General features: G+C 38.4%; 8 protein-coding genes and 2 long non-coding RNA genes across 13 annotated transcripts in view; 3 read left to right on the top strand and 7 right to left on the bottom strand.

The window, feature by feature from the left end:
* LOC18039664 (tropinone reductase homolog) overlaps positions 1–5642 on the bottom strand; it is a 5645-nt gene extending 3 nt beyond the window's left edge. The window contains exons 1-6 of the mRNA XM_006429093.2: positions 5554–5642; positions 5220–5427; positions 4880–4953; positions 1568–1710; positions 1377–1489; positions 1–189 (exon numbers count right to left, since the gene is read on the bottom strand). The exon at positions 1–189 is cut by the window's left edge and continues 3 nt beyond it. Of these exons, the coding sequence (XP_006429156.2) occupies positions 1–189; positions 1377–1489; positions 1568–1710; positions 4880–4953; positions 5220–5427; positions 5554–5642 (816 nt within the window). The remainder of the gene's footprint in view (positions 190–1376; positions 1490–1567; positions 1711–4879; positions 4954–5219; positions 5428–5553) is intronic.
* A 792-nt stretch (positions 5643–6434) lies between these two features.
* Positions 6435–8831, bottom strand: LOC18039663 (tropinone reductase homolog). Of its 2 annotated transcripts, none has more exons than XM_024181704.1 (5): positions 8499–8831; positions 8203–8410; positions 7408–7624; positions 7152–7296; positions 6435–6795 (listed from the first exon to the last, which is right to left on the bottom strand). In XM_024181704.1, exons 1-5 carry the CDS (start codon positions 8573–8575, stop codon positions 6648–6650), a joined length of 795 nt encoding a protein of 264 aa, XP_024037472.1. In that variant the 5' UTR covers positions 8576–8831; the 3' UTR covers positions 6435–6647. The 2 variants fall into 2 exon arrangements, with proteins under 2 accessions (XP_024037472.1, XP_024037471.1); XM_024181703.1 differs by having other exon boundaries at positions 6435–6824; positions 7184–7296; positions 8499–8830.
* Positions 8832–14477: 5646 nt separating this feature from the next.
* LOC112097194 lies at positions 14478–17206 on the top strand. Of its 2 annotated transcripts, none has more exons than XR_002904855.1 (4): positions 14478–14717; positions 14808–14996; positions 15522–15637; positions 17047–17206. It is a non-coding gene; the product is annotated as an uncharacterized LOC112097194 (long non-coding RNA). The 2 variants fall into 2 exon arrangements; XR_002904856.1 differs by having other exon boundaries at positions 15522–15818; positions 17047–17086.
* Positions 17207–27898: 10692 nt separating this feature from the next.
* On the bottom strand, positions 27899–30066 carry LOC18038903 (tropinone reductase homolog). The gene is made up of 5 exons (XM_006429091.2): positions 29903–30066; positions 29607–29814; positions 28812–29028; positions 28582–28694; positions 27899–28223 (listed from the first exon to the last, which is right to left on the bottom strand). Exons 1-5 carry the CDS (start codon positions 29977–29979, stop codon positions 28047–28049), a joined length of 792 nt encoding a protein of 263 aa, XP_006429154.1. The 5' UTR covers positions 29980–30066; the 3' UTR covers positions 27899–28046.
* A 3893-nt stretch (positions 30067–33959) lies between these two features.
* Positions 33960–38740, bottom strand: LOC112097440. Its single transcript, XM_024182785.1, has 6 exons — positions 38640–38740; positions 36805–38264; positions 36576–36648; positions 35677–35871; positions 34332–34455; positions 33960–34213 (listed from the first exon to the last, which is right to left on the bottom strand). The coding sequence occupies exons 2-4, from the start codon at positions 38232–38234 to the stop codon at positions 35707–35709; spliced, it is 1668 nt and encodes a 555-aa protein (XP_024038553.1). The 5' UTR covers positions 38235–38264; positions 38640–38740; the 3' UTR covers positions 33960–34213; positions 34332–34455; positions 35677–35706.
* Positions 38741–38985: 245 nt separating this feature from the next.
* LOC18039971 lies at positions 38986–40941 on the top strand. 2 transcript variants are annotated; one of them, XR_002904972.1, is made up of 3 exons: positions 38986–40263; positions 40344–40520; positions 40713–40941. It is a non-coding gene; the product is annotated as an uncharacterized LOC18039971 (long non-coding RNA). The 2 variants fall into 2 exon arrangements; XR_002904971.1 differs by having other exon boundaries at positions 40344–40941.
* Positions 40942–44063: 3122 nt separating this feature from the next.
* On the bottom strand, positions 44064–45818 carry LOC18039970 (tropinone reductase homolog At5g06060). Its single transcript, XM_006429089.2, has 5 exons — positions 45640–45818; positions 45328–45535; positions 45030–45246; positions 44807–44919; positions 44064–44375 (listed from the first exon to the last, which is right to left on the bottom strand). Exons 1-5 carry the CDS (start codon positions 45726–45728, stop codon positions 44172–44174), a joined length of 831 nt encoding a protein of 276 aa, XP_006429152.1. The 5' UTR covers positions 45729–45818; the 3' UTR covers positions 44064–44171.
* An 11046-nt stretch (positions 45819–56864) lies between these two features.
* Positions 56865–59225, top strand: LOC112097367. The gene is made up of 2 exons (XM_024182566.1): positions 56865–58462; positions 58778–59225. The coding sequence occupies exons 1-2, from the start codon at positions 56865–56867 to the stop codon at positions 59223–59225; spliced, it is 2046 nt and encodes a 681-aa protein (XP_024038334.1).
* A 5406-nt stretch (positions 59226–64631) lies between these two features.
* LOC18039169 (tropinone reductase homolog At2g29330) lies at positions 64632–65916 on the bottom strand. The gene is made up of 5 exons (XM_024182565.1): positions 65837–65916; positions 65520–65730; positions 65138–65354; positions 64928–65040; positions 64632–64826 (listed from the first exon to the last, which is right to left on the bottom strand). Exons 1-5 carry the CDS (start codon positions 65914–65916, stop codon positions 64632–64634), a joined length of 816 nt encoding a protein of 271 aa, XP_024038333.1.
* Positions 65917–66766: 850 nt separating this feature from the next.
* On the bottom strand, positions 66767–68127 carry LOC18039168 (tropinone reductase homolog). The gene is made up of 5 exons (XM_006429086.2): positions 67985–68127; positions 67677–67884; positions 67270–67486; positions 67076–67182; positions 66767–66975 (listed from the first exon to the last, which is right to left on the bottom strand). Exons 1-5 carry the CDS (start codon positions 68074–68076, stop codon positions 66799–66801), a joined length of 801 nt encoding a protein of 266 aa, XP_006429149.1. The 5' UTR covers positions 68077–68127; the 3' UTR covers positions 66767–66798.
* Positions 68128–69034: the final 907 nt, after the last annotated feature.

Genomic DNA, 69034 nt, shown 5'->3' with positions numbered 1-69034 from the left:
GTTAGTAGTTTGGCTAAATCCGGATGCGGTATATCCTCCATCAACAAAGATGACTTGCCCCGTTATATATGAAGCAGCAAGAAAACAAAGAAATGCTACCAGTGATGACACTTCATTAGTCTCTCCTGGCTGCAAGATTGGAGTTTGAGAGATTAAGTCATCATAACGTTTCTTGATTTTGGGATCTTGCTGTGGAGAGAAGAATTTCAGTATTAACGAATTAGCAATGTAAACTCTGATGGTTCATCTGTGAAGGCTGTTGTTTTTTAGAAAAAAGAAATATTACCAATTCTCAAATTTACTAGACTTACGTGGTTCACCCATGTTGGGGCTATATTTACGAAGTTGCTTTAGTTGAAATTTACGGCAAAAAACAAAAGAGGAAAAATAATGAGAGTTTCATCCCTGATGGTTCTGGTCAGTATTAAGATTTCATTTTCGTCACCTTGGACATTTTAGCATGTTGTCGACAAGTAGAATTGCTGAGAGGTTGCTTTTTTAATTCTTGTCATCATGGTACAAAGAATTACGAAAGAAAGATAGAAGTAGAGGTGTCAATATGGGTTATGATTCATTTATTGAATTCGATTCGATGAAAATTTAATGGGTTTGAGTTTGAAAAAATTGATTCATTTAATAAATGGGTGAATTCGATTCAATTTGCTAATTAAATTAATCGAATCTAGGTTTGAGGATATTGATTCGTTTATTCGTTTATGATTCGTTTAATACATGGGTTATAAACGAATCGAATATGATACATTCGTTTATAATCATTTATTACTCGTTTAATTAAACTACTTATTTATCCTTAAATATATATATAAAATTTTAATGTTTGAAGGCTAAAATAGTTATTATAAATTATAATAAGTTTGTATTTTGTAGGATATTAAATTTATGGTCTTCTTATATTTTATTTTGCTTAATTTTTGTAAATGAATTCATATTCAATTCGATTCATTATGGATTCGTTATAGGATAAATGAATAGTAAATGAATCCAGATTCTATGCGATTCGTTTATTAATTCTACTAAACGAATTAGACAAATCAAACCGAATATTCATTTAATAAATTAATCGAATTCAATCTTGAGATGTCAATTCATTTAATAAACGAATTGAATCTAAATTAGTAAAATTTTGATCCAACTCATTTACAATTCAATTCGAGTACTGTTTATTATTCGTTTTACCACCCCTAGACAGAGGTCTACAATGACGTGGAAAGCACTAAATTAATATTGACTACGATTTAAAAGACTTCTGGTAGACTGGCACTGACTTACTTTTAAGTAAGAAGTGACAGAAAATGATTGTGTAAAGCAGTTTCAAGTACTATGCAGAAATTGAAAAAGCCAGAAAAGGTTTATACCATCAGAGAATTTATATGATTAGTTGTGATGAGCCCTGGTGCAACAACATTAACTTGAATTTTATCCTTCGCCCACTCACATGCCATGTTCCTTGTAACTTGGTTAATCACTCCTGAAAGCAAAATAACATTCAGCAGATACGTGCTATCTTGTAGTCATAAACCGTGCGGCTATATTAACTGAAAGTTACCTTTAGATGCTGAATAGATAGCAGAAAGAGAGATAGCCACAACACTCAAGATGGAGGAATTAAATACAATGCTTTCATTTCCTGAGGCTTTCAATAACGGATATGCAAGTTGACACAGATTGTAGCCAGACTCAAAATTTGTGACCATTATAGTTTGTCAAGATTGGGTGTCTTGATATTCAAAGTTTGAATATCAAAATCAAACTTCTAGATATTCAAACTTTGAATATCAAACTTTGAATTTTGAAATTTGAATAATAATAAATAATTAAAAAAAATACGTGAATAGTAGCCAAGATTTTGGCTATAAATAGAGTGACTCATTCCCTCATTTGCTTATCCAATTTTGAGAAGAGTTTTCTTATATTTAGAGAGAGTTTAGAGAGCTTGAAATTACAAGCTCTTGTTTTAGTATTTTGAGAGTTTGGGTGTATTGGGATTTTGGGAAGTGAGCTAAAATACTACAATACTTGTAACTCATTTTCACTAGTAAAATATTTCCTTCTGTCTTCGCCCGTGGATGTAGGCTAAAAGCCGAACCACGTAATTTCTGGTGTCCTCTATTGTGCTCATTCTTTATTTTTCTTCCAATTTTACTTTAGCTGCGTATCAGAACAAGGTCTACCCAATTCATTCTGGGCAGAAGCAGCCAAAACTGCCTGTTATATAGTAAATCGATCACCATCTGCAGCTATTGGGCTGAAGATAGCGATGGAGATGTGGACTGGAAAGCCAGCTGATTATTCCTACCTATATGCATTTGGATGTCCTGTATACGTGATGTATAATACCCAAGAAAGAACAAAGCTGGATCTAAAATCTAGAAGATGTATCTTCTTGGGGTATGCTGATGGAGTAAAGGGGTATCATCTGTGGGACCCCACTGCCCATAAGATCGTCATCGGCATAGATGTTATCTTTGTAGAAGATCAATTGTAAATGAAAGATGGAGATGATGGCACTGTAAAAGAAAAGTCAGAGACTGTGCCGATATATGTCGAAAATAATCTAGAAGATTCAGATTCTTCTGAAACAGCACTAGAGCACGAGGAACAAGAACCAGTCGAGTCTGAGGCTCCAGAAGTTCGTCGGTCAACTCATGAGAGACGACCGTCGGCGTGGCACAGAGATCAACGTTGCATACAGTCTTCTAACATAGGATGAAGAGCTTTCAACTTTCCATGAAGCTTTAAACAGCTCAGATGTTGCTTTGTGGATGACAGTAATGCAGGAAGAAATTGAAGTTCTACACAAGAACAAGACATAGGAACTTGTACCACTACCACACAGAAGAAAAGCCATTGGAAAAAAATGGGTCTACAAGATCAAACGTGATGACAATGACCAAGTGGAGCGGTATTGTGCAAGATTGGTGGTGACAGGATATGCTCAGAAAGAAGGTATTGACTTCAACGAGATATTTTCACTGGTGGTTTTGACTCACAACAGTCAGAATAGTCTTGGCAATGTGTGCCATATTTGACCTACATCTAGAGCAGTTAGATGTGAAAACTGCATTTCTTCATGGAGAACTTGAAGAAGAAATATATATGCTCCAACCAGAAGGTTTTGCAGAAATAGGAAAAGAGAACTTGGTTTACAGGTTGAACAAATCTCTATACGGTCTCAAACAGGCGCCGAGGTGTTAGTATAAGAGATTTGATTCCTTCATCATGAGCCTTGGATACAACAGACTCAGTTCAGACCATTGTGCATACTACAAGAGGTTTGAAGATAATGATTTCATCATTTTGTTGTTGTATGTGGATGACATGTTGGTAGCAGGTCCCAACAAAGATCGAATCCAAGAATTAAAGGCACAATTGGCTAGGGAGTTTGAAATGAAGGACTTGGGACCAGCAGACACGATTATAGGGATGCAAATTCACCGAGACAGAAATAATAGGAAGATTTGGCTTTCACAGAAGAACTACTTGAAGAAAATCTTGCGGTGCTTCAACATGCAAGATTGTAAGTCAATTTCTACCCCACTTCCTGTTAATTTCAAATTATCCTTAAGTATGTGTCCTAGCAATGAAGTGGAGAGGAAGGATATGTCTCGAGTACCGTATGCATCAGCAGTGGGAAGTTTGATGTTCGCTATGATATGTACTAGATCGGACATTGCACAAGCAGTGGGAGCAGTCAGTCGATACATGACGAATCCTAGTGGAGAGCATTGGATAGCTGTGAAGAGGATTCTGAGATACATTAGAGGAACCTCAGATGTTGCATTATGTTATGGACGATCAGAGTTTACTGTCAGGGGCTATGTGGATTCAGATTTTGCAGGAGACCTTGATAAAAGGAAATCCACTACTGGTTATGTGTTTATACTTGCGGGAGCAGCTGTAAGTTGGGTTTCGAAACTACAGACTGTTGTGGCTTTATCTACAACAGAAGCAGAATACATGGCAGCTACACAAGCTTGCAAGGAAGCTATTTGGATACAAAGGTTATTGGAGGAGCTCGGGCACAAACAACAGAAAATTCCTGTGTTTTGTGACAGTCAGAGTGCCTTGCACATTGCAAGGAATCCAGTCTTTCATTCTAGGACAAAGCACATAGGAGTTCAGTATCACTTCGTTCGAGAAGTAATGGAAGACGGAAGTGTGGATTTACAGAAATTCCGTACGAAGGAGAACCTAGCAGATGTTTTGACCAAGCCGATAAATACTGACAAGTTTATCTGGAATAGATTCTCTTGTGGCCTAGCAGAAACGTAAGCAACCTGATAATGGCGAAGCAGAAAGGATGGTGTGGAGATTGATTGGTTCTTAATCAAATCTCCAAGTGGGAGAATGTCAAGATTGGGTGTCTTGATATTCAAAGTTTGAATATCAAAATCAAACTTCTAGATATTCAAACTTTGAATATCAAATTCAAAATTCTAGATATTCAAAGTTTGAATATCAAACTTTGAATTTTGAAATTTTGAATAATAATAAATAATTAAAAAAAATACGTGAATAGTAGCCAAGATTTTGGCTATAAATAGAGGGACTCATTCCCTCATTTGCTTATCCAATTTTGAGAAGAGTTTTCTTGTATTTAGAGAGAGTTTAGAGAGCTTGAAATTATAAGCTCTTGTTTTAGTATTTTGAGAGTTTGGGTGTATTGGGATTTTGGGAAGTGAGCTAAAATACTACAATACTTGTAACTTCTTTCACTAGTAAAATATTTCCTTCTGTCTTCGCCCATGGATGTAGGCTAAAAGCCGAACCACGTAATTTCTGGTGTCCTCTATTGTGCTCGTTCTTTATTTTTCTTCCAATTTTATTTTAGCTGCGTGTCTGCTCCACCCACCAATTTCCTAACATAGTTGAGATATCATCAGCAGTGAAGTCAATGGCTTCTTTATGGATAGCCATCCCGGCGTTATTGACCTGAGAAAATTTTATCAATTTGTTTATAAGAACACTGTTATGTTTGAAAGGAAAATAAAACCAGAAAATTAAGCGTAGAATACAAAGCAATTGTTTTGGAGGGAAGAATAGCGAAATATGAATATTTAAAGAAAACTTAAGCTTTTAGGTGAGAGTGATCGTACTTCAATTCAATAGGAAGTTTTTTATTTGGAATATATGATTAAGAGTTGTATTCTTATGTTTCTGGTAGTGAGTCAGATTTGTGCTGGGGCCAATAGACTTACTAGGATGTTGAGCTTCCCATGAAAGACAGAGGAGACAGTTTCTATCAAATTTTCCCTTTGTTCACGGTGTAAAAGGTCACATACTGATCCTGTCACCTTAAAACCCATGCTTTTCCAGACCTTTAAACATGAATCAAGGTTTATTTGGTCACGAGAACATGTGTGGACGACGGCACCAAGTCCCGCTAGTTCTTCTACTATTGCTTGCCTAACATCCAAATACAAAAACTATGAATTAGACAAGTAGATCAACAACTGTTGTAAACTTATTCAGCCAAAACATGCAATTAGATAAAAGGAAATGAAAGTTGAAGAAAATTTAGAGGTTACCAACCCTATGCCTCGAGTTCCACCAGTCACTAAAGCAGTCATTCCATTGAGAGACCATCTTTTCCCTTTGCTATTGATCTCTGCTTCTCCCATGTTTATCTTTGCCAATTTTCAAATTTCGGAGAAAATGGCCTAAGTTACGAGGTAAAAAGTAGAATCCAACCCAAAAAACACAGCCACATTTGTAAATACGTTGCAATTTTTTTCGGAAGAGGGTTAGCATGGCATCCACATGTCAAACCTAAGACCATGTTAAGTATTGTTTGGTTGTCTGTTGTGCCAGTTTAGGAAGGATTCAGTACTTGAGTTTTTATTACCATAAAATGGTTGATGATAAGAAGCAAAGCCAAAATTAATTATGCTTTAATTGCATGGCTTATCTTAGATAGTGGTTTCCATTTTAACGGAGCAGTTGCAGGAAACAAGGGGAGTGAGGAAATAAAAAAAAATGTTTACTTTCTGTAATTGGAAGAAAATAGCAAGTGAAGACGGGAAGAAATTTTAAAAGGTATCAATTTCAAATAATTAATATGAAAGGAATATAAAGGAAAAGTAAAGTATATATTCACTTATGTTGAAATTTAATTTTGAAATTGTCCAATGAATTATAATCAAATATATCTTACCCCCCTTGTAGACTATTTATTTGCTCTAACTTGTGCTACATGGATACTTATCAAGTTCTCTGGCATAGGGGATACCTTGCCAAAATAACCGAAGATATTATTATCTTTTTAGCAAAAGGAAAAAGAATAATTTTTTTTATCTGAGCATCAGACGTCATATTTCCTGTTTAGTTTTTGTGTTTATTCCACATTTAGCAGCTAATAGTCCACATAGGTAATTGATCTCTAGAGTTCATTTTTTGAACTAAAGGACTCAGAGGGGTCTTTTAAATTCGAAATTTATCATTCAACATAGATGAAAAGATATAAAATATTCAGGACAATGGTGACAACATAGACAAATAAAATGTATAGCACACAAACTTTTCTCGTTAACAGAGAGCTTATTAGAATGGCATCCATAACATGAAGACCTAAACTGACTTTGGAGGAACAGCCCGAAAATTTAAAAGATCATTTCATGTCCGTAGGGCTAAAATCCATTCACGGAGTATCCTCCATCAATACAAAAAACCTGTCCGGTGACGTATGAAGCGGCTGGCAAACATAGGAATGCTACCACTGACGAAACCTCATTAGGTTCTCCTGGACGAGGTATAGGAGTACGGGGTATCAAACGACTAGCGTGTTCCATGACCCTTGGATCCTTCTGAAAGAAGAGGAAGTTAACATTTAATATCAGCACCATTTCTTCCAATAGCAAATAGATTTACATGAATTCTCAGAAGATGTAAGCAAGTGCAATGCACTGACGTAGATGAGAAAAATGCTGCAAAACCCATTTTGACATAATGGTTTGTTTTGGATTTTCAATCCTGCAATTATCTTTCAATATAATTATTGTCTGAACTAAAGATTAGGAATTTTTGTGACCTATTTTCTTATACTAATTGTATGCTAAAGGCTTATGACTATCTGCAGTAAATACATTCAAGGCAGGTCTTTGAGATGGAACGAGGAAGACTAAATATAGCACTTCACGGAAAAGTGTGGAGGGATAAGTTGTACTTCTATGGAATCAATGAGAGAGGTTCTAATGATCCATGGAGCAACTGCATTCACGCGAATGTTGTCCTTTCCCCACTCACATGCCAAGTTCTTTGTCAGTTGATTCATTGCTCCTGGAGTCAAAAAGTTACTGAGCTTTTAAAAGATTGTCTTGCAACCAGATTTTAGTTCTGTTGCTTTCCAACAGAAATGAAAAAAAAATAAAAGAAAATATTGAACTGGACCTTTAGTCGATGCATAGATGGAACTTAGAGGTACAGCTATAACACCCGTGACAGAGGAGATAAAAATGATGTTTCCATTTCCTGAGGCTTTGAGTAGGGGGTATGCAAGTTGGGACAGATGGTAAGCAGACTCGAAATTGGTGGTCATTATAGTTGAGAAATCCTCCATGGTAAATTCTGTGGCTTCCTTAGGAATGGTGGTTCCAGCATTGTTTACCTGATAAAATGATGCATTGAAATGTTCTGGAGTTTTGAGTAGCAAAAGAGACCAAAAAGTTGCATTGTTATTGTGAAAAGAAGCCAAGAGAATTAGAAAGCGAAGCAATCTGTTGCATTGCCGTTTTTAAGAATGATTTTACCTCCAAAACTATCTGATAGTCCCCTGCCCAACTACAGAAGTCAACTTTATTTGATTCTCTATCAAAACTATCTAACTAACTGGTTTTTATCCTAATTTTTGTTTTCTTTCTGCCATTTTATTTTGCAATAATATCCTTATATTCCCATTATATGATCATTTTTGCTTAAGTACTCAATTTAAATTACTGTACTCCTAATTACTCTGGACAATTCATGATCGCTGACAGATAATTTTGTCTATGAATATGTTTCAGCAATGAATTGAACCTCATGTTACCTCAATACATAGCTCACATATATTGCTACCAGATATATCCCCACCAACCTAGTCTGTCATTTAGCCTTCAGTTATTATCTAGGGACACTATTTTCTGGTTGGATTTTGAGCTTCTCAGGTATGAGAAGCTTAAATGGTACTTTGGCAGAAGAACTTACAAGGATGTTGAGCTTGCCATCAAATTCAGAACATACAGCCTCCATCAACTTTTGACGCTCAGCTCTAATTTTCAGGTCACATGCCGAGCCGCTTACTTTAAGCCCCTTACTCTTCCATTCTTGAATTCTTTCATTGAGCTCTGTTTCATTACGTGAACATGTATGCACTATTGCTCCAAATGCCGTTAGTTCTTCTACAATTGCATGTCTGATAAATCAATTATAAACGCAAAGTCTAAGATATTATCATTAAAAATATCAATAGATAGGAAAGCCAAAGTAGTGGAAGCACAAACCCGATGCCTCTGGTTCCACCTGTAACAAGCGCGGTCATACCCTTTAGAGACCACCTTTGTTCTCTGGATTCTGACATGTTTTTCCGGGTAGCAGAAACTGCAATTAATCTTCTCTTATGAGAACAATAGCAATTTGTTGTATTTAATAGGAGAATCTTAATATTTTTGCAAATAGAGTGGGTGTTGTGCTCTTTGAAGAGAATAGTGATGAGTAGTGTGAAAACTTATAGTAGTGGTTTCTTTGAGTGTACCCAAATGGATCAATCTTGGATATTGGTTCACTGTTATTAACAGCCACACAATCAAGGTTGCACGGATACTCACTACAAGAAAATAGGGTATACGTGACCCCTAATGTAACAATAAAAGCAGCTGTACATATACCATAAATTTGTCGTAACTGCCAGTGTGGCTTTTGTGACAATTTATGACACATCTGTTACTAACCACGTGACAGTGGACCGCTGTCATATCTGTTACTAACCACGTGACAGTAAATGGCCATTTAACGTACTAATTTCGCTGGACTCCATATTTTGAAAACCTAACTCCCAAATTCTCTTTCGCATGTGCCCAGCATCCTAAACGTAACTGGTTGATGGCCAATAGAGATGGCCAATGGGCCGGACATCACGTGGTTTAGAATTAGTACGGTATGTGTCCATATAGTACGGTATTAGTATGTTTTGGTGGAGAATGCAGCACGGTACGACATGCACGTAGATTGGATCGGATTTAGAATTTTAGGCATGCGGGTCTTAAAAGCACGACACTATTAGATATGGACTAAAACACGACACGGGAAAAAACCCGCAGCAATAAGCACGTTTCATTTTTTTAATGAAAATAAACTTAAAATTTTATGATTTTACAAATAAATTGAAATTGAATGTTTTAATATATTTTATTAGTGCAATTTTTCTAAATTCGTTTAATTTTTAATTAAAAAAATACTATAATTGATTTATGTTTATAATTTATTAAATAAATAATTGATACCGTGATTTTAATAAATAAATTATAAATATTATGATTTATAAATATGTATTAATATTATTATGAACTATAATTTATGACTCTATGTAAGTCCGAATTAACAATTAAGTTAACTCTTGAGAAAAATTTATTATTGTTGTTGTTGTTAAGTACTAAAAACGAATTCCAATACCATATGGTTAAACTTAATAATTAATACTACATTCTCTTACTATGATTAGTTTATTAATATTAAATATAGACTTGAATTTTGAATTTTTGATTTTATCAAATTTGAATAAAAGTGCATGGACCAAAAAAAGTACTAAAGCTTGAAAAAATATGCAAACAACTTGGCATGCACTCTTTAAAAAAAAAGGTGTATCGACACGTGTGCCAAGCTGGGTCTAAGCAAAAAACTTTTGGCACAGCACGAGCACGAGCACGTATGAGCCTTCCTTTGATGGGCCGAGCTAGGACGGGACACGTGTTATATATGAATTGACCAAGTCAGCACATTTCTTATCAATAAAGAGTACTGACAAGTTTTGGAAGCTGAAGCAATATTTTATAGATGAGATAGTGAGATTGCATAGATGTCAAGTCCATTGTCTCAAATAGAGATCCACGATTCACCTCTAAATTTTCGTGTGGTTCACAAAAAGAATTTAGGATGAAGTTGAGGTTCAGCACTGCCTTTCATTTTCAGACCAATGGACAATCAGAAAGGACTATCCAAACTCTTGAGGACATGTTACGAGCTTGTGAATTGAATTTAGAAGGTAATTGGAAAGAATATTTTCCATTAGTGGAGTTTGCCTATAATAACAGCTTTCACTCTAACATAGGCATGGCGCCTTTTGAAACTTTATATGGGGGGAAGTGCAAGTAGCTTATTTGTTAGGATGAAGTTGACAAGAGGAAACTATTAGGGCCAAAATTAGTTCAGATTACTGTTGACAAAATTAAGTTGATAAGAGAGCGTCTCCCCACAGTTCAAAGTAGGTAGAAGAATTATGCTGATTGAAATAGACGTAATCTAGAGTAAGTTGGGGATTATGTATTCTTGAAAGTCTCACCTTAAAAAGGACTTTTCTGTTTCAGGAAGAAAGGTAAACTTAGGCCTAGGTTTATTAGGTCTTTTAAGATTCTAGAGAGAATTGGCATGGCGGCGTATCGAGTGGCTTCACCACTGAGCCTTTCAAGGCTTCACAATGTATTTCATGTGTCGGTATTGAGGAAGTACATGGCTGATTCTTCTCATACCTTAAATTACCAACCTATCAATATCTCAAATGATATATCATACAAGGAGCAACCAATAGACATCTTAGATACAAAGGAACAAGTTTTAAGGAGAAGAGTTGTACCTTTAGTGAAAGTGCGCTAGCAAATTATTCTATCTTGGGAATGAGAGGCAGAGAATAAGGAGAAGTACCCTCAGTTTTTGAGGAATAAGGCGACGTTCTAAATTTTGAGGACGAAATTTCTCTTTAGAAGGGGAGAAACTATAACACACGTTGTTTTTGTTTTTATTATTATCGTTATATATATATTTTATAGAATATAGTATTTTAGGTCAATGATGAGTGTTTTAAATTTTAAAATTACTTAATTGTTTTTGTTGTTTTATGTTTATTAAATACCATATTAAAAAAGGAAATAAATTCCTTAATGGGTAAGGGTATTAAAAGACTTATAAAAGACTGCTCTTATGTTATTTCGTTTCTCAAAACCCTAGAGGCTAATAAAGAAAGGACTAAAATAGCAAACATAAGAGTAAAATCACTTTTTTGAATAAGAAGAGGGGAAGATTTTGATTGTGTTTCCGTTTTCCATTAAAGAAGTTCTTGAGTTTTAATTTTTTTTAAAGTGGGTACGAATTTATAATCCTTTAAAATTCTAGTTTTATTTGTGATTTTATGTGATTGATTAAATGACTTTATGTGTTTTATATTGATAAAATTTGTGAAAGCATGATCATGTATTGGTTTATTTTGTAATTGATTGGAAATGATGTTATTGTGTTATCAAAAAACTATGAACAATATAGAGTGAATGTCATACAACTGCTATTTTCCTTAAGTCTCATACATAGAAACTTTGTAGATTTTTAAACTAGACATCTTTAGCTTTCTATTCATATGTTTATCGTTCAAAAACTCATTGTATATTAATTGTAATGATTTTTCGAATTTGGAACACTAGTGCAAGAAAATTTTGATTTTCAGCAGTAATTCTCATTTCTATAATTTATTTCATAGCCCAAACGACTTCTGAAAATTCTGAGAATTTTCATTATTGTACACATAGTGTCTAGTTTCTGTATATTAAAATTATTAATTTTTAATTTTATATAAAAATCATTAAAAATCATAGATTCAGCACAGTCGTCCTAGAAACTATTTTCTAGAATTGCGAGGGTTGAAATGGAAGTCAACTTGGGTTACTTTTTCATTAGTAAAATGCCTTATAAATTTTAATTCTGATTCCTTATTGTCTCTTCTATTTGACAAAGCTTGAATCACTATTTTTGAGCATATATAACTAAATTTATGAATTTTTAAATTAGCAGTCCTCTATTTATATCGTTACTGGACAATTTTGATATTTTTATGGAAAATCAATTTTTGGAGATGTTCAGAGAACTCTAATTAATTAATTTTTTAAATTTTTATATTGAATGCTATCATGTTCACGTTAGTTTTTTGTGATATTTTTTTATTTTTTTTGACATATTTATAGCTTGTTAGAAATCAAATCCTGTAAGATGGTTGAGTGTAATTTAGTGAATTGATGTACTTAAGTAAGAGCTAATAGTTTAAGATTTCTAGGTTTCTTTTCAAGGTCAAAATTGAATAAGATATTGATAAAAATATGTCTTAATAATTGTAGGCCAAGAGTGTGCTCGAATGATTGGGGTTATTGTTGATTGATTTGGATCAAAGTAGGTGAATTCATGCATAATGTTTATTACATGTATATATGTAAAGATATGTGAAACGATTTGATATAGATTGGCATTTTATGCTTTTGAAGTAATTTTACCATTATAGTTTATGATAATAAGTTCTATTTTGGTTAAAAACTTGTTTAAAATGTTTTCTTAAAATTTGTTTTCAAAATCACTTTAAAATACTTGTCTTTCCATAAATTGTTTTCCTTAAAAAATATTTTTAAAGCTTTCCCAATTTAATTGTCTGACAAGAGTGTTTTATTGATAGAGTATCGAATGATTGATATTGAAAGATTTAAAATTGTATTTATGGTTTTGGCTCATTGTCCATAACTATTGATATTAATATAACTGAACAACTAGCTGTATTGTGCGCACCTATCAATGATTATTGCAGGATAAAGTGCCCTGATTGAACTACTAGATAGGTCACCCAAATTGCAAGTGACATACTAAACTACTGGCCGAGTCACCAAGATTATAGGTGACACTATGTGGCATGAGCAAATTGAGCGAAAGAAAGGCGTTATTGATAAATGATTTCTTAAACAACTATTTATTAAAAATGATTATTACGTTATAAGTGACCAGATTATGAGTTTTACCATTAATATATATTAGATTATGAAATGATTACTTGTTTCTAATTTATGGTAATTCATAATGATTATGTATTTTATCGTTATTAGCAACTTTATGCGTGAGTTTGCTTACCGAATTGAGCAACTTGCTTCTAGTTTGCTTATCGTTATTAGCAACTTTATAGTTATATATTTCATGAGCATCCATTTTAATTTACTCTCAATAAATTTCGTTTGATTTTGAATAATTTGTGTGCTTAGTTCATATGCATAATTGAAGGTGACCGAAAGCTCAAGATTTAAGGAATGTTGCTGCAGTAGGCTTGTAAGGATAAGGAAAGAACATGATTATAGAAGAATTGGAACAAGTTTGAAACAGTGCAGATGTTGAAGCCAATGTTGTAGCACTGTTGTTGTAATAATCTTGGAGCAACGACAGAGAAGATTTCACACGAGATACTTAAAAGATTGTGATTTGGAGTTTCCTAAATTAGAAGATGTACGACTTAGGCTTTTGGTTGTCCCAATTCTAAGTTATAAAAAGAGCATACAGGCAAAAAAAAAAAAGAGGCCGTCATTAGAGAAAAAGAATAGAGAAACAAAACAAGAGAAAACAAAGATCAAGAGAGAGAATTGAGGATGGCAACAAAAGATTCTAGCAGAACATCAAGCGGATATTAACTCTTATTTCTTGTTCTCTTGTTTTTATCTCATTATGATGGATTGTTTAATAGCTAAAACTATTTTGATTCTTGTTTTATGGCAGATTATGAACTAAATTTACTCGCGATTGAGTGATGAACAACTTGATGGTTAATTGACAAACTATAGCATGTCGTTTGGATAATACTTATTTCGATTCACTATTTCGACTGACCATTTATTTAGTGAAATTAGGTAAGAAAGAGCCTAAAAAATGCATGTCTTAGTGGAACATATCAGAACAGTACTTGGTTTTAGATTGGATTTCCTGAGTTGTGTTTAACTTGATTTGAAAAGAGTCATATTTAATATAAAATTAGTAATAAACTAGATATAGGGATTCACCTTGTAGGGTAATTAGAATCTAAAACGTCACTACTAGAAAAATGACTTACTATGACAGATTTTTTGTGATAGATAATAGAAAATTAGTTATTTATCAAGAATGTATGATAGACATTTGACAAAGTTTTTATGTATCACAACTACATGATACTTATGTGACAAACTAAATTTCTATCACAAGCTATAATAAAAAAATAATATATTTTATTCATTTTCGATTTATTTTTAATTTATTATTAAGTAGTTCACAAAAGTGACGTCGTTTCAACAAAAAAGAATGACGTCAATTCATTAATTTATTGCAACAATTGAAAGCTTTTAATTAAACTAAAATCAAAATAGAATTTACAAAGAGGAAACTACGTCGTTTATGAGCTAGACACTTAACTAAAATAATTTCCAAGTGTTGTACAACTTTAAGAGATCAGATTCCTCGCTGCAAGTGAGAAATCCAAAATTAAAACCCTAAGTCAAAATTTGAGGCTCTTCCCTCACTAATAAAGAAGACGAAAATACACCCTTAATCCTTCGAAATTGTTGTTATTTGCCATGTAGAAGTTGTTGTTCTCCTCCAAACCCTAAATCCTTTGCTATTGAGTAATCCTTCAAACTCACCGATCATTTTTTAAGAAACCCTTACTATCGCTACGGTTGATGAAGGTAAATAAATTTCGTTCTTCTCTATTCTTTTGTTCCTCAATTGGATTTTTCATATATTGAGTAATAATACCCTAAAAATAAACATTTCAGAGGAAAGGTTGAGTTAGCGGACATTGCAATGGGGTCGGGACTAGAGTCGAAACTCAAATTGCACATTTTGCAGCAAGTCAGGAGGGCTACAGCCACGTGACCTTGAATTTGATTCCCCAACCTCATTGTCACTGTTCAAAGCGAAGCGATCTTTTTGGTATAAATGGTCTTCTATTTCCCTCCCTGCAGGTTAGGTATCGGCCGAGGTGATAGTGTTGAATTTTGCATTTTTCATATATTAACTCTCAATTAAATTACTAGGGCTTGGTTGGTTGTAATTTGGGGTTAATTGCAATGGTTTTGTACAATAATTCTTCCAATAAAATTTGATTCAGCCTGTTGTGTATTTAGTACAGTAACTTTGGAAAACTTGGGCTCTTCTCTAAGAACTACTGACCCTCTAGAGACTCATGGCTTTCTTCAAAAAAGAAAAAAATTAAAGAACCTCTATTACCGTTTTAGTTAACATGTGCCATTGTTATTTAGTTCATTTCAATACTTGCTGTAAAGGGGCTTAGCTGTTCTATTCTCCCCTATTTATTTTATACTCTATCATTTTTGTAATTTATGTTTTCTCTTGACAAAGCTTTGTTGAGGTTTATTAAAAAAACTTTCATTATGAAATTCTTTTGTTAGTAATTATGGGTTTTTGTTACGTATGTAAAATTCTTCATCATTAATCTTGATTATTGAATTGTGATGACTTTTTTTCAGGGGTTAAAACTGTTAGAAAAACACTAGATCAGTTCGGAAGGACCTATGTAGTCAGGCAAAGGTAGACAGCAAGCCACTGTGGTTTGACTTCACTGCTTTGGTGATAATGGTTCAAGGTAATAATGTTTTTACATTGGTTTGTTTTAGCATCATCTTTGAAATATTTAATTGCATAAGTTTAAGATAGCTCATGACAACTATTTAATTTTCTTTTTCCTATCACTCGAGTTATGTCCTGTCTAAGGGGGCCATTGATCTTTATTGAATAGACGGTGACGATACCAGCATTGCACAATGGTAGAATACATCTCTATATCTTTTCTAATTTTATTTTTATGTTGGTTCTGATTTGTTACCAATTAAAATGCTAAGGTTTGTTGTTTTGCTAAAAACAATAGGACTGGCTGACAAAAACACAAAGCAACTTTACGTTTCAAGTTGACAATAATGTTTTTATTATTCATACTATTATGAATTGAATATTTGCTTACTATTAGGTTTCCTTCAAATTTTTTAGATCTTTGACATGAAATTTATTTTTTCTCAATTTATATAGATGATGGATTTTATTATTTTCATTAGAAACTTATCCACTGTTTATGGTTCCAACTATCCTTAATAAACCAATGACTACATTTAGAGGTTTTCCATTGGTTTCCTATAAGAATAGTTGTTCATTCTATTTTCTTGTCTTGGTTGATTTTTAAAATCAAGATATACTTGTATTTTTCAGTTTATCGTAGTTTAACAAGAAAAAAGAAAAATAAAAAATATATTGTAAACAAACTTATACTCGGTATCCTTTTAAATCCTTGGACAATGAGCATTCCTTTAAACATATTTGTTGAAAATCTTGCTTTAACAAAAATTCTTCTCTTTGAAACATTAAAGTAAAAATATCTCAAATGCTAATGTGATGTAATCCAGATGAGAATACTAGCCCGCGTTTTCTTTCTTTGAGTTGGATAGGGTTAGTGTTTACAAGCCTACAAGCATGGCATTAAGGTTGATAGAATGGGGAGATTCTGATGATTCCAGAATTTTCTGATATCCTCTTTTGGATTTTTAGAACTTTTACCTTTCTTTTTATTAGCTTGATTTTGGTGAATTTTGTTTAATTATGTATGGAAAGTTGTTATGTTTTTAGATGTTTTGCATTAATTAATTTGTAGTCTTTGAAATATACTCAGTTTGGTGCATAAAGAAATTCAGAATTGAAATCTATAGAAGGCTAGACTAAATATATCTTTAGGAACAAAAAAAAAGTTAATATAAACTACATGCATTGAAGATGTCCCTTATTTTCCCTTTCCTATTTCTCTTTTACAACTCATGAGGTTTACTGCTTCATTATGTCAATTGTCAAATGTGATTTTTTTTTCCTCTGGGGCTATTTATCCTCATTTTCCCTTTGGTATCAAAGCTGATTAAATCAATTACACACTGGTGAACTTTATTGTGAATTTGATTAATTGTATGTGGTCAACATGTTAATCTGTATTTTTTTGGTTAATCTATTTTTCAGGTGATGTTGGTGGCTTTCCGGAATTTAATATCAATTTTTTTTATGGATTAATTGTTTTTCTAGTGATAGGTTGATGATTGGCTATTGTAAAGGATTTATGAGATATGATAGACGATGTATTTTGATGATGCTATTTATTGGAAGTTTCAAGTGATTGGAATTTTTAGTGTATAGTGCTATTTGATATTAGATAGTTTTATGAATTTGAATGTAATTTTATTTTTGTTCATTCAAGTTTTAAAATGTGACTTTTTCTATTTCTATTTCAAAATTCTGTAATTTAAATAATGCTAATTAGTATTAATATAATTTCAAAATTGAAAATAATAATTTTATTTTTTTAAACCTTAAATCTCTTGACAGAGAATGTGAATCATTAATATATGCAGTTTTGAAGAAACCCGCCAAATTCAAAATAATTTAAATTACCTGCTAAAATTTTCAATTAATTCCTGAAAGCTTTGCAAATCGAACATCACTTGGTTCATGACATATGTGTGATGGATAAACACTGTCATAGGAACATGATAGATAAAACGTTGTCACAGATTTGTGAGAGGGGCTACAATGACAGATGAAAACTCTGTCATAAGTGGGGTCGGATGACATATATTCTCTGTCATGGTAGCCCATTTTTCTAGTAGTGCATGTTAGCCTATATAGCTATAGATATTGATTAAACAAAGATTTATGAATTGTGCTTTTTAAGAAAATGATGTTATGGAATTAAAGTATTTTGGACTAACATGAAAGTATTTTAAAACCTTTGATATTGTTTTAAAATTACGGATTTGGACCTATTTGAAACTATTTAAATATTTTGGGTCATTCTATAATTTCACATAATTTGGGTGAAATCATAATTTCAGAAAGTTTTGGGATTGACAAAGCATTATTTAGAAATTTTGAAATTGGACTTATTTGAAAGTTTTCATAACATTTTGGACCATACTACAGTTTTATAAAGTTTTGAGGTCAAACTATAAATTTAAAAAATATTTCACTGTAGCAGTCACTGTAGCAAGAGGCTTACCGGATATGGTAAACGACAAGCCGGATTTTGGGCAGTAAGCTTCTGGAGCATAAACGGCTTACCGAATTTTGCAAGCCGCAATCCAGATTTCAAAAGCGGCTTACCATATATGAAAAGCGGCTAGCCGGATATTCTGAAATTCAAATTTTTGCCTTAACGGTAACATAAAAGCGGCTTACCGGATTCCTAAACGGCAAACCGGTTACGACCAAAATGTGCATAACGGCTAGTTTTTTAGCTTAAACTATATAAACTCAAATCCAACTCATTTTCAAGCTCTGCACCAAGCATAAACAAAAAGCACACAAAATATCTTGAGCTTTCAACAAATCACAAAACATTGAATCATTTCTTGTTCTTCATTTTTGAATATCTACACTTTGAGTGAGTTTTATTGTAACATTCATTTCTTCATCTTAATTGTAAGAGTTTGAGTGTGTGAGACACTTGAGTGAAGAGATTGAGAGATAATCTCTTTGTTGTAAAGGTTCATTGACACCTTGAAATCAATTGTAAACAGTTGAAGCATTGGAAAGGCTCGGATAATGAAATCTTCAAGCTTGGATCGCTTGGAGGCGTGGACGTAGGCGGAGATTGCCGAACCACGTAAAAATTTGTGTGTTTGTTTCTCTTCTCCCTTACTAATTTGTTATTGTGCTTTTATTGAACTTATTGCTTTCAATTTTTATTAAGACATTAAATTGCTTGTTGTGTGGATTTGTTAGGATAATTTTTAAATTTCCAATTCACCCCCCTTTTGGGTTGTACACTTATATTTCAAAACGTGTAATGCTATATATGATATTAGCATAACAATTAGTCATTGTTAAGTTATATTTAGGTATAAGACATCCAACAGGCGACAACTGAGGATACATAAGGATTCTACCCAGTGCTGTAGTAACCGAGCCAAATATTAAAAAAAAAGTCGAAACCATTAAGTGAGTTTAATCACTCAACTATTCTATTCCTCTTGGTTACATCCTTATATTTGTTGCGATAATTTACTTTATTACATTTTTTTTATCTTAATTAGTTCATTAGTTTAATAATTTATTTTAATTCTAATTTAGAATAAAAATTACACTGATAAAATTATTGTAGCAATTCTTATAACAACAATTCCTGGGGAGACGATCTTGAATACTTATCATTATATTACTTATTGTGTATACTTGCACATTGACACCAATAACAATAGAACACCTACAACAGCCCCCAATACAAAATCTCATAAAGCAAACATTTCATTTGTTAAATTCCACTTTCTCATTCGTAGAAACCTTAATGCATTTTCATGTTTATGCCAATGAAATTTTACACATACATATGTCCATGTCCATAAACGCACAACACATAACAACACATTATATCAACACATCATATAAACACATGGGCAGAACATATAAATCCATATCCGTATATATATCAAAATAGACTTTTCAAACATGTCAAACATATACATATTGTTTATTGTGATTCATTTAGAAATCTAGTTTACTTACCTCTTGGCACCCTCATGTAACAAATGCGTACTGATATCATTGACCTAAAAATCATAACAAAATTCTCATAAGATATAATCAAGTCTCAATCATAAACTCTAATGTCCTCAAATATCTCATTTTAAACAGCTCATAAACTCAACCTCAAATGCCTTCAGTATTCGGTCTTCAAAACAAAACAGTCCATGTTCTCGGATTTTTAATAAATTATTACCTTATTAGAAAAATCTCAAATTTTACAGAGCATATTATCACGGGATGAGTGTTTTGCACAGCAAACCCGTGCGGCACTTAGACAACCTTTGCCGAATGTTGCTAAGTAAGTCTTGAGCTTCTCGCCTAGCTAAGCCTAGCGGTTTTCAAAAAGCTAGAGAGAAGAGAGCAATGGAGCCGAATGAAGAGAATTGTATTACTCGAATGAAAGATTACAAGAGAGCTTACAAGTGTTTGAGTTGCTTACTCTAAGCTTGTTGCTCAAATGTTAAATGTCATGCCTTATTTATAGGGGAGGCTTGCCAAGCTCTAGAGACTCTAGAGAATTCTACCACATGCCTAGAATTCTAGATATTTACATGAGTTAGAAATGCGTGGAGTATTCTAGATTATTTACAAGCTCAAATGTGCTAGAGTTGCCAAGAAGTTTCCAGAATCGGGGCCAAGCTAGCACTCTTGGCCTTGTCTTGGGCTCCCTAGCCCGAAATTGTGGGCAATTGGGCTAGTGACTTTGGCGGTCCGTAACATCCTCACCCACCTAAGCTCTTAGCGTCCTCGTCACGCTTTCGTGCTTGAAGCTTTAGATGTGCTCAACGAATTGCCACAAATCATCTTCACATTCCCAAGTGGCTTCGCTCTCAGGGTGGTTTTTCCACTTTACCAAGTACTCATTGTATGGTGGTACGCCTCTTCTCCGAACCACGCGGTCCGCAATGATGTAGTCCACATCTTTGTCGAATGCGGTGACAACGGCGGTTGGCGCACGCCTCGATTCTTCGTGACTTGGGTCTCCCACGTCTTCGTGATATCGCTTGAGAAGGCTCACATGGAAGACCGGATGGATCTTGAGTCTTGGCGAAAGTTAAAGTTAATACGAGACGTTGCCCACACGTCGTACAACTCGGAAGGGTCCCTGGTAGCATCTCACTAACCCCTTGTGGACTTTCTGCAACGTCTTGAATTGTTGGGGTAAGAGCTTGATCATGACTTGATCGCCTTCCTTGTACTCGACATACCGTCTCCTTGTATCCGCCTACTTTTTCATCTTCCTCGCGGCTTTGTCGAGGTAGGCTCGCGTGATGTCCGCTTCCTCGCGCCATTCGCAGGCGAGCTTGTGTACCGTAGGGCTTTTTTCTCCGTAAGTTGAGGCTATGGCGTTAGGGGTCATGGGCTGGAACCCCATGACGATTTCGAACGGACTCTTGCCTGTAGCCTCACTTCACTGCAAGTTATAAGAAAATTGGGCGATGTTGAGTAGCTTTACCCAATCTCGCTGATGAGCTCTCACATAGTGCCTCAAGTACATCTCGAAGAGGCCATTGATGCGCTCGGTCTGCCCATCCGTTTGTGGGTGGAAGCTTATTGAGAACTTAAGATTGGTCCCTAACATATTAAAAAGCTCCGTCCAAAAACGTCTAGTGAACCAAGGGTCTTGGTCGCTCACAATGCTCTTCGGAACTCCCCAAAGCTTCACAATGTGCTTGACGAATAGGCGGGCTACCTCGTCCACTTTGCAATCGGCTAGTGCGGTAATGAATGTGGCGTACTTACTGTAACGGTCGACAACGACTATGATGCTGCCGCACTCTTCGGATTTGGGCAGCAATGTGATGAAGTCCATGGAGACACTTTCTCATGGCCTTGTTACGAGTGGTAGTGGCTCCAATAATCCCACTGGAAGTTGATAATCCACCTTGTCTTGTTCGCACACAAGACAAGTGCGCACATATGCCTCGATGTCATTGTCATCCATCATGTGCGGCTAAAAATACGAGGCTTGAACTAGTGCGGTGGTGCGCTCAATTCCTGGGTGACCAGTCTACTTGGAGTCGTGGCATTCCTTGATGACTTCTTTCCACAAATTTCCCCACATTGGCACGAACAGTCGATCTCCCTTGGTTAGGAGGATGTCTTCCTATTGCCAAAATCGCATTGTCTTTCCTTCGAGCACCTTCTTCAGCAAGTCTTTTGATACCAGATCTTGTTGAAGGCCTTCCTTGATGCGTGAGACAAGGTCGGACTTCGGTTGGCTCATGGTAAGTGTCGCCAATTCGGCCTTGCGGCTTAGAGCGTCCGTAACGACATTGGCTTTGTCCGGTTTGTACTTGAGCCGATAGTCGAATTCCGCAAGAAAATCTTGTCACCTTGCTTGCTTCGGGCTCAACTTCTTTTGTGTTTGAAAGTAGCTCGTCGCTACGTTATCCGTTATGATTGTGAAGTGTGAACCAAGCAAGTAATGTCACCACACTCGCAAGCAATGTACGATTGCGGTCATTTCCTTCTCTTGCACCGTATAGCGGCATTCTGTATCATTTAGCTTTCGACTCTCAAATGTTATAGGGTGGCCTTCTTGCATGAGGACTCTACCTATGGTGAAATTAGAGGCATTTGTTTGAACTTCGAGGGGTTTTGTGTGGTCCAAAAGTGTGAGGACTGGTTCCTCCGAAATCACCTTCTTTAGCTCCTCGAATGCACGTTGACACTCTTCGGACCAATGCCACGCTCTGTTTTTCTTAAGCAAATCTGTCAAGGGTGCCGCCTTGACTGAGTAGCCCTTGATGAAGCGATGGTAGTAATTCACCAATCCAAGGAATGAGCAAAGCTTGAGCACTTTCATGGGAGGCTCTCATTCGAGGATGGTCTTCACTTTGGCATTTTCCATCATAAGCTGTACGCCCGCAATCTTGTGGCTAAGGAACTCCACTTCTTGTTGAGCGAACGAGCACTTCTCCATTTTGAGGAAGAGCTCGTTGTCTCGAAGTACTTGGAGGACTTGTTGGAAATGTTGGGCATGTTCCTCAAGCATTGTGCTATACACCACGATGTCGTTCAAGTACACAACCACAAAGCAGTCGAGGAATGGTTGGAACATTGTTCATGAGTGTGCAAAATGTGGCGGGTGCATTAGTGAGGCCAAATGACATGACAAGGAATTCGAAAGACCAGTACCTTGTCATGCACGTTGTCTTCGGTTCGTCTCCCCTTGGCGATGCGCACTTGATAGTATCTAGAGCACAAGTCGAGTTTAGTGAAGTACCGCGCTTTGCCAAGCTGGTCTAACAAATCCGCGATTAGGGGAATCAGATACTTGTTCTTGAGGGTGATCTTGTTGAGCGCTCTATAATCGATGCACATCTACAGCGATCCATCATTTTTCTTTTGCAAGAGGACCGGTGCACCGAATGAGGCCTTTGAGGGGCGAATATAGCTTGCATCCAGCAAGTCTTTGAGTTGTCTCCGTAACTCTTCAAGTTCGGGTGGCGCCATGCGGTAGGGCGCCAAAGCTGTTGGTTTCGCGCCTTGTTCCAGCTTGATCGCAGGATCTACCTCTCGTCGAGGTGGGAGCTTCTTCGGAAGTTCGGGGGTGTCACGTCCTTGAACTCATTAAGGACAGCTTGTATTCGCGGAGGGACTTGGCTTGGTGATTTTTTGCAATCTCCTTCCTTGTTAAGTTCTCGAATGGAGACCAAGAAACTTGGGTCCTTCTTGAAAGCTCTTGTGAATTGCATGGCCAAGAGCGTCTTCTCCTCAGACTTGCCTCGTTCTGTGGGAACCATGCATGCTTTGCTCTCATCGAGGATGCTTAGGGAGTTGGTAGCGGGTAGTGGGAAGGTATGGACTTGATTGAAGAATTTCATGCCGAGGACCATCTTGAAGTCGTCCATGGGCACGATGGAGAAGTCAAGCTTTCTGCTCCACGTACCGAGTGTTATTTGTACGCCTTATGCAGTTCCCGCAATTGGCTTGGCATGTGAGTTTACTGCCTTTATCGTGCCTCCTTCCTTGGTGGCCTTTAGGCCTAAGCGCTTTGCCTCATCTACAAACACGAAGTTGTGTGTCGCTCCCGTGTCTAGTAGCGCGCGAACAGACTGTCCATTTATCTTCGCGCCCACATACATGATCCCTTTCTTGGTGAGTATGGGCTGTTGGCGATTGAGTGCACCGAGGTGTTGGAGAGAACTTATGCTGAGCTGGGGTTCCTCCGTGGACATTATGGGGTTGCTCTTGAGTTGGGTAGCAAGAGCGTTGAGTGACTTCCTCTCCGGACAATCGCGTACCCAATGAGGCCCGTTGCTTCAGTGCAATGGGCTTCGTGGCTTCGGTGCCTCCTTTTGCCTTCCGATTTTCCTTGCCCGCTCTTGTTCCTAAGTGGCTTTTTCTACCCCTAATCTTTGCGGTTATTGCCCTTGTCCTTGCGACTCTCTCCCCCACATTTACCTTAGTTGGCCTTTTTTCTTTGGATTGGGTAGAGTATTCGGTGAGTGACTCCGCAATGGCGATGGCATCGTCAAGTGTTTGAACACCCCGCCTATTAAGCTCGGTCTTGGCCTAATCCTTAAGGCCATCTTGGAAGTAGAAGAGTGAGTCCTTATCGAACATGTAGCTTATCTCCAACATGAGAGTGATGAATTCGTTGATGTAGTCCCGAATACTACCTGATTGCTTAAGGCGACGTAGGCGCACTCGCGCTTCCTTCTCCGCGTTGCTTGGGGTGAACTGTTTTCAGAGTTCTTGCTTGAAGTTAGCCCAAGTGTCGATGGTACAAATGCCTTTGCCCATCTCGCCATGCTTGCGACGCCACCATAGTTGTACAGCACCTCAAAGATAGGTGGGTGATGTGCCCACTTTCGATGCCTCGTCTCAAACACCCATGGCATCGAAGTATTGATCAAGCCCAAATAGGAAGTTGTCCACGATTGTGGTGTTGCGTGTGCCATCGTAGGTGTCGGGCTTTGGTACGTCAATGCGTCGCGCATCACTCGTGCTTGTGGAAACTGGACTAGCGAAGAGTGTGCGCTTGTGCCATGCCCAATCCGAGCGGACTTTGTCCACTTTCGCACGGACAGCGAGTAGTTCATCCTGAACAAAGCTATGAAGTTTTAGCAACTCATCATGGAAAGATTGAAACTCACCTCGAAAAGTATTCGGTTGCTCTTGGATGAGGGCTTTTGTTGCCACCGTGAACTCGACGTATTCTCCCTCGAAACCGTCGACTATTTCCTCCAATCCCTCGAGGCTATCTTGAGACAGTACGATTTCGAGAGTGGTTACATGAGGCTCCAACGCATCGACGGATGGGGCCTTGGACTTGCCGCGAGTCTTGCCTTGGGCGTGCTCTCCCTCACGGCCGTGGCTTGGTTCCGGCGGAACATCCACACCAACAACGCCCTCTTGCACTGGATTTGGAGGGTTGGCCATTGCTCGTGGGCTAACTTGCATGGGTGCAAACCTTAGCTCTAATACCACTTATCACGGGATGAGTGTTTTGCGCAGCAAACCCGCGCGGCACTTAGACAACCTTTGCCGAATGTTGCTAAGTAAGCCTTGAGCTTTGGCCTAGCTAAGCCTAGCGGTTTTCAAAGAGCTAGAGAGAAGAGAGCAATGGAGCCGAATGAAGAGAATTGTATTACTCGAATGAAAGATTGCAAGAGAGCTTACAAGTGTTTGAGTTGCTTGCTCTAAGCTTGTTGCTCAAATACTAAATGCCATACCCTATTTATAGGGGAGGCTTGCCAAGCTTTAGAGATCTAGAGAATTCTACCACATGCCTAGAATTCTAGATATTTACATGAGCTAGAAATGTGTGGAGTATTCTAGATTATTTACAACCTCAAATGTGCTAGAGTTGCCTAGAAGTTTCCGGAATCGGGCCAAGCTAGCATTCTTGGCCTTGTCTTGGGCTCCCTAGCCCGAAATTGTGGGCAATTGGACTAGTGACTTTGGCAGTCCGCAACAATATGCTAACATATTGGGAATTCATCGGTAAAAATTTCATAGCTTAATTCCCTTAAAAACTATTGAAAATAATTTACATTTCAGACATAATTGATTCTGTTAAATAGTTTTTTGTTCTGGACATGCTTACTTTACAAATACAAAACAAATTATTGTTTTACCATAAAATCATAAGTCTAGGTATGGTAAAAATAATTTTATAATCAAGGTTCTTCACTAAAATCAGAAATTTTCAGGTTTTCAGACTTGACTTCAAAAAAATCGTAATTAATTGAAATCTTATCCGATTAGCTTGGAAAAACTTTCAAAACATTCTAGAAGATGTCTAGTTTAACATGTCCAAAATCAAGAATCAAAATCAATTTTTACAAATTACTATGATTTTTGAAATAACACACTGTCAGCATATTTTCGGAAAAATCTTAGGTTTCTACTTCTGTTGCAAACATATAATCATTCTTCTCCATAACAAATTAATGAAAACCAAGAATTAAAACTTACCTCCAATCTTGTCTCAACAATATCCAATTCAAACGACGCAACTTGATCTCATGTGTTGCTCATGGTAGAACCAAGAAGAAGACTTTATTTTTCTTCTTCCCTTTTTTTCTTCTTTTTTTTTTCTCTCTTTTCTCTCTATCTCTTTTTTTTTCCTCTCTGTCGGTTTTTTTTCATCTTAGCCGATCTCTCTTTCTCTCTCTCTCTCTCATAATGGGAAAGACATCTTATTCTTTTTATACTAGGGTAAAAAGATCACTAAATTTTTTTAAAAACTTAAATACCCTTAAGAGAATTGGCATATTACATACTATGTAATAAAAGATGTTTAGGATGTAAGGATTATGTAATTGGAATGTAAAATCACCTTTTGGAAATATTTAATATAAAATATTCACTTAAATCAAAACTATGTTTTATGTTTACATGTTTTTAGAAAGATTTGATTATTTAAATGCTTATAATGAATCTGTCAGTTATGCCAAATGATAAAATGATTATTATAATGTTTAATTGTTTATGATTAATAGTTTTTAATATTGTGAATATATTACTTACCGAGTTAACAGTTCACCCCTCATCTTTAATATTTTGCAAACTGATTAGGGATGTAGCTTTTGGTCTTAGAAGATAGAAGTTTTGTTTAGAACCTTGGGGATTACTCTAGTTCATTTTTTATTTAAAGATTTTTTTTAGAGGGCTAATTGTTATGCTTATTATTTAAAGAATGTGTAGTGATAAGTATGATGATGTGAGATTTATTACAAATTTCTCTTATGTTTTCATGAGTGAATTTGGGGTGTAACACCAAGTCCCGCCGGTTCTTCTACTATTGCTTGCCTAACACCCAAACACAAAAACTAGGATTTAGACAAGTAGATCAACAACCAGTGTAAACTTATTCTGCGAAAAGATGGAATTAGATAAAAGGAGATGAGAACTTGAGAAAATTTGGAGGTTACCAACCCTATGCCTCGAGTTCCACCAGTCGCTAAGGCAGTCATTCCATTGAGAGACCATCTATTTCCTTCGTTATTGATCTCTGCTTCTCCCATCTTCACCTTTGCCAATTTTCAAATTTCTGAGACAACAGCCTCAGATATGAGTTAAAAAGTAGAATGCAACCCACACAAACACAGCCACCTTTCAAAATGCGTTACAACTTTATTCAGAAAAGTGTCGGCAAGGCGTCAACATGTCAACCAAAGATCATGTCAGGTATTGTTTGGTTGTCTGTTGTGCCAGTCGTGGAAGGATTCAGTACGTAAGTGTTTATTACCATAAATGGTTGATGATAAGAAGCAAAGCCAAAATTAGTTACGCTTTAATTGCATGGAATATCTTATATGGTGATTTCCATTTTGTAACGGAGCAATTGTAGGAAACAAAAGGAGAATGGAAATAAAAAAGAATGTTTACTTTCCGTACTTAAAAGAAAATTATAAGTGTACGTGGGAAGAAATTTTTAAAGGTATTAATTTCAACTACTTAATATGATGTCCTAATTACATTTTGAAATTGTCCAATGAATTATAATCAAAGATATCTTACCTCCACTGTACATTATTTATTTGCTCTAAATTGTGGTACACGACTACTTATCAAGTTCTCTGGGATGGATGGATATCTGGCCAAAATAACCAGATAAATTATTATCTCTTTTGCAAAAGGAAAAAGAAAAAAATTTTATCTGAACGCCAGACATCATATTTTCTATTAGTTAGTGTTTATTCCACATTGAGTAGCTAATAGGCACTTATGAAGTTGATTTCTAGAGTTCATTTTTTGAACTATGGGACTCAAAGGGGTCTTTTAAGTTGGAAATTTATTATTTAACATAGATGAAAAGATACAAAATAAGCAGGACAATGGTGACAGCATAGACAACTAAAATACAATCCAGAAACTTTCGCGTTAACAGAGAGCTTATTAGAATGGCATCCATATCATGAAGCCCTGAACTGACTTTGGAAGAACGGCCAGAAAATTTAGAAGATCATTTCATGTCCGTAGGGCTAAAATCCGGTCACGGAGTATCCTCCATCAATACAAATAACCTGTCCGGTTATGTATGATGCGGCTGGCAAGCACAGGAATGCTACCACTGATGAAACCTCATTAGGTTCTCCTGGACGGGGTATAGGAGTACGGGCTATCAAACGACTAGCATGCTCGAGGACCCTTGGATCTTTCTGAAAGAAAAGAAAGTTAACACTTAATATTAGCACCATTTCTTCCAATTGCAAATAGATTTACATACATTCTCAGAAGTTGTAAGCAAGTGAATACACTGACGTAGATGAAAAAAATGTTGCACAACCCATTTTGACATAATGGGTTATTTTGGATTTTCAATCCTGCAATTATCTTTCAATATAATTATTGTCTGAACTAAAGATGAGGAATTTTTGTGACCTGCTCTCTTATACTAATTGTACGCTAAAGGCTTATGACTATCTCCAGTAAGAACATTCAAGGCAGGTCTTTGACATGGAATGAAGAAGACTAAATGTAGCAATTCACAGAAAAGTGTGGAGGGATAAGTTGTACTTCTATGGAATCAATGAGAGAGGTTCTAATGATCCATGGAGCAACTGCATTCACGCGAATGTTGTCCTTTCCCCACTCACATGCCAAGTTCTTTGTCAGTTGATTCATTGCTCCTGAAGTCAAAAAGTTACTGAGCTTTTAAAAGACTTTCTTGCAACCAGATTTTAGTTCTGTTGCTTTCCAACAGAAATGAAAAAAAAAAAAGTTTGAAAGAAAATATTGAACTGGACCTTTAGTCGATGCATAGATGGAACATAGAGGTACAGCTATAACACCCGTGACAGAGGAGATAAAAATGATGTTTCCATTTCCTGATGCTTTGAGTAGGGGGTATGCAAGTTGGGACAGATGGTAAGCAGACTCGAAATTGGTGGTCATTATAGTTGAGAAATCCTCCATGGTAAATTCTGTGGCTTCCTTAGGAATGGTGGTTCCAGCATTGTTTACCTGATAAAATGATGCATTGAAATGTTCTGGAGTTTTGAGTAGCACAAGAGACCAAAAAGTTGCATTGTTATTGTGAAAAGAAGCCAAGAGAATTAGAAAGCGAAGCAATCTGTTGCATTGCCGTTTTTAAGAATGATTTTACCTCCAAAACTATCTGACAGTCCCCTGCCCAACTACAGAAGTCAACTTTATTTGATTCTCTATCAAAACTATCTAACTAACTGGTTTTGATCCTAATTTTTGTTTTCTTTCTGCCATTTTATTTTGCAATAATATCCTTATATTCCCATTATATGATCATTTTTGCTTAAGTACTCAATTTAAATTACTGTACTCCTAATTACTCTGGACAATTCATGATCGCTGACAGATAATTTTGTCTATGAATATGTTTCAGCAATGAATTGAACCTCATGTTACCTCAATACATAGCTCACATATATTGCTACCAGATATATCCCCACCAACCTAGTCTGTCATTTAGCCTTCAGTTATTATCTAGGGACACTATTTTCTGGTTGGATTTTGAGCTTCTCAGATATGAGTAGCTTAAATGGTACTTTGGCAGAAGAACTTACAAGGATGTTGAGCTTGCCATCAAATTCAGAACATACAGTCTCCATCAACTTTTGACGCTCAGCTCTAATTTTCAGGTCACATGCCGAGCCGCTTACTTTAAGCCCCTTACTCTTCCATTCTTGAATTCTTTCATTGAGCTCTGTTTCATTACGTGAACATGTGTGCACTATTGCTCCAAATGCCGTTAGTTCTTCTACAATTGCATATCTGATAAATCAATCATTAACGCAGAGTCTCAGATATTATCATTAAAAATGTCAATATGCAAGAAAACCAAAGAAGTGAAAGCACAAACCCGATGCCTCTGGTTCCACCTGTAACAAGGGCGGTCATACCCTTTAGAGACCACCTTTGCTCTCTGGATTCTGACATGTTTCTCTGGATAGAGGTAACTGCAATTATTCTTCTCTTATGAGAACAATAGCAATTTGTTGTATTTAATAGGAGAATCTTAATATTTTTGCAACTATAGTTTGACAATGGTGCTTTGATATTGTCAAGCAAAGACAATGGAGAAGGTTAAATTTTTGGCCGGCCCTTTTTTCAACGGTTAATTATTATAGAGAAATTATATATATTAAAAGAAAAGAATTTTTGGCTTGATGACGTGTTCTGAGGGCCCTAGTTGGAAAATAAAGAGTGAGGACATCTAATTCCATTGACAATCATTCCTCCTTATACTCAAATAGCCTGCCCTCTGATGTATTAAGAAGCTGGAAGGCAGACAAGCAGCAAATGATGAAAACTCACTAGGCTAGCCAGGGTGACAAATAGGGGTTCAACGCAGTATCCTGCTGAGAGATTCCCTTCCAGCAGGATCTCCTGGAAAAGAGGGAATCAATCATTTGTCACCCAACATTAATTCGTGGACATGGTGAAATCTAACACACTGGCATATAAAGTTTGAGAAAAAATTGTGCCAGAAAAGGAATTTGGTGTGGACGGTCTGTCACTGAGCAGTTTATGTTCTACTGAAAGGCAAGAAGTAGTACTTTTGTGGTTTCTTTTCAACGTGCTCTCATGGCAAATTACTTTTAACCATTATTTATATGTACTCTAGGAGAAGTACAGAGCAAGTGGAATTAGAAGAAACACAAAATGCGTGTGTTTTAATTGTATTCTTCATCTCATAAGGTGATTTCCATTTTGTGTAATGGAGTAGTTGCTGGAAACAACAGGAGTATGCGGTACGGAAATAAAAGAGTGATGATTACTTTCTACACTTGAAAGAAAACAGTGAATCAAGAATGGAAGAAATTTGTAAGGTATCCTCCCGAAGTGTTAAAGGAAAATACAATACATTTACTGATGTTGAACTAAAATTTTGAAACATAATCAAAGATATGGATACCTCCCCTTTTCTTCTCGGAGCAAAAAGAAAAAAAGAGACTTTATTTGCGCTGAACTGTTGCTGTGTTGCTGCATGATAACTTATGAATTCTGGAGATGAATCTTACCAAAATAAAGCAAATAAATTATACTTTTTAATTTTTTGTTTTTCTGGGAGAAGAAAAAGGAAGAATCATTTATATCTGAGCATCAGATATTATATTTCTTGTTTAGTTATTGTCTTCCTTTGACATCTTAGTAACCGCTAGTTCACATATCTCGTTGATTTATGGACTCAGAGGAGTCTTTTAGTTTGGAATTTTTTTTTTTTTTATTCATCATTGATAGAAGGATGTAAAATTCAGGAAAACAGTGATACCCGAACTGAAATTTGGAGAACAGCAAGCTAGCAGTTTAGAATATCATTTTATGTTCGGTTTGGTGGTCATGGGTCTCTCTTAACCCCAAAACCTAGCTCAAGACGATGAGGCTTTTCCTCACACTTACAAGTTCACCACCAATACTTTCCAAAATCAACACTTACAAATATGCATAATTTCAAAATTCAGGACAATGGTGGCAACGTATAGAACTAAAATATGCGTAACACATCAAACTTTTCTATTTAATGGAGCTTATTAAAAAAGCATCCATAACAGTGATGCCTGAACTTAAATTTGAAGAATTATAATATCAATTTATGACACATGCAATTTAGAACACTATTTATATCCTTTCAAGTTGTTTTGGGTCTCTCTCAACTCAAAAGCTAGCTTTAAGGAAATGAGGTTTTCACCAAAGCTGTTGGACTGAGATTATTGGTGAATCTAGGCTTTGATACTAGTGTGAGGTGGTCCTGGATGTTAGGTGGTCTTGAACCACCGAAAAGTTAGCTCAAGGAGTGAGGTTTTGCGGTACAGCTATAACACTTGCGACAGAGGAGACAAATATAATGTTTCCATTTTCCTGATGCTTTTAGGAGGGTGTATGCAAATTGGGACAGATGGTAAGCTGACTCGAAATTGGTAGTCATTATAGTTGAGAAATCCTCCATGGTATATTCCGTGGTTGGCTTAGGTATAGAGGTTCCGGCATTGTTTACCTGAGAAATTGATCTTTATCTTTCAGTTATTATTTCACAACTCTTTTTTTCTAGCTGGGATTTTTAGCATCTCAGACAGAAGTAGCTCATATTATGATTATTGGCTGACGGCAGTAGAGCTTACATGGATGTTGCGCTTGCCATCATATACCGAAGAGACAGTCTCCACCAATTTCTCCCTCTGAGCTCCAATTTTCTGGTCACATACTGAGCCGCTTACTTTAAGCCCCTTGCTATTCCATTCTTTAATTCTTTGATTGAGCTCTGTTTCGTTATGGGAACATGTATGAATGAGCTTTTGCTCCAAACGCTGTTAGTTCCTCTACCATAGCATGTCTGATAATATAATTCACCCACAAAGGAGCAAAACAAAAAGAAGTGTTGCTCGAAATAATTTAATTAACTTCTGTGTATATAGAAAACAAATGAAGATAGGGCACAAACCCTATCCCTCTTGTTTCCACCAGTGACAAGGGCGGCCATACCCTTTAGAGACCACCTTTGCTTTCTGAGTTCCGAAGTGTATTCCAAGTATAGGTGAATGCAGCTACTCTTCTCTTAACAGGTAAATAACAATTTGTTGTGTGAGTTGGAACCTTTAAATATTTGCAACTAGAATTGACAAAGAAACTTTGTTATCGTCAGCCGGCATTGTACACTAAGGAGACCTGGATTGCAAGACAAATCAGTGGGAAGTGGTTGCAGGCCCCTGTTTATAACTATTAATTATCATCAAATAGGGTTTGCTCCTTGCTGAATCATAGCCTTTGATTCTATGGTCTATATTTTTTTATTCCCATTCCCGTAAGTTTTCATTGGTCGCTTTGTTTGGTCGGCTGACTGCAGCGAATTTCCTAGAGTCTTCAATGATGGAAGTTATGAAGCCTTGATTTACCAGCTACTCTGTTTCTCATCTGAGGCAACTGACATACAGAGCCCCCCTCAAATATTGAAGATTACTCATAAAGTTTTTACTTCTTAAACTAGGCAGCCTAAATACAGGCCTTATGGTTATGCTTTTCCAGTGAATAACAAATTGTATTATTTACCTGGAAACTCTGGATACTTACAACCAAACTCTGATATGGTCAGGCATCACTGCACACTTAAATCTTGACTTGCAAGAAAAGACAGTGGGAAATGGCTAAAGTATCTAATTGCCGGCCATTTTTTGAGCCATTAATTATTATTTAGTTGCTTAGTCATATAGCCTTTAATTACAGGATGATAATTTGACCGTTCCTGATGACTGGCACACCTAAGACAAAACCAGAAGCTATGTATTTTCCTTTTGTCATAAAGGATTCAAATCCCTTCGCATCAACCTTGGGAGGGATTAATTTAATTTACGTAAGGGTGCTTGTAAAAAAATTAAAAAAATAATAATAATCATATTGAATGGCAAGTAATAATTATTGAACCGCTACAGCAAGGCAACGTTTGATTCGGAGGAAAAAGAAAAGGCATAAATTAGATCAAAAATATCATTTGATTCGTCGATCCTCACAAAAAGAAATGTCAAAATGAAACCGATTTGAAAAAAAAAAAAAGGGAATCACATGTTACCGCTGCTCTGAGCGGTAATTGGTAGGAATGACAGGATTTGTATCCGTGGCATTTTGTACCCAAAACAAACGCTTTTATTTTATTTTTTGAAAGGTTAATAAGAGAGGTAATAATAATATCTATCCCTAAATATTAATCTGTCTTGTCTAGGAATCTCAAGAACCAATAATTGGTAATTAACGTGGTACAGTAAGGAACCAGACAATATGACTTGACATACATGTTTGGTCCTTCATACCAAGGGTATTTATTGATTATGAAATCTAAATCTCCGTTGCCAGCAATCATGTTACTAATTTTATATATATGTTAAAATTGATACAATAAATTAAAATGATTGAAATTGCAAGGTGAGGGGAGGGCAGAGATGGGGCATAATAGCTAGTAACAAGCATTTTTTTGTATTTGTTTAATTGAACCAAAATGAGGTTGTGAAGAAGCAAGAAGACATTGTCGAAATGAAAACACAAAACTTCATGACTTAATAACATTCACTTGCTGGTTTTTAACCATGGTGATAATGCCCAGCATCTGGTACAGGGGATCTCAGCATATAAGTGAGGCTCTGCCGGATTAAACGTTCCGTCATACTCTGACGGAGTAAACTTCCTGTCGTTCAGAGTCCGAGACAGAAACAAAATTGATATTGAAAGGCCAAAAAAAAAAAAAGCCATGGAAGCACACTGCATCACATGAATCTGAAAAATAAAGCTGTAAAGATATGTACCTTGAATTGCCCCAAATTTGGGATTCTTGCTTCTATCAATAGAGGCCATGAACTCATTGATAAGATTTTACAGGCTAAAATCAAAGCACAGACACAGGCATTTCCGTGACACTTCAACATTCTGCTGCACAACAAATATGTTCCCATATATGCCAAATAAGTGAAATGAGTCTATTACTTTAAAATTTTATTTGATTATGGCCAAAATCAGACCTCTAATGTAGAGATTACAGTTAAAGAGATAATGCAGCATGCAGAAATCAGAATGGAGAAATGCCTCACTATATATAATAAACTTAATAATAAACTTTTTCATCATTTTGGTTGATGACTTTGTTACATACTAGAGAGTCAATAGTACTGAGAGGGAAGAAAAATCAACATTTGGATTTTGAACATCCAAGTCAAAGAAAAGAAAAAGCACTTTATTTCATAAATATTTTTGTTAAATTCATTTTCCTGAGCTCCAATGTGAACTCAAATCTTTGCTTCAGTTAACTATTCAACTGACCAAAATTGCTCTGTTTTCTTTGTTAGTACCCAGAACGTGCCATCTACAAGACAGCAATTTACATTCCTTAGGCCCACTGGCAAAAAAATTCAAAGAATACTGAAAAAAGATCTAACTGCTGCTGCACATTATTTCCCTTTCCTTGATGGTTTTAGGAGTGCTGAAATGTCTACAAAATGAAACGAAATACTGCTGGTCTGCCTAAGCATTTATGCACGACAGTAGAAGAAATTTGCACATAATTTTAGAGAGAACGAGCTGATGACAATTAGAGACAATATAAAAAAAAATCTTTAAATGTCATAAAAAAGGCTTATTATGTGAGTATTAAAACTCAAAAATTCGGCTATATGAGTGCAATTTGGAAAATTTGAATTGTCATGCTAACTGACCCACTTAGTTCAAAATATTCTAAAACAAGTATCATCGGTCCTTTAATTAAGTCATCCAACTGGGTGATGGAAAGGAATCTTGGGTACGTACACTAATGGCATTGAATAATCACACAAATAGTCTGATATACAGGAAACTAAGGTCTTGATCCCACAAAGAAGGGTAAACGAAACAGTTTAGTAAACGAGCTGCTGTATACAGAAATAGTGACGGCAGAAGCAGTCTAAATAACACGAAAAACAAAAAAAGTTTATATAACATAAAACCTGCTGAATGTATTATAGAAATTTAGATCCTAGAGTTTCTTTTGATCAACCAAGACAACCCAACTATTTCAGAAGCAATAGTTTCCACACAGCTGAGAGAAAGAGTGAGATGTATTTATGAATGTACTTGCAAGCACAGCACATATTTGAACTTCTAAGGATTTTAAAATATTACCTTTTGCATGTCGAGTCATACATGACCAAATTACTTTCTGCTGATTGCTGAGGACTCTCTGGACATAATGTTCCTCCATTTATCCTTGAGATCAGATGGAGTACGAGTAGGATCAAAAACATCACAACCAAATTCCAAAACTTTCTTCCAAGGAAGATTTTTATTTACTTTAGTTGAAAATTTTTCCACTCCTTCCTGCAATATGAGAGTAGATATCAACAAGCTAGCAAATTAAATCTTGAATAGATTCTAATTCACTAATCCATCTTGAATATTTAAGATTGAATCACAACAACAATTCAGCTTTTTAGAATCTAGCTCTTACTCTTACTTGCATTTAGAAACATGAAAACAATGTACAATATGAGATGCATTATACATACATACATATAGAAATGTTACAGTCTGGAATTTTAAAGTGCGGGAAAGTCTGGGAAAACTTTAAAACCGCATGGTTTAAAAGGCTTAAAAATGTAAGCCTTTAAAACTGTGCGGTTTTAAAGGTTTCCCGGACTTTCCCGCACTTTAAAATCCCGGACCAGAAAACTACTATACATACATATATATATATATATTCTCATAATTCAATTTTAAAGCAGTAGTGAAGGAAAAGCTTCTAAATTCTAGAAATGAGCTACCGAATTGAAATGTAAGAAAGATTTTAAGGAATCAAACAATATTAGGTAAAGGTGGAAAACCCTTTCAGAGACAGAATAATTTCAACAATGCGTTAAATGAAATTGAATCAATTGTCAATCTCATACAGATTCAAATATTTCATTAAGTGAAATCAGTATCATGATTTATAGTAGATGTCAAAACCAAAGGACATTATTTGGAAACACAAGCACAGTGATTTGGGTTGAAAGCAAACAGTAGCAATGACCATGAATCCATACCTTCAGCATTTCTTCTTCTTCAGCTGTCCAATGTAATCTCCTACGTTTTTCAGAAGCAAATGTGAAGTTTGTGCTGCAATGTGAAATGGAACAATAAATTCCAAATCAGTATAAGAAGCATATACAAATACCACAACTAACTCCTATTTTGCAACCAAATTGGAATATTTCCAACGTGAAATCCTATGAGAGAGTATAAACTTTCTAATATACTGCACATGCTACTCACAATTTTCCACCGGAAACTTGTGTAGACTTTTTGGAGGCAGTTGATTTCTCATTTCGAGCCTGAGCTATTTTCTCTGAATTAGCACCTTTTGGTGGGGATAACTTTTTTGATGAGTCAACATTCTGAGATTTTGTTTTCTTTGGGTTGGCACCCTTTGATGAGCGCAACTTTCTTGGTGAATCAACACCCCGAGATTGTGCCTTCTTACTACTTCCTGCAACACACCTCAGGCGCATCGACGTTGGCTCTATATCAGAATCAGACATTTCAGTTCTCAATGTTGTGGGGTCTACATTCTCTTCTTCTTCTCGCCTTTCTTCCTTCAATTTTTCAGTGTCAGGTATATCCCCTTTCCATAAATTAAGTAAAATATCAACGACAAATTCTTCTCCAACACAACAAGCAGTGTAAGGCTCTTCTTGCAGTTGGTCTTCAGCAATCTTCTCATGTCCACTGCCATCAACACATCCTAAATCTTCCAATGGTATCCCTTCTCCATCTTCTAAAAGTTCAAGCTCATGAGTTTCACAGACATTTTCCTCATGTCCACTGTCATCATTGCATCCTAAATCTTCCAATGGTATCCCTTCTCCATCTTCTAAAAGTTCAAGCTCATGAGTTTCACAGACATTGTCTTCACGTCCACTGTCATCATCGCATCCTAAATCTTCCAATGGTATCCCTTTTCCATCTTCTAAAAGTTCAAGCTCATGAGTTTCACAGACATTTTCCTCATTGGGCCTTTCTTTGCTAGTATAATTCACAAGTGATTCAATCCCAGGTGTTTTCTCTCGACCATGATTTATCTTGTCCCCAGTATGAGAATGAACAGCCAGAAGGTTACTCTGATTCTCAAGTGCCCTCTTAAATTTATCACAGGAATCAGCTGTCTTTGTATTGTCCCCATCATTCTCTAGCTCTCCCTCCACTTCCTCACTTAGATTCTTAACTTGAACATCATCCCTTCGATCCTCACAACCACCATAACTGTAATTTCTCTCTTGATGAAGAGATGACATATTCAGCTCATTTCCTTTATCTGTTCTACAATTCTCCTTCTTTTTATCACCACTAAAACTTTTAGAATCAATAAAACATGCCAACTGTTTCTTTGTTTCCATAGCCTTCTTCCACAACTCCTTTGTCCTCGTCAATTCACGTTTATACCAGCAATAGGAACAGTAAAAGTTTCCCACATCATCAAATTTAACTCCACAGCTCAGGCAGTTTTCATGTACAGAAATTGGGCATCCAGATTGACTACAAACCAACAGGTTCTCACCACGTCTATTACACTTAATACAAGGCTCTTCCTCCAAAAAATCAACATCCATAAAATCTCCACTCCGCCCCAAACCACTATGATTTTCTATGTGAATACCAATCTCATCATCATTATATGCAGAAGCCATATCTACATCGCCATTCATTTTGCTTAATGTTTCTCCATTTGCTTCATCCTTTGTAAAGATCCAACTAAAATTTTCAGAAGTTGTCATTTAAAAGTTTCTTAATTAAAAGTTAAAATTAGCATATAATATCATCAAGTAATGTTTTATTTTCAAAAAGCAATGTATCATTTTAGAGACTTCCCCTGATCTTTGAAAAACACACACACACACATTTTGCAAACGGTAACAAAAGAGAATAATCACGGAAAGAAAATGATCATATTGAATCATTTATAAAAGAAAAAAAAGCCACATTTGCATGAACAGTTGCAAGCGAGCATCTTTAGTTAGCCATTTTGTTCAAAAAAGGAAATGGTTAACTAAGCAGAAGGAAAAGCTCTCGAGAAGCGAACAGAGAAAGATGAAGAGACAGAGAGAAAATACCAGTTCATGTTCGTGATTGAAGAAACGAAGTGACTGACTTGTTGAAGTTCTACTTGGTGAAGCGGATTTAGGGACTCCAGTACTGCCACCGCGCGTTTTTGTTCTCATTTCCTCGCTACTACGATTCTCCGAGTGGCGCTGCGCGTTTTATACTTTTATTACAATCAAAACGCTGCGTTTAATATACATAGCAGCTGCTGGGACAAATATTGCTTGCATACATTTGACGTGGGCTTCGTGCACGTTTACCCTTTTCACTTTCTAAATACACCGCAAGTTTAGTGATCATCCGAAACGACATCGCATAGACACAGAATCGATTCAATTTTCAGCTTAAGATCAAACTGAGATCAGAACAGCGGATCACGCGTCAATTTTTAAGAGTTTGGGTTCGGGTTTGAGCGGAGCAATGAGAGGGGACAGAAGAGTCAATCGTTTTCATCTCGGAAATATCAGATTATATCTACATGATCGGAGGACAAGACGTTACTCGCCTTATGTACGGACGTAGAAGCGGCCGCTCGTTTGGACTCCAAACAGCCACCGGAAGTTTATTGAAGTGGCCAAAGAGTTGGGTGGCTTCGATAAAGTACGGCATTTTCGGTTTGGGAGATCATAAAGGCGGAGGTTGACGGTGTCAGTCCCACGTTAAATGACGCTTCGAGTGTTCTGGGTATGTTGCAGTTTATGTTCCCGGAGTACACGATCAGTCCGCCGCCGATGGTGACGTTTTACATGAATGTCAAGTCTGAGGTGGGCTCATATGAAGCAATGGTGAGTTATTTTGGGAAATTGAAATTGGCCCCAAGACTGAATCGAGTTCCTGTGACACAATGGTCAATGAATTTGGGAAATTTAATATTTAGGATCAGGATTAACTGCACATTATTGGGCTTGTTTAGTGTGAATTTTGTAATGTATATATATGCTTTTGTTGATTAATATAACAATCTTCCTTCCCTTCAAAGAAAGGAAGAATTCCAATGAAGTGTGATATTTTGAATTTGTTCAGAATTTCAACTTGAATCACAACTAATTGTGGATAGCCAAAACAGTTCAGCTCATTTGTTAGGATCATCCTTATTATTAGCAATTAATGAGAAATTGCACCTTAAGGAGTGAAAAGGGTATTTAACTTTTTTTCTTTTTCATTTTTTTTTCCTTTCATTCATAGAAAATGAACACACAAATCAAATGATGGCGAGAATGCCACAAGTCGAATGGCTATTGTTAAATTCCTTAATTTTCTCATTTATGTTTTCTCGTTGCTTTCAATGCAATTCAATTGCCCTACATCAAACCATTAGTGCCTAATAACAAATTTCTTCCTTTAGGCACCTATGAGAAAAGAATCCAGCCATTGACTTTCTAACTCAAATACTTTAACGTAAAAAAGTTTTCCACTTTCTTGGAAGCTTCCCTAGCTGCATCACTTTGATGGGTTTAAATATCTGGCGCATATTTCATGTGGGAATTTAACATTAGTTTTATATTTGTACATGGGATGTCTGTGGAGTACAAGATCGAGGAGTAATATGGAGCTTTTGGTCTACAATAAAATGGATAATAGCAGAAGCAACATTGATGAGAAACCATTGTTAGCTCAAATCAATCCATAGTTGAGGTTTGTTTTCTTTGCTTTCATTTACAATGAATTTTGAAGGTCTCTTGATTTTTCACAAAAGGGTATTTTTTGTTATGTAGATGGGATCATTGGAATACAGAGCATTGCTTGAGATGGAACACTAGAGCCTAGTGAATCCAGGTTCAATGGCGGTTAAGAAACCTTCATTTAAGTTGTCCAATGGCAGTTTAGATGTTAGCAGTGGTCAAAATGCATATGTGACCAGGAGTTGTAATGGGGCCATTGAGATCATCAAGGTTTTTGTATTCTCTACAAAACTAAACATATTGATAATTTTTGGCCCCGTAGCAATTGTTGTCGTTAAAACTTCTGGTGCTCATGAGAGTTTCTGTTTGTTTTTGTTGCCAATGTGTTTGTTCGTTCAAGAAGCTTGTGAAAATTACATTTCCTTTTACTGTTGATTTTGATTTCCTTGTGTGAATTTTCAGGGTTGGGTTTTCTTCTGAGAATGTTGGGGATCATTCCTCTAGCTGAGCGTCTTGGTTTTGTAACTGAGCAAGTTTCCTTTGCATTTTATCTGTATGGTTCTCCATATGAAATTTCATTTATATGAATTTTCAGACTCTAGATTATGACATTGGAATATACCAAAATTTGGTTATGCTTCCATTCGATTGTATCAATATTGAAAGGATAAATGATTTCATTAGTACCTAATTTGCAGCTTGTGCTTAATTTAATGTAGGCAGCTGGCTTTCTTTACAGGACCTACAGGCTCTTTTATTGTCGATAATGAAGTTTCAGTTTGACATCATTTCCATAAGTTTTTTATTTCTTCCACCCACCAAGCTCCTCTGTTCTTCAAGCTTCCAAATTCACGACAAGCTTTTATGTTTGTTTCTCTCAAAAAAAAAAAAAAAATTAGGTGAAAAATATGTTTGAGCATCAATTCGTTTACCGGGATTACTCAATGATAAAATATCCTCTTAATGCCATTTGCAGTTGGAGGTCTACTAAATACTACTTTCAGAAATTTAACAGAATTGATAATATCAAATTTAGCATAAAAAGGGCACATGATGCGTGTAGTTCAACAATCATTACTCGGTTCTATTTTATCAAACATGCTGCTGGTGCTAGGCTCTGCTTTCTTCTATGGGGGACTTGTGAATGCATAGAGGGAGCAAGTGTTTAGTAAGGTCTGTTAGCATTTTGATCACATTTGATATCTTAAACCAAGGGAAAAATTCTTTGTTGTTCTTTAACTCTTTATGTCCATTACTAAGTTTGTTTATCTTATGTCCATTTATAAGTTTGTCAACAGAGAGGTTAAAACTGCTCTAATTTTATTGATAGGCAGTTGCTTCAGTGAACTCTGGATTGCTGATGGCAGTAATGGGTTTATTGTTCCCTGCTGTTCTCCATGCTACACACACCGAGCTGCATTTTGGGAAGTCTGAATTGGCCCTCTCAAGATTTAGTAGCTATATCATGCTTGTGGCTTATGCTGCCTATCTATATTTTCAGCTGAAGAGTCAGCGGCAACTACGTGATCAGGTTATGTCTGTACTAAGAAAACAAGAAAAGCATAAAAACCAGCCTCATCAAGCAAAAGATAATCAAGAAACAGAGTTAAGAATACTACTAAAGAGTAAAGAGCCGGGCAAATCACTCGTTGGTTGAGTGGTATACACTGACTACATTAGTTGAAGTTCTTCAAACTACAACAAAATATATTTATTACATTGAGAATATTAGTATGGTTCAAACACTATAGGTAATTAAGGTCTTATTTGGAAGTGAGGTGCTGTAACTTTTAAGTTACAACTGATGTGGAAAAAAAAACTGTAACTATGAAACAAAAATTAATAATATATAATAAATATAAATTTTAAATAATAATTTTGATAAAATTATTAAAGATATAATATAATTTTTATTATACAAGTAAAAATTATATTAACATAATTTCTAAGTTACAGCAATTAGTGTTTACCAAACACTTTAATGTTGTAACTTAAAAGTTACAATTGTTTAATCTCAATCACAAATACACCCTAAATATTCAATACAATGTTCTAACACATATATAATTATAAATAGCAAATTGTTGCAAGCTCGCTGCATGAACATGAGTACTTATCGGTTGTTTGGAAGCTTTTAAAGGTGGGGTTGGCTTATTTCCTAGAATATAATTCTATATATTGTTTGTTGCAAAAAGTAATGTGTGGATAGTCATTTTAAATCAGTGCATATGTCAAAAAGTCATATTTACTCGTAAAAATTATTCTTTTTTCATTATGTTGACGGTTGATTTACGAGAGTAATTTTAATTCATTTGTGTTGAAGGGGTGGCAATCTGAGTCAAGATTCACCTATTTGATTCTATTCGATACGAATTAATTGGGTTTGAATTTGAAAAAATTGATTCGTTTAATAAACAAGTGAATTTGATTCAACGAATCAAATCCAAGTTTGAGGAGATTGATTCACTTATTTGTTTAGAATTCATTTAATAAATAGGTCATAAACAAATCAAATACGATCCATTCATTTATTATTCGTTCAATTAAACTTATTTATCCTTAAATATGTACGAAAAAATTTTGAAGTTTGAAGGCTAATATAGTAATTGTAAATTATAAAATTTGTATTTTGTAAGATGTTAAATTCATGATCTTTTTACATTATATTCTACTTAATTTTTGTTCAGTAATTATATTTTTATAAACGATTTCATTGGCAACTCGATTCGTTATAAAATACATGAGTAGTAAATAAATTTATGTTCGATTCGTTTCTTAATTCTACTAAAGGAATTAAACGAATTGAACCAAATATTCATTTAATAAACAAATCAAATCAAAATCAACAGACTTTTGAGCCAATTTATTTATGGTTTGATTTGAATTCCATTTGTTTATTTGTTTTGCCGCCCCTAAAATAAAGATATATTGGTTTTGACTTGTTTCTGCATGATCCTTTTCTTAGTTTTGCTTTTGACGATTGCTTTTTACTGGACCTTAGCTTATGCTTAAGAAATAAGGTTAATTTTGTCCAATCTGATTCGTTGTACTCTTTCTTTTAATTTAATAAAGGCTTACTTGTTTTGCCATTGTTTACCAAATAACAAAATATTCTTGTTTTCATTAACCTTTTAACAAAATTGACAAAATAAGATATTAAAATTTATAAATAACCCAAGCGGTAAAAAATTTTGCTAGACCAAATATTAAGTGTTATTTTCCCTTGAAAATACATGTAGTAAGTGCACAAATTGATGGTTACTTTTTGGTATGCTTAATTAGGAGTATCTTGGACATTATTTTGTAGCACTAATATGTATGTTATAATAAAAAATCTACAGCACGCAAGTAGCCAAGTATCCCAGATCAAGCCTATTATAAATACAACTCAGATTTTATCCTCTTCTTTTCAGACATTAATCATCTTATTACCCCGATGCCTCTGGTTCCATCGGTAACAAGGGCTACCCTGTAGAGACCACCTTTGCTTTTTGCATCTTCACATGTTTTTCCAATTTTGTTGAACTGCTGGCTGCTGCTATTTTCGTCTTATCATATAAGTAACAGTTAGTGGTATTTATTCGGAAACATTTTACTTTGCCACACAGACTTAAACTATAAGGAAACTTGGATTGCAAGTAAAGTCACTGTAAATTCAACCTGTTACCCTTTTCAAACTTTGAATAGCCATTTAATACAAAATAATATTTCTTTGGTGACTTGACTAATTGGGTTTTTGGAAGATGAAATTGTACGCTGCATTGGCTTCATAATTAAAACTATCATGATTAAAAGACACAACTTTATTATACAAGAAAGATTTCAGTACAGCTTCTGGCACTCTAAAAAAAAGAAAAGAAAAGAAAAGAAAAAAGAAACCTTGACTGACTGGAAATACCGGCTAGAACAAAGAGGATTTGTCTAATTTCCAGTTGAGCGCAATCCATTCACATTCACAGTCACAGTCACCCCTCCATCGACACAAATAATCTGCCCTGTGATATATGAAGCAGCTGGAAGGCAAAGGAATGCCACCAATGAAGAAACCTCATCAGGCTCTCCAGCTCGACCGATGGGTGTTTGACGTGCTATTCCATCCAGAAATTCACTTCCTTCAGGACCTTCCTGAGAAAAGATGGAATCAATCAGTTTCACCCGTAAGAAAAATACATAATTGTAGATACGATGAAATCCAACACTAGGTATATAAGGTTGAGAAAAACTTGTGCCCAGAAAAGGAATTGTGTGCTGCAGCAACTATTTTTTGACGCTCTGGAACACACTTCAGGCATTATGGATAGCATAACCTTACACGGATACAAGCTTTAGTTATTTGTTTATTTATTCTTTTTCATGACAGTGACACTTTTCAGTTTACCTGCTGCATGCTAGATGTTGTATTTTTGTTTCAACATGCTCTCATGGTAAAGTATTTAAGTTGTTATTTACATGCTCTAGAAGAAGTACAGCACAGTTGAATTAGAAGGAATGGCAAATTAGCAAAATGTGTTTTTTTCTTCATTTTACTGTCTTCCCTTGATGCCAACAGATAATACCTCAAAAGGTTTGATCATTGAGGTTTTAATAACCCAGGGTGCAACTGTATTAGTACGGATGTTATCCTTTGCCCACTCGCATGCCAAATTCTTCGTTAGTTGATTCATGGCTCCTGCAAGTAAAGTGTATGACAGATTTTATTAGCAGATATATGCATTCATATTTCTTGGAAGTTGGAATCTTACAGAATTTTCGAGAAGAAGAAATAAAACCGATTCGCACCTTTGTATGCACCATACAGAGAAACAGAAGGTATTCCTCTAACGCCCCCAACAGAGGAAATAAATACGATACTTCCATTCCCTGATGCTTTAAACAGAGGATGTGCTAGTTGAGACAGATGAAAAACAGACTCGAAATTTGTGCTGCTTACAGTTGACATGTCCTCAGCTGTAATATCCACCGTTGGTTTTACGAAAGCTATTGCAGCATTGTTTATCTAAAGAAAATGTTAATCACATAAACTCATATCTGATATGTAAAACTAATTGTTTTGCAGGAGCTTGGAAGCTAGGCTTACAAGAATGTTGAGCTTCCCCTGAAAGATGGAGGTGACAGTCTCTATTAGCTTCTCACGCTGTTCGCGGGATGACAGGTCACATACTGACCCCGTTACTTTGAACCCTTTGTTTTTCCATTCATGTAAACGTGCATCGAGCTCAATTTGATTACGTGAACATGTGTGAACAATTGCTCCAAATCTTGCTAATTCTTCTACAGTAGCATGCCTAATCACAATCAATGAATTTCCAGCAAATAAGTTCAGATCCAAATATGCTTGGGAAAAAAAAAAAAATCAAACAGACAGAAAGAAAAAGAGAGTAAAACTTACCCTATGCCTCGGGTTCCTCCAGTGACTAAAGCAGTCATTCCATTGAGAGACCATCTTTTGTTTCTACGAATGAGCTCTTGTTCTCCCATGCTTGTCTTCAAATTTTGCTGAAAGCCTTTACAAGTATTTGTTGCTTCTTTTTGAGGACCACAAAAGCCACCTTATCAAAAACACCGAAACATAAGCTGTTCATTTCACAACCACGCCGAGGTTTGGACCAACGCCCGATTGCCAATGCGTCAGTGGTTGGGGACCACTCTTTAGTAATGCTTGTGGTTACCTCAATGAGTGGTTCCAGTACTGTTCACCGACTAAAGTGATCAAAAATAGCAGGGGCGGATCTGTTAGCAGCCCGGTATAAGAAAAAAAAAATTCAGTTAGTTTGATTAAAATTACGAAAATGTCATTAATTATTAATTACGAAAATATCATCAATTGTTAATTATAAAGTACCATTCATCATTAGAAAAAACAAAAATATTTCTAAACTCTTCCCGATTCTTCATTCTTCATCAATTCACCTTCACTGTTTCATAAATCACAATTCATCATCCGTTCATATTTTCCAATTTCTTTGCAATCTGTACATTTTTCTATTGGTATGTTACTATATTTTTAATACTTTCATAAATTATTTATTTTTCTTAGATAGATTTTATTGATTTATTTTACATATTATTTTAATTATTATTTTGTATGTTTGATTGGCTTTTTTTTGTAATTAGTTTTGTGATTTATTAGTTTGAGTTGATTTATTATTGTTATTTTTTCACTAATAATATTTTTTTAAAAATGAAAAGATGAACAAAATTGAATTGTTTAATTTATTTAAGCATGCTAATTAAGCTTGTAATTATTAATTAATTTATTAATTCTTATGTAGTTTCATGTTATGGTAATTTATAGGTTATAATGTCCGATAAATCCAAGCCAAGGAAAACTCTCCTTTCATTATTTGCCAAAGTAGATGGAGCAATTTAAAGGATCCATTTAAACATATTGATAAAAGAATGAATGCACAATCTTCACAACAAGTTTTAAAGAATATGTTGCGGCTAAAAACCTAAAAAGTAGCTATCAAGTGGTTAGATATTATTGATTCAGAATCCATAATTAATGAATTCCATTGTTTGAAGCCGCAAAAAGTACAACTTTAGTTATATTTTTGTTTTGAATTACATTTTTATTTTCTATTTTTATAAAATTATTTTGTTTAAAGTAATTATTATTTGGTGTAAGATTTCTAATGTCCTCATCTTATTGTGTGTATTTTATTTTTTCTTACAAAATTTTATGTTCACTTTACAATATAACTTTTTTTTTTAAAATTTAGCCCAAGGTACTTTAAAATCCTAAATCCGTCCCTGAAAAATAGTTGCCATCTTTACATGCATTTTTCAACCTACCTAGTTACAATTTTTATGATGAAATTTATTATTTCAATACTGATTCTTGTATGCCATTTTTATGTGCTGGCAAAATGATCATATGTATCCCCAGCAACTGTTTTTTTTTTTTTTTACATTTTTCCCCCTTCATTGACTACTCTTTGAGCCCGATTAAAGTCAATCTTTTTAGTAATTATAGTATTTAATATTGATTTATTGAGGTTTTGGTTTGGTCGGGAGATGAGGATCATGAATATATGATACAATAATGATCTAAATTAAGATCTTTATTATTATTATTATGTTGGTTCCAAGATCTTTATTATTCAAACCAAATGACATGTTATTTAAAAAAAAAAAGGATCATGCCAGCACTAATGCACCTTATCTTAGAATGGACAATTTGATCATTTGGTGCTGATTAGCCAGGCATTGAAAATTTAGATTATAGGAAAATAAGATGCATTGTCCTCAATGGAAGTTCAGTTAGTGCAGTTGGTTTAGGCCTTGCACTAGGACTTTAAAAAAAAAAGTTTTGTAGCACATTTTGTTGGGAATCTTATAAATCATAGAACAATGGCGACATTACTAACTGATGTAGGAAGTTATTTTGGGAATTTTAAGATTCTAGGATTTTATTATTTTAGGAGTTTCTATTTTAATTAGAGTCAATTATAGTATTTATTATTTTAGGATTTTCTATTTTTATTAGAGTCAATTAAGGTATGAGATTTAGTTAACTTAGTAAAGTATCTTTTATTTTAGGAATTTTAAGATTTAGTTTCCCATTTTTAAGTTAACTTAGGGAAAGTATATTTTATTTCCATTATAATTGTGATTTAATTTCATTTTTTAAGTTAACTTAGGGAAGTGGGTTTCTTCTATTATAAATAGAGAGACCTTGTCATTATTTTAATAACTTTTCAGACTCAATTATTCAATAAACTTTTTATTCATAAACTTATTTTCTCTATCTTTACAATTATGCTTCGTTGGTTGGTGTTAGAGCAAGTTCGCTTGTCATCATGGTACGACCACACGAACAAAGGAATAACCATCCTGAAGACGATGATCAAGGGATGCAGGCACGGTTTGTGGAGGTCGTCAGACAGGCGGCCGTAGAAGCAGCCTTGCAAGCAATGGAAGATGTCTATAACCCGAGATTGCTGGTGATAGAGCGGGCACTCAAGGGTCTTAGACTTTCCATGCAAGAAAACCAAGAGAGACGCCAACAGCAAAGGGCTAATCGTGAGGAAAGAATTCAAGGAGTCAATCACGATGAACAACCGCAGGATTATGACAATGAAGAGGTTCGACAGGGTTTCAATCTTGAAATGGTACCTCAGAACCTAGAACTTGCGAGGCGAGTATAGTCGCGCATGCGTGAAGACTTAGACAGTGATTCAGAAGAAGAAAACGCTGAGGATTATGATAGGAGGCATGGGAAGAGTTCAGAATACAAGATTAAAACGGATATTGCAGATTTTTATGGTGGGATGCATGTCAAAGAATTTTTAGATTCGATATTGGATGTAGAAAATTTCTTTCAGTAAATGAGGATTCCGCAGGGTAAAAAAGTTAAGCTTGTGGCATTTAAATTGAAGGGCGCAACATCCGCATGGTCGCAAAACGTCCAAAATCAAAGAAGAGTTGCGGGAAAGCCACTGATCAAATCGTGGCCTAGGATGCAAAGGATTATGAAAGAATATTTTACAGCTGGCGGATTACCAACTGTAGTTGTACGTGAAATATCAGAATTACAGGCAAGGAAATCACAATGTTGATGAATGTATGGACGAATTTTATCGTTTCCATACAAGAAATAATATGGATGAACTAGAGTTTTGAACAATTACAAAGTATCTTGGCGGATTGAAGCAAGAGTTGCAAGATGAAATCATAGACGTGATTTGGGATATGGGTACAACAGTTGCTAGGGAAAAGAAGTTACAAGAACAGAAGCAACATGTTATTTCTAGAGCTCAATAGACACAACTCACTGGTGTGCAGAATAGACCAAACAGTGTGGGAATTGAAAACAAGCAAAAAACTTGGCATGGTAATAGTCAAGTACAACAAACAGTGCAGCAGTAGTCAAGGCAGTCGCCGCCTAGATAGCAGTAGCCACCTAGACAATAGAATAATCCTTATGCAAAGCCTATACCGAGTAAGTGCTTTAAGTGTGGAGAACTAGGGCATAGATCGAATGATTATCGTTCTAAAAATTTGAATTTAGTAGAGGTTGAAGTCGGCAAGGCAGAGGTGAATAATGTTGAAGATGAAGGCGATGAGGAGGGCTTAAAGTTGAAAACAGATGAGGGAGAGTTGTTAAATTGTGCAGAAAATTTTATTGGCGCCAAAATTTGAAGAGGATAACCAGCGCAATAGGATTTTCAGAACATGTGGCACCATCAATGATAAAGTATGCAATGTGATAATTGATAGTGATAGTAGTGAAAATATTATTTCCAAGGCATTAGTTGACGTGATGGGACTTTCAACAGAAAAATATCCAGTACCCTAGAGAATCGGATGGATAAAAAAAGGGATAGAAATGCAAGTGACAGAAGTATGTCGTGTTCTTTTTTCCATTGGAAAGATTTATAAGAGTGATGTGGTGTGTGATGTAGTAGATATGGATGCGTACTATCTTTTATTGGGGAGACCTTGGCAATTTGATATGGACGCAGTGTATAGAGGAAGGGATAATGTATACGAGTTGTAGAATAGTAAGAAAGTTCGTTTAGTGCCTTTGACAAACAAGAAGAAAAATCCTAAGGCTGAAGGGAAGAATTTTCTAGCTATTGTGAAGGGACATTTAGAAAAAGATTGTGATGGTTGCAAGAAACTACAGAAAGAAGATAAGTTTGTAATGACTTCTATTCCTGGAGAAGTACAACCATTGTTAGCTGAGTTCGCTGACATTAGCCCATCAAAGATGCCAAAAGGGCTACCGCCTTTACGACATATCCAGCCATATAGACCTAGTCCCAGGCGCAAGTTTACCTAACTTGCCCCATTATCATATGAGTCCTCATGAGCATGCGATTTTACGAGGACAAGTTGATGAATTGTTATAAAAGGGCTTCATTCGTAAGAGTATAAGCCCGTGTGTTATTCTAGCTTTCCTGGTACCAAAGAATGGTGGGAGTTGTCGCATGTGTGTGGACAACAGGTGGATTAATCAGATTACAGTGAAGTATCATTTTTTTATTCCAATGTTTCGAGATTTGCTAGATCAGTTAGATAGTGCCCGGATTTTTTCGAAAATAGACATGCGCAGTGGGTATCATCATATTTGGATTAGGTCTGAAGATGAGTGGAAAACATCGTTCAAGACAAATGAAGGGTTGTATGAGTGGCTCGTGATGCCTTTCAAATTATCTAATGCATCAAACACTTTTTATGCACTTAATAAACCAGGTTTTTAAACTTTTCTCTTGCAAATTTGTTATAGTATATTTTGATGATATTTTGGTGTATTCTATTGATGTGGTGACGCATTTGGAGCATTTGAGAATGGTTATGGAGGTGTTGCGAAAGAATAAACTTTACATTAATCGGAAGAAGTGTAGCTTCTTACAGAGTAATGTGGAGTTTTTGGGTTTTATAATTGGTACGAATGGGATTATAGCTATTGAGTTGAAGATACAAGCTATTAGAGAATGGCTTACGCCTAAACAATAAGTGAATTTAGGAGTTTTCACGGGCTAGCAACATTTTATAGGAGGTTCATTCGCGGTTTTAGCACTATAGCTGCACATATTACGGAGTGCTTGAAGAAAAGAAAGTTCGAATGAGGAGAAAAAGAAGAGTCGAGTTTTACTTTATTAAATGAGACATTGTCCACCGCTCCTGTATTAGTTTTGCTAAACTTTGACAAGTTATTTGAGGTCGAGTGTGATGCTTTTGGCAAGGGAATTAGGGTTGTTCTTTCCTAAGAATGATGCTTTTGGCAAGGGAATTGGGGTTGTTCTTTCCTAAGAATGGCGACTAATTAAGTATATGAGTAAAAAGTTGAATGAGGTGCGGCAGAAGTGGTCTACTTACGACCAAGATTTTTATGCCATCCTTAGGGCGTTGAAGACATGGGAGCATTATTTGATTCAAAAAGAGTTTGTATTGTACAATGACCACCAAGCACTGAAGTACTTTAATAGCCAGCAGAACTTGAGCAAGATGCTTGCAAGATGGGTGAATTACATGCAGAAGTTCACTTTTGTTCTTAAGCAGAAATCTGGGCAGCAGAATAAAGTGGCAGATGCACTTAGTAGGTGAGCAACTTTACTAGTAACTTTAGTCAATGAAGTTACTAGTTTTGAGTGCTTAAAGGAGTTATACGCTGAGGATGACGATTTTGCACATATTTAGGATTGTTGCATCAATCATCAGAATGCAAAGGATTTCCTCATTCAAGATGTGTACTTATTCAAGGCCAACCAATTATGTGTGCCTCAAAGTTCTTTAAGAGAATAGATTATCCGTGAGTTACATGGAGGAGGATTGGGCAGACATCTTGGACGAGATAAGACCAAAGCACTTGTGGAGGAGCGTTATTATTGGGCACAATTGATGAGGGATGTGCGCAAGATTGTGTAAAGGTGTCAGATTTATCAAGAGGGCAAAAAACATACACATAACACAGGGTTATACATGCCACTACCTGTTCCAGACAATATTTAGTTGGACTTATCCATGGATTTTGTATTGGGATTGTCACGTACAAGGATTGGTCGTGATTCAATAGTGGTGGTAATTGATAGATTTTCGAAGATGGCGAACTTTATTGCTTGTAAGCAGACGGAAGATGTTGCTTCAGTGGCGCATTTTTTCTTTCGTGAGATAGTACATTTGCATAGTGCTCCAAAGACTATTACTTATGATAGGGATGTGAAGTTTATCAGCAAATTCTGGCAACACCTTTGGGATAAGTTTGGCACACAGTCGCGGTTTAGTAGTGCCTTCCATCCCCAGACGGATGGTCAAACGGAGGTGGTCAATCGCACTTTGGGAAACATGTTGCGCTGTGTTCGTGGTGACAAGCAACAAAATTGGGAAACTGCCTTGCCTCAGGTCGAGTTTGCTTACAATAGTATGGTGAATCGATCTACTGGTAAGACCCCTTTTGAGGTTGTCTACATTTGTTCCCTACGACAGGTTTGTGATCTGGCTATCATGCCCGCAGCAGTAAGAGGGAGTAAAGCAGCGGATAATGTGGCAAAAAAACATATTCATGCCAAGGTACGAGCCCATTTAAAGGCTGTGAATGCTAAGTACAAGGGTGAGGCAGACAAGCATCGACGCAAGAAGGCGTTTCAAGAGGGTGATTTGGTGATGGCGCATTTGCGGCGAAATCGTTTACCTGGTATTCGCACTAAATTGGAGAAGCGCAAGTACAAACCATTTCGTGTCGTACGAAAGATTAATGACAACGCTTATGTACTCCAACTACTAGATAACTAGAATATCTCTCACATATTCAATGTGGTTGATCTATTCGAATACCCTCCAGATGATGAGGCACTGTACGAGCCAAACTCAAGGACGAGTTCTTTTCTAAATGAGGGGGACTAATGTAGGAAGTTATTTTAGAAATTTTAAGATTCTAGGATTTTATTATTTTAGGATTCTCTATGTTTGGGAGAAATACGTCGACGAGACCAAGCATAGTGAGCAGATATCTGATGGCAGAGTTCTGCGAACCGGTATGTCCCGTAAAAGCCTGGTGCGCGGGGGAACAGGAGCAGAAATATCCTGCTCATCCACGAGCACGTCATCCGCGAGGCCAATTTCCTGTAAGAGGCATAAGGCCATTCCGGCTAGAGGTCGAGAGGCGAGGAGACCCGGTCGACGGCAGTTGGCAAGACAGGCTCCCCAGCCCGAGAATCTAGGCACGACAGCCACGCTTTCCCCAGAACCGTGGCGTAACACGCAAGATCTCACAGAACCACGACAGCCACGCTTTCCCCAGAACCGTGGCGTAACACGCAAGATCTCACAGAACCACGACAGCCACGCTTTCCCCAGAACCGTGGCGTAACACGCAAGATCTCACAGAACCACGACAGCCACGCTTTCCCCAGAACCGTGGCGTAACACGCAAGATCCCGCGTTTACCCATAAGCAGCAGTCAGAGTCCCATACCGTCTCGAAAAAAGTGGAAGACTGGGATTCAGGGGAAGCCTATAAAAAGGTAGCCAACGAAGGTAAAAGGGTTAGCATTTTTTAGATTAAAAAAGAAAATTCAAAAGAAGAGAAAACGACGAAAAAGCCATAAGATCTGTGGCGAGCGTTCCCCGAACCTTCATATCTGACTTGAGCGTCGGAGGGTTTGCACCGGGAAAACAACCGGCGTACTCTGACTTGTCTGTGTGTGCAGGAACCTCTGGAGAAGAAGCCTCACGAGAAGACCTTCTGGTCGTGAAGAAGTTGATCGGGCAGAAATCCTGGTCGTAGAACGAGGAGAACCGGAATCCCGCATCAACATTTTGGCGCCGTCTGTGGGGAGTAGAGCAAAAAGCTTCTGTTGATAGCAAGGAGAGGGGTGAAGCAAGTGAAAAGCGATGGAGACAGGAGGAAGTAGTGCACAAGGGGGTGATAGGAGGCTTAACGATTCCGTGACGCTGAGGGAGATAGTCAGTGAGGCACGGGAAAAAGTCATGTTCGACCGGATGGAACGGATGGAAAAGCAGATGGAAACCTTGACAACCATCCTGCATGAGCTGCGGAGCGAGCGAGGGGTAACCCAAGAGGGAAGGGTGAGAGGCGGTGGAGTGGCACCAGGTCCCGATAGTGCGGGGAGAAGTCAAACCACCGGGAGATTTGGTGGTGAGAGGGGTAACGTACCTCTGCGGGGAGAATTTCATAGAGAACGAGAGCAGTCCCCGGCAAGACAGACTGGTGACGAGGACGACGGGGTGGTGAATGCAGAGGAAACAGAGTTGAGGCAACACGTGCATGATGTAGAGCAAGAGCGGGATCAAGTTGCAGCACGTGACCCTGGTCGTGCAGTGCAGCTGGAGGAGGAAGTGCGCAGACTAGCGCAGATAATTGACGACATGCAAGGAAGGAACAGAGCCCCTGGTTGGAGGATAATGCTGGACGGAGAATCACCGCTCGCAGCAGAGATCATGAAGGCAGTTATTCCGAGAGATTTCCGCCTCCCAGACCTCAGATACTCGGGAAGAACTGATCCGCTGGTGCACATAGAGTGCTTCAACGACATAACCGGGGTACAAGGATTATCTCAATCCCAAAGGTGCAGGGTGTTCCTACTCTCCCTTGAGGGACGTGCACGAGAATGGTACAAGAAACTTCCTCGGGGCAGCATTAAAACCTTCGAGCAGATGTGCCAGAAATTCGCGGAGCAGTTTAGTGGGGCAATGGCACCGGAAGATGACATGATGGAGCTGAAAAGCATGAAACAGGGGGAGCAAGAAACCCTTCGGGAATTCATCAAGAGGTTTCATCGGGCTGTCCTCGACTTGGGGGCCTTCAACCACCCTCAAGCGTTAAGGGAATTGAAGGAAGGGGTGAAGATAGGAAGGCTGTGGTACAATTTGAGAAGCCCAGCGATTCAAACGTATGAGCTGCGTACGAACAAGCTAAGAGAGACATCGAAATTGAAGAGGAAAAGGCTGCATGGATTAAGACAGACCAGTTAGAAGGGTTGGGGAGGAAAGAGAAGAAAGCATTACCGGGGAATGGACCGATCAGGAGGAGGAACCACCAGGCCTCCAGTGGTGGAGCAGGAGGTCGGGTAACTGCTTACCAGCCTCATCAGAGGCCACCACAGTATCAGCGCAGCAGGGCGCAACCTCCTTGTTCCCCAGCTAGGGAGCCTTGGAGAAGGCATGAGTCGGCATCTGGTGGTCTTCCCCACGATAGCAGAGCGAGTAGACCAGAAGTACTTCCACCGCCCCCAACTCAGAGCGGGGCAAACAAAGAAAGAGCAGTGTACCTGATCGACCAGAACCCGGACTATGGGCGGTACACTTCCTTGAAGATGTCCCTGGATGAGGTGTACGAGGCCATAAAGGATCGAGGGCTGCTGCACCTCCCTACACCAATAACAAAGCTACCCAACAGGAGGGATAAAGGACATTATTGTAAGTTCCATGGCACTCATGGCCATACCACAGCAGAGTGTAGAGATCTCAAGACCCAGGTCGAAGATTTGGTGAGAAATCGGTACCTGGACGAGTTTATAGATGGGACCTTCCCGATGGTGGCCACAACAGGTGAAGGGGAGCAGAGTATTAGAAACTTGAGGCGCGAACAGCCCGCAGTAAGAATGATAGCTGGGGGCCCAACATTGGCCGGAGATTCCAACAGATCGAGAAAAAATTATGCTAGGTACGCCATGACCAGTAAAGAGGTACTCTTCAGCACCCCAGCAGCCAAACGAGCAAGAGTCAGGCAAGTGCCGATCATGTGGACGGATGAGGATGAGGAAGGGATTCTATACCCCCACGAGGATGCTTTAATCATCAAGGCTACTGTCGCTAGCAAGAAGTTTGATCGGATACTGATTGATACGGGGAGCTCAGTTGATGTGTTATTTAAGTCAACCCTGGAAGAGATGGGAATAGCCGACCGGAAGTTGGAATACACCAATACCTCCTTGAAGGGGTTCGGAGGAGGGAAGCTGGTCCCTCTGGGCGTGGTCGGGCTGCCTATCACAATTGGGAGCTCCCCGACAGAAAGAACAATGATACTGGACTTTGTCGTAGTGGATGAAGAAAGTCCTTACCAGATGATCCTAGGTCGGCCATTTTTAAGGATGAGCAAAGCGGTGTTGTCCAACCATTATCTGGCTCTGAAGTACCGGGTGAATAGGGTAGTAGGAGTGGTACGAGGAGACCAGAGGATCGCAAGAAGCTGCTACTCCTCGGCAGCAAGGGAAGCACTGCAGATAACATCCCTCGATACCCGAGTGGAAAACAAGAAGGGCAAACAAGAACCTGTAGAGGATCTGGAAACAGTAAGCCTGGGACCAGAGAACCCGGGAAAGACGATCAGAATCGGGTCGAGACTTAAGGGAGAGCAAAAGCAGGAGTTGGTGAAATGCTTATAGGCTCATGCTGATGTATTTGCTTGGACACATGAAGATATGCCAGGGATTGACCCTGAGGTAGCATGTCATAAGCTGGCAATAAAGAAATGTGCCCGGGCAGTAAGGCAGAAGAGGAGGTGCTTCAACCAGGAGAGGTATGAGGCTATAAATGGCGAGGTGGAGAAGCTCTTGAGAGCAGGGTTCATTCGGGAAGTCAGTTACCCTGAGTGGATATCGAATGTGGTGTTGGTAAAGAAGGCAAACGGCAAGTGGAGGATGTGTGTAGATTTCACAGACCTCAATAAGGCGTGCCCAAAAGACAGCTTCCCTTTACCAAAGATCGATCAGCTAGTAGATTCAACGGCTGGACATGGTCTGCTTAGCTTCATGGACGCATTCTCGGGATACAACCAGATCCCCATGTACGAGCAGGATGAGGAGAGCACGGCTTTCATCACTAACCAAGGTTTGTTCTGTTGCAGGGTAATGCCGTTCGGTCTCAAAAATGCTGGGGCCACCTATCAAAGGCTGGTGAACAAAGTCTTTAAGCCGTTGATTGGGAAAACCATGGAGGTGTACGTGGATGACATGATCACCAAGTCCAAAATCCCGAAGGAACATGTCAGACACCTCGAGGAGACATTCGAGCTTTTGAGGAAGTATAAGATGAAGCTCAACCCGGAGAAGTGTGCTTTTGGGGTCGAGTCGGGAAATTCCTTGGATTCATGGTGAGCCATAGGGGGATTGAAGCAAATCCCGAGAAAATCCAGGCGATTGTGCAAATGACGTCTCCTCGTAACCTGAAGGAGATGCAGAGCCTCGCGGAGAGGTTGGCGGCGTTGAGCAGATTCATATCTAAGGCTACAGATAAGTGTCAGCCATTCTTTCAAGTGATAAGGAGGGGAAAGAAAACAGAATGGACCCCAGAATGCGAGGAAGCCTTCCGGAACTTGAAGCAATACTTGCAACAAGCTCCGCTGCTGTCCACACCAAGGGATGGGGACAAGTTATATCTGTATTTGGCGATATCAGATCGGGCCGCCAGTTCTGTTCTGGTGAGAGAGGAAGAAGGAGTTCAGTATCCGATATACTACACCAGCAAGGCCCTGCTCGACGCTGAGACCAGATACCCGCCGTTGGAGAAATGGGCACTTGCCCTTGTGGTTGCTGCTCGGAAGTTGAGGCCATATTTTCAAGCATTCCCGGTCTCAGTAATAACAAACCAGCCATTACGTCAGACTCTGCACAAGCCAGATGCCTCTGGTCGGCTCGTCAAGTGGGCTGTAGAGCTGAGCGAGTTCGACATAGACTATAAACCCCGTGCAGCGATAAAAGCCCAGGCAATGGCCGATTTCATAGCTGAATTCACAGAGCCCGAAGTATGCTTAGATCAACAAGATGCGGTTATAGGCAATGACGAAACTCAAGTATGGCAGGTGTCTGTGGATGGGTCATCAGGGGAGCGGGGTTCAAGAGCAGGGATTGTCTTGGAAGGCCCAGAGGGGGAGGAGATCTCTTATGCTGTAAAGTTGGAATTTGCAGCCACGAATAACCAGGCAGAGTATGAAGCCTTGATAGCAGGTCTGGAATTGGCTAAGGCCGTGAAAGCAGACAGAGTTAATATCAGAACTGATTCCCAGCTGGTTGCGAATCATGTCAGTGAAAGATTCCAACCAAGAAAAGAGAAGATGGAGCAGTACCTGAAGATAGTCAGGCAGATGATGGGGAAGTTCGAAACAGTGGAGGTGATACAAATCCCCAGGGAGCAGAATAGTCGAGCAGACATTTTGGCTAGGATGGCAGCAGTAGCCGACCCAAAAATACCAAAGGCGGTCCCTCTGGAGGTGAAGTCCAGCCCAAGTATCGATCAGAATTTGGGGGTGTTGCGGATAGAACAAAAACGCTCGTGGAGGGACCCGATAGTTTCATACCTTAGAGACAGGCTATTACCACCAGATAAGCTGCAAGCTCGCAAGATTAGAGCCCAGGCCTCGAGATACACGATGATTGATGGGGTACTGTATCGGCGAGGATATACACTACCGTTCCTTCGGTGTCTGGATGAGGACGACGCGGATTATGTACTGAGAGAAGTAAATAAAGGAATTTGCGGAAATCATTCTGGCGGGAGATCCCTGGCCCACAAGGTTCTAAGGCAGGGATATTTCTGGCCGACAATGCACCAGGATGCGCAAGAGAAGACCAGGAGTTGTGTAAGCTGCCAGAGTTTTGCAAATTTCTCTAACCAACCACCAGAGAAGCTCACCTCCATGACATCCCCCTGGCCATTTGCTCAATGGGGAATTGATCTGATCGGCCCATTGCCAAAGGCACGAGGAGCAGCAACACATGCAATAGTTGCTATAGATTACTTCACGAAGTGGATAGAGGTAGAAGCCCTTAGCAGGATCACAGAGAAGAAAACAACAGACTTCGTGTGGAGCAACCTGGTCTGTCGATACGGGATCCCTTATGCCTTGGTAACGGATAATGGCAGGCAGTTCGATAATCACAGCTTCAGGGAGTTCTGCCAGAACCTCGGGATAGAGCTGAAGTATTGCTCGCCTGCTCACCCTCAATCGAATGGACAAGTAGAAGCAGCCAACAAGACCATCAAGAGGCTTTTGAAAACCAGGCTTGGAGCAAAAAAGGGTGCGTGGGTTGACGAGCTGTTAGGTGTGCTATGGGCATACAGAACAACCCACAAAACCGCAACTGGGGAGACACCGTTCGCTTTGGCTTTCGGACATGAAGCGGTCGTGCCGGCTGAGATAGGGATGCCCACACACCGGACAGGTCATTTCAATGAGCAGGAGAACGACGAGCAGATATGTTTGAATCTTGATCTGCTAACGGAAAGGAGGGAGCAAGCGGCCGAGCGATCAGTCATTTACCAACAGAGGGTTGCTCGGTATTATAACCAGAAGGTGAACATACGGCAATTCAGGGTCGGAGACTGGGTACTGAGAAGAGTGAATCAGAGCACCAAAGATTCGACTCAAGGAGTGCTGGGACCGAATTGGGAAGGGCCATATAGAGTCAAGCAGATAGCGGGACCCGGAGCTTACAAGCTGGTTCGCACGGACGGCCACGAGGTGAAACGCCCATGGAACGCAGCACACCTCCGAAAATACTTCCAGTGAGACTTGTTGACATTTGAAAGCTATTTTTGCTCATGTTCATTATCGTTTATCTTTCACGCTTTATATCCAAACAATTTCATGTAAGCCGAATCCTGCCATTAATAGAACGTCGAGGAATTTCTTTCGCTTGAAACCGAGGAAATTATCCAAGGCATGAAAAGGCTCACCAAGTCTCAAAGCCTGCCTTATGGCGAGACAGAAGCCAAGTATGCCAGGATCTGCTCGGCCACGAGAAGGCGAGCAGAATCCCAATCCTCGAAGAATCCAAGGCATGCAAAGGCTCGACAAAGTCTCAAAGCCTGTCTTATGGCGAGACAGAAGCCAAGCATGCCAGGATCTGCTCGGCCACGAGAAGGCTAGCAGAATCCCAAGCTTTGAAGAAATTATCCAAGGCATGCAAAGGCTCATCAAGTCTCAAAGCCTGTCTTATGGCGAGACAGAAGCCAAGCATGCCAGAATCTGCTCGGCCACGAGAAGGCTAGCAGAATCCCAAGCTTTGAAGAAATTATCCAAGGCATGCAAAGGCTCACCAAGTCTCAAAGCCTGTCTTATGGCGAGACAGAAGCCAAGTATGCCAGGATCTGCTCGGCCACGAGAAGGCGAGCAGAATCCCAATCCTCGAAGAATCCAAGGCATGCAAAAGCTCGACAAAGTCTCAAAGCCTGTCTTATGGCGAGACAGAAGCCAAGCATGCCAGGATCTGCTCGGCCACGAGAAGGCTAGCAGAATCCCAAGCTTTGAAGAAATTATCCAAGGCATGCAAAGGCTCATCAAGAATCAAAGCCTGTCTTATGGCGAGACAGAAGCCAAGCATGCCAGGATCTGCTCGGCCACGAGAAGGCTAGCAGAATCCCAAGCTTTGAAGAAATTATCCAAGGCATGCAAAGGCTCATCAAGTCTCAAAGCCTGTCTTATGGCGAGACAGAAGCCAAGCATGCCAGAATTTGCTCGGCCACGAGAAGGCTAGCAGAATCCCAAGCTTTGAAGAAATTATCCAAGGCATGCAAAGGCTCACCAAGTCTCAAAGCCTGTCTTATGGCGAGACAGAAGCCAAGCATGCCAGGATCTGCTCGGCCACGAGAAGGCTAGCAGAATCCCAAGCTTTGAAGAAATTATCCAAGGCATGCAAAGGTTCACCAAGTCTCAAAGCCTGTCTTATGGCGAGACAGAAGCCAAGCATGCCAGGATCTGCTCGGCCACGAGAAGGCTAGCAGAATCCCAAGCTTTGAAGAAATTATCCAAGGCATGCAAAGGCTCATCAAGTCTCAAAGCCTGTCTTATGGCGAGACAGAAGCCAAGCATGCCAGGATCTGCTCGGCCACGAGAAGGCTAGCAGAATCCCAAGCTTTGAAGAAATTATCCAAGGCATGCAAAAGCTCACCAAGTCTCAAAGCCTGCCTTATGGCGAGACAGAAGCCAAGCATGCCAGGATCTGCTCGGCCACGAGAAGGCGAGCAGAATCCCAATCCTCGAAGAATCCAAGGCATGCAAAGGCTCGACAAAGTCTCAAAGCCTGTTTTAGGGCGAGGCAGAAGCCAAGCGTGCCAGGATCTGCTCGACCGCGCGAAGGCGAGCCGAATCCCAGGCATTGAAGAATCCCCAAAGGCATGTGGCAAAACCATGAGCCAAGCCAGAACCTGCTCGTCCAGACAAAGACAAGCAGATTCTCAACCGAAAATTAATTCACACTTACAACACAAGAAAGTAATCAAAAACCATTTTTATTAATTTGTTAATAACTAACAGAGGGGATAATCTTCATCAACATTGTTCATTACAATACTAGAGATATATCAAGAAGATGGTGGATCAGTAAGCCCGGCAGCATCGGTTGGCTGGACCTCCACAGGTGCAGGAGGGGTATCACCAGTTGCGTCCGGGGGGGTGCTCGCCTCGCCAACATCAGCAGGGACTGCACAAAGAGGAGAGTCTTCCTCCTCGACCACGATCGGCTCTACCCCATCGGCATCTTCCTTGGCCGCCTCCTCGTCCATATGTTGAGCAACACCAACTGCAAGGTCGTCCATCTTCAGATCAGGGTGTTGCTTCCCAAGGACGGCCATGATGCAACGATAGGAATGCCGAAGTCCCTGGTCGTACTGGTGGTCAGCCTCCCTCTCCAAGTTCTCGACCTGAGCTCGGTGGGAGTCGCGGAGAGATTCGAGCTGAGCCTCATACATAGCCTTCTGCCTTTGCAGATCCTCCTTGACCTTGGTAAGCTCCTCCTCGAGGGAAATGGCTTTTGCTTGAGCAAGTGATTCTTGCTCTATCAGCTTCAGATTCTCGAGATTCAGCTCCCTTGCTTTCTTCTCGGCAACGTCAGCTCTGGTCGTCGCCGATTGAATATCCTCCTTTATCTTCCAGTCGTAGCGGCCAACCTTAGCCTTGTAATAGGTGGTCATGCAGCTGAGGTGGAAAGCGCTATGCTGCATGGCCCCCACCAGCTCACCCAAGGTGCGGCCATCAAAGTCCTCCAGGTCCTTCTTGCTCACGAGTTTAGTTAACTCATTGAGGTAAGGGACCAGGTGTTCTGCTCGGCTGTCAGGTAAGCGAGATCGAGGCCCGACAGGAGGAGAAGAGAAAGCAGGATCTGTGGCTGCTCCACTAGCTTCCCCGACTTTTACAGGAGCAGGAGGTAAAATCTTCAAGGGTGGGACCTGCTGCACGATGTTGGCCCGCTTTGTAGTAGGGGCATCCTTACTCTGGTCCCTCTTCGTGGTTGGAGGTCGGGAATGTTTTCGGGTCAGAGCCCCAATCACAGCGTCCTCCATCCTATGGCCAGGAAGTATCAAGCGAGACTCGAGCAAGTTGTATGTAGTTAACAGTTCTCGGCTCGAGCAGGAATTGGCTAGTACAGCCTCGACCCGTTTGAGCTGGTCAGGTTCAAGCGGGAAGTGGACACCCCAAGAAACTACAACACAAACAGACACTTGGTTAGAGACAAGCCAAAAAAAAGCAAGAACAATTATGGATGCAAGACATCTAGAGCGAGCAGGCAACCTGGGACCGCGAAACGGGGTGGGACACGACAATCCTTCCCGTCTATTTGTGCAACTTGACCCCAAGGACCCCCAGCAAAAAAGAATTTCCTCTTCCAAGTCCCACCACCACCGGTCGGAAGATCGGTTATGGGTTTCCGGCTCTTGGTGCTAGATTGGAAGTAATACCAGCCGGCATCTTTGGGGCTACTCTTTAGCTGGTACAGGTGCTTCACCTCATCAACCGTGGGCTCGCTTTGGCAACATCTGTCCCACAAGATGAACAGACCAAAGAGCACTCTCCACCCATTGGGATTCAGCTGACTAGGAGCTAGATTTAGCCCGTTAAGTATCCGGGCAAAGTAGGGTTGCAAGGGACACCTCAGCCCGTACTTAAAGCTCTCTAGAAACAGGGTAACGTATCCCCTAGGAGGCCGGCTGGGAGCATCCTTCTTTCCTGGGACCTTGAGAGGTATCTCACCAGGAATGCTATACCTAAGCCGGAGGTCATTGAGCTCATCAAACAAGGTCGTGCACGTCATGTAATCAATGGCATAATCGCGCGACAAGGCTCTGCCTCCTACTGTACCCTGTTCTTCTGGTCGTGATGTTCCAGATGGAGACACCTCACCAGAGTCACCTTCCCCATTCTCACTTAAGGTGTCCTCAGAGCCAGAAGGTCCCTCCTCGCCATTGCTTCTGCTCGTGGAGGTTGTTTGGGGGGACATCCTCCTAGCACTAATCCCGACACTAAACCTGACGGGTTCTAAGGGGATCCCGGGGTCAAAAGCAGGATCAGTGAGCGGACCGGGCAGGAAACTTAGTTCGTCGTCATCAATCTCAACGACTTTCTCCTTACCCTTCGACATTCCCTAAGCTCTAACCACAACACCACCAACTACTACCCAAACAGAAGAGAAGAGAAATTATCTACAACTATCCGAGACCAAGGAGATAGAAGAAATACCTGAAGTAATGGTTCAGTCGGTGAAAGTCAGAGATGGAGGCCTTTTATGCCGGAACTTCTTTGCCGGAGAGACAGAGACGGAGACGGAGTGAATGATGAATATGCCGTTCGAGAGGATTTGGTTTTCCTAAAGAGGACGGACTCTTGGGTTGCCAGCATTTAACGGCGCCAAATCCCGAGGGTCTCATAACCGTCGGTTTGAAATTCAAATTGAGGGGGGGATTTCTGCCACGTCACCTCGTCCGCAATTAAATGCGACATAACTCTTGGCAGCCTTTTCCAATCCCACGCGAGCGAGTACTAACGAGTTTCTACTGCTGGTCCACTACATTACCCAACACCAGAAACTGGGGGACCGGTGTTTGGGAGAAATACGTCGACAAGACCAGGCATGGTGAGCAGATATCTGATGGCAGAGTTCTGCGAACCGGTATGTCCCGTAAAAGCCTGGTGCGCGGGGGAACAGGAGCAGAAATATCCTGCTCATCCACGAGCACGTCATCCGCGAGGCCAATTTCCTGTAAGAGGCATAAGGCCATTCCGGCTAGAGGTCGAGAGGCGAGAAGACCCGGTCGACGGCAGTTGGCAAGACAGGCTCCCCAGTCCGAGAATCTAGGCACGACAGCCACGCTTTCCCCAGAACCGTGGCGTAACACGCAAGATCTCACAGAACCACGACAGCCACGCTTTCCCCAGAACCGTGGCGTAACACGCAAGATCTCACAGAACCACGACAGCCACGCTTTCCCCAGAACCGTGGCGTAACACGCAAGATCCCGCGTTTGCCCATAACGCAGCAGTCAGAGTCTCATACCGTCTCGAAAAAAGCGGAAGACTGGGATTCAGGGGAAGCCTATAAAAAGGTAGCCAACGAAGGTAAAAGGGTTAGCATTTTTGAGATTAAAAAAGAAAATTCAAAAGAAGAGAAAACGACGAAAAAGCCATAAGATCTGTGGCGAGCGTTCCCCGAACCTTCATATCTGACTTGAGCGTCGGAGGGTTTGCGCCGGGAAAACAACCGGCGTACTCTGACTTGTCTGTGTGTGCAGGAACCTCTGGAGAAGAAGCCTCACGAGAAGACCTTCTGGTCGTGAAGAAGTTGATCGGGCAGAAATCCTGGTCGTAGAACGAGGAGAACCGGAATCCCGCATCAACACTCTATTCTCTATTATAAGTTAACTTAAGGAAAATATATTTTATTTCCATTATAATTGTTATTTAATTTTTTTTTAAGTTAACTTAAGGAAGTGGGTTTTATTTATTATAAATAAAGAGACCTTGTCATTATTTTAAGAATTTTTCAAACTCAATTATTCAATAAACTTTTTATTGAGAAACTTATTTTCTCTATCTTTACAATTCTGCTTCGTCACCAACAGTTAAAAAAAAATGAGGTTTCTTTATTACTTATAACATTTAAGGAAAGATAGAAGTGCCTACCAGAATACAAAGAGATTGTTGCTAGTTCTGAGTTGGGTTAAATCCATTCACAGTCATTCCTCCATCCACCACACAAATAACTTGCCCTGTGATATATGAAGCAGCTGGGAAACAAAGGAATGCTACCAACGAGGAAACCTCGTCAGGCTCTCCAGGACGGCAGATTGGTGTGTGAGATACTAAGCCTTCCACAATTTTGTTTTTAGCAGGATCATGCTGAGAAAATAGAGAGTTAATCAGTATAGTCAGCCGATATTGAAGTGGAAATATGAAAGAGATAACATCATTAAAGTTTCACAGAACATAGAGATTTATACCCGTATAGCATCGCTCAAAGAGGTTCTGATAACCCCTGGGGCAATCGAATTAGCACGAATATTGTCCTTTGCCCGCTCACATTCCAAGTTCTTCGTAAGTTGATTCATGGCTCCTGTAAAGACAAATGTACGTAGAAAGTGTTTATATGCATATGTACAATTTCATATTTGTTCGAGTAATAGAAAACTTCCAGGTAGAATGATTCGTACCATTGTATGGACCATACAGAGGAGTAAGAGGAGCAGCTGTAACTCCTGCAACTAAGGAGATAAATACAATAATTCCATTTCCCGATGCTTTTAACAGAGGATGTGCAAGTTTAGATAGATGAAAAACGGACTCAAAATTTGTGCTTCTTAGAGTTGACATGTCCTCGGCTGTAGTGTTTAGTGCTTCTTTTGGCACAGCTACCGCAGCGTTGTTAACCTGAACAAAATTTTCACGTTATATACCAAAACCTGATCTGTTAAAAATTCAAAGCACTGGCATCTGAGGCCCGCTTTCGCGTGCAAAAACATGCAACCTCTTTATCGAAACTGAATCAGATTGCATATTAAGAGTTACATTATTAAGCTCTTAAAGAGGCTACACATCAAGTAAGTTAAGCTTCCCCTGGAAGATGGAGGAGACAGTCTCCATTAGCTTCTCACGCTGCTCGCGGGATGACAGGTCACATACTGAACCTGTCACTTTGAAACCTTTGAGTTGCCATTCCTGTAAACATTCGTTAAGCTCAGTTTGGTTACGTGAATATGTGTGGATAATTGCTCCAAATCCTGCTAATTCTTCGACAATGGCATGCCTAATTGCAATCAATCAATTTCCAGCAAATAAGCTCAAACTAAATATGCTGATAATAACCAAATAGAAAGAAAGAAATAAAAACATCATCAGAGTTACCCTATGACTCGTGTCCTCCGGTGACTAAAGCAGCCATTCCATCGAGAGACCATCTTTTAATTCTGCTAATGAACTTGTGCTCCCCCATGATTTTCTTCACGGTTTACTGAAAGCTTCAACTAAAGAAGTTTAAATGCAAAAAGCTTTTGACAGCAGCTAGCTAGGCTTCTTTAACTCTTGATCGATTTGATTCTTCAATTACTTTCTGGAAAAGGATAAAAGATTTTTAATTTTCTGCAATAGCGGTAAGAGCTGGAATTTTTTGAGAACCACAGATCCCAAGTAATCAAACTTACTGAAATAATTTTGTTCACTCGACCACCACACATAACTGGTACACCACACGAATGATGGAACATGGCATTAGTTTTGAAGAGATTATCTTTTACCTATACATTCTCTTTGGCAGTTGGTACTGATTATAGTTGACTAACACTTCTGGAAATGCTTGAGGTTACCTTAATTACTGGTTAGATGATCAACAGTAGGTGCCATTTTTTGTCTCTGCGGCTCAACTCTTCTTCTCCCATGTGTTGTGTCCATTATTTATTCAAGTCCTTAACCCAACTAATTCTGTCCTCAATGCACTCTTCATTAACATCCAATGATAGAAATTTAGATATCCACTTCATTATAATGAGAATCATGAAGCTTAATAGCTTATCTTATCCAAAAGCATAGAAACACAACGGTTCAATATTTCATAGCCACACGAATAAATTGGGAGTCATTTAAAAAATGTCTTTGTTTTTGTCTTTGCATGTACAGAAGCGGCGCCCCTTATGAATTTTACATTATGATTTTAATTATCAGCTGACAAAACGAAAATAAACTCAGAAAGTTCAAGATTTCTTATTAAACAATCATATTGTGACAATTTAGCTTAAAATGTTACAGCACCTGAAACAACATATTGCATAGAATATGTGTTCCCTCCCCTTAACATATGACAAATAAGTTAATTCTTAGCTCAATTGCCAGCTGTATACCCCCCATCAATCGAAATAACCTGCCCGGTGATGTATGAAGCGGCAGGCAAGCAGAGAAATGCCACCAGAGGCGAAATCTCGTTAGGTTCTGCACTGCGTGCGATAGGAGTTTTTGCTATTAGCTTTACATATTCCTGAACAAGAAGATCATTCAAATCCTGAAACAAAGAGTAGCTCAAAATGTAACCGTGCAACTTCCAAAATTTTCAGTATATGTACAGAATTATTTAACATATTGAAATTATGGGAGAATAGTACAGGTGGTGAAATCTGAGTATTGACAGCCCAAGGGGAAACAGCATTTACACGAATGCTGTCAGTTGCCCATTCGCATGCCAAGTTCTTTGTAAGTTGGTTGATTGCTCCTGAAACAGAATCGCACAGCAATAAAATTATTGATTTGTGAGTGAGCATTGGCATTCAAAGCTCAAAATTCATGACACGTTACGTACCTTTGGATGCAGCGTAGGCGGATAATCTTGGTATACTTATCGCGCCAGCAACTGAAGACATGAAAACAATACTTGCATTTCCTGATGCTTTCAAAAGGGGATGTGCAAGTTGACAGAGATGATAAGAAGACTCGACATTCGTGCTCATTACACTTGAGTACTCTTCCAGAGTATACTCTGTAGCCCCTTTCATCACAACTAGTGCAGCATTGTTCACCTGAAGAAACATAACCAGCCGCAGAAATCCCATCAAAGGTTTCGAAAAGAAAGAACCAATATAATTCATAGCTTGTAATCCAAGTCGGACTAATTTTTACTCCAATCTTGCAATTTCTTTAATTATGTAGGAACCGTACATATCGGTCTAAAACAGAAATACTAGTAAGGTCCTGAAGCTAGACGCTTACAAGGATGTTAAGCTTGCCATCAAAAACAGAAGAGACAGTCTCAATAAGCTTCTCCCTCTGGTCACCAAATGAAAGGTCACATACAGAGCCAGTTACTTTAAACCCTTTGCTTTCCCACTCTTGTATCCTCTTATTGATCATGTTCTGATCGCGGCCACATGTATGCACCAATGCTCCAAATCGTGCCAGTTCTTCAACAATTGCATATCTGATACAAAGTTAACATAATCAATCAATCCAAATAACGCAGAAAATAACTAAAGATTGAAACAGAACTTGTGAGTTTGGAGAAAGTTACTATTACTAACCCAATGCCTCTGGTACCGCCGGTGACCAGTGCGGTCATGCCCCTCAGTGACCATTTTTTGTCTCCGAAAACGGGCTCTGCAGTTTCTGCCATGATTGTTTCAATGTTGTTAAATTACCAGTAGTCTAATTACTTCAGCTCGAAGTTTGGCTAAAAGGCTTTAAACACATTCAATTTACTTGATAAAAATATTTTGATATAATTGTCAAGGTCGTATAAGAGAATGCAAATAAAACAAATCAGAAACCTCGAAAAGAATCAAAAGACCGGCCTTCCAGAGAAATCCTAGCGTAAGAATTTGTCTTTTCCAGTTCCTTCAATTTTTTTCCTTTTTATTTTACTCCCCGACTGTAGCAAGACTTGAAACTTTTTTCTACCAACCAGCTCGACTGAAAAATTATTAACTAGTTTCCATGATCACATTTTAAACTTTGGAAGCGGGACAACGCATTAATAAAACTTTTACATAAAATCTTAAGTGGGACAATCATGTTTCGTGTCATTAACGTGATTGAGAATTTGATGCCGCCCAAAAGCCAGGCCTTCATGTCATTACCACCATCGCCATCAATTGATGGTAACAGAAAATGATATTTTGAGGAGTCAATTTCTAAGATGGCGTGCAGCCTGGCTGGTGGATATGGACTTTGGATTTATACAAATCTCGGTGTCATTTATGGATGAAAAGATGAGTTTTATTTTATTAATTTATCTAGTAATTACATTGAAAGTACACTGACTACTTATAAATTATAATTGAGGGATAATGACACCCTATATTTGCTTCATTGTACACTTAAATTTTTATTTTTATTTTTATAATAATAATAATAATAACAACAACAATAATACTCTTCAATTATAGGAATCCCATAAATGTGACTTTAAAGGATAAATAATAGCATACAAATATAATAATATAATAAAATAAAATAATTTACATTCTCTAAAATATGTTGAATATTAAAGGAAATAATTTAAAAAATTTAATATACTAGACATATTTTATTTGTATTAGATTTGTTTACCCAAACATTGATTTTAAATTTTT

Source organism: Citrus clementina, unplaced genomic scaffold, assembly GCF_000493195.1.
Source record: "Citrus clementina cultivar Clemenules unplaced genomic scaffold, Citrus_clementina_v1.0 scaffold_6, whole genome shotgun sequence".
NCBI lineage: Eukaryota > Viridiplantae > Streptophyta > Magnoliopsida > Sapindales > Rutaceae > Citrus > Citrus x clementina.
This window is presented reverse-complemented; position numbering and strand designations above follow the sequence as displayed.

Bases quoted from the DNA above. Each gene is read 5' to 3' on its own strand.
- LOC18039663 (XM_024181704.1), bottom strand. From the start codon at position 8,575: ATGTCAGAATCCAGAGAACAAAGGTGGTCTCTAAAGGGTATGACCGCG. The intron at 8,411-8,498 runs GTTTGTGCTTCC...TTGATTTATCAG, and splicing joins GGTGGAACCAGAGGCATCGG to ACATGCAATTGTAGAAGAAC. The intron at 6,796-7,151 runs GTGCTATATTTA...GGAACACGCTAG, and splicing joins CCTCCACACTTTTCCGTGAA to TCGTTTGATACCCCGTACTC.
- LOC18038903 (XM_006429091.2), bottom strand. From the start codon at position 29,979: ATGTCAGAATCCAGAGAGCAAAGGTGGTCTCTAAAGGGTATGACCGCC. The intron at 29,029-29,606 runs GTAAGTTCTTCT...TCATTTTATCAG, and splicing joins ATGGCAAGCTCAACATCCTT to GTAAACAATGCTGGAACCAC. The intron at 28,224-28,581 runs GTACAACTTATC...CTTTTCTTTCAG, and splicing joins CTCTCATTGATTCCATAGAA to AAAGATCCAAGGGTCCTCGA.
- LOC112097440 (XM_024182785.1), bottom strand. From the start codon at position 38,234: ATGAATGGCGATGTAGATATGGCTTCTGCATATAATGATGATGAGATT. The intron at 36,649-36,804 runs GTGAGTAGCATG...TTCACATTGCAG, and splicing joins CAAGTTTCCGGTGGAAAATT to CACAAACTTCACATTTGCTT. The intron at 35,872-36,575 runs GTATGGATTCAT...CTCATATTGCAG, and splicing joins AAGAAGAAGAAATGCTGAAG to GAAGGAGTGGAAAAATTTTC.
- LOC18039970 (XM_006429089.2), bottom strand. From the start codon at position 45,728: ATGGGAGAACAAGAGCTCATTCGTAGAAACAAAAGATGGTCTCTCAAT. The intron at 45,536-45,639 runs GTAAGTTTTACT...GATTGTGATTAG, and splicing joins GGAGGAACCCGAGGCATAGG to GCATGCTACTGTAGAAGAAT. The intron at 44,920-45,029 runs GTGCGAATCGGT...CTTTACTTGCAG, and splicing joins TCTGTATGGTGCATACAAAG to GAGCCATGAATCAACTAACG.
- LOC112097367 (XM_024182566.1), top strand. From the start codon at position 56,865: ATGACGTCTCCTCGTAACCTGAAGGAGATGCAGAGCCTCGCGGAGAGG. The intron at 58,463-58,777 runs GTGGATAGAGGT...ATGGGCATACAG, and splicing joins GCTATAGATTACTTCACGAA to AACAACCCACAAAACCGCAA.
- LOC18039169 (XM_024182565.1), bottom strand. From the start codon at position 65,916: ATGGGGGAGCACAAGTTCATTAGCAGAATTAAAAGATGGTCTCTCGAT. The intron at 65,731-65,836 runs GTCATAGGGTAA...GATTGCAATTAG, and splicing joins TTAGTCACCGGAGGACACGA to GCATGCCATTGTCGAAGAAT. The intron at 65,355-65,519 runs GTGTAGCCTCTT...AATTTTGTTCAG, and splicing joins GGAAGCTTAACTTACTTGAT to GTTAACAACGCTGCGGTAGC.
- LOC18039168 (XM_006429086.2), bottom strand. From the start codon at position 68,076: ATGGCAGAAACTGCAGAGCCCGTTTTCGGAGACAAAAAATGGTCACTG. The intron at 67,885-67,984 runs GTTAGTAATAGT...ACTTTGTATCAG, and splicing joins GGCGGTACCAGAGGCATTGG to ATATGCAATTGTTGAAGAAC. The intron at 66,976-67,075 runs GTACTATTCTCC...TCTTTGTTTCAG, and splicing joins ATACTCAGATTTCACCACCT to GATTTGAATGATCTTCTTGT.